This window comes from Sylvia atricapilla, chromosome 3, assembly GCF_009819655.1.
Source record: "Sylvia atricapilla isolate bSylAtr1 chromosome 3, bSylAtr1.pri, whole genome shotgun sequence".
NCBI lineage: Eukaryota > Metazoa > Chordata > Aves > Passeriformes > Sylviidae > Sylvia > Sylvia atricapilla.
Window position 1 is genome coordinate 99,023,584 of NC_089142.1, and position 71,207 is coordinate 99,094,790.

At 40.8% G+C, this 71,207-nt stretch overlaps 2 protein-coding genes across 6 annotated transcripts in view; both read left to right on the forward strand.

Annotated features, from left to right (window-relative positions):
* The first annotated feature begins 223 nt into the window (after positions 1–223).
* PPP1R21 (protein phosphatase 1 regulatory subunit 21) lies at positions 224–31,832 on the forward strand. 5 transcript variants are annotated; one of them, XM_066316348.1, is made up of 23 exons: positions 225–347; positions 2,246–2,363; positions 3,030–3,098; positions 3,506–3,652; positions 5,457–5,558; positions 6,242–6,406; positions 6,507–6,565; positions 8,948–9,042; positions 11,325–11,377; positions 13,375–13,524; positions 16,600–16,701; positions 16,777–16,865; positions 17,743–17,879; positions 18,524–18,616; positions 19,959–20,086; positions 20,442–20,594; positions 21,353–21,445; positions 22,617–22,850; positions 24,228–24,263; positions 25,454–25,570; positions 26,472–26,570; positions 28,603–28,731; positions 30,543–31,832. In XM_066316348.1, the coding sequence occupies exons 2-23, from the start codon at positions 2,319–2,321 to the stop codon at positions 30,570–30,572; spliced, it is 2,325 nt and encodes a 774-aa protein (XP_066172445.1). In that variant the 5' UTR covers positions 225–347; positions 2,246–2,318; the 3' UTR covers positions 30,573–31,832. The 5 variants fall into 5 exon arrangements, with proteins under 5 accessions (XP_066172444.1, XP_066172446.1, XP_066172447.1 ...); XM_066316347.1 differs by lacking the exon at positions 2,246–2,363 and having other exon boundaries at positions 224–347; XM_066316349.1 differs by lacking the exons at positions 2,246–2,363; positions 24,228–24,263 and having other exon boundaries at positions 224–347.
* A 17,044-nt stretch (positions 31,833–48,876) lies between these two features.
* Positions 48,877–71,207, forward strand: part of STON1 (stonin 1) — a 31,583-nt gene continuing 9,252 nt past the window's right edge. The window contains exons 1-3 of the mRNA XM_066314449.1: positions 48,877–50,853; positions 57,529–57,731; positions 70,930–71,031. Of these exons, the coding sequence (XP_066170546.1) occupies positions 48,888–50,853; positions 57,529–57,731; positions 70,930–71,031 (2,271 nt within the window). The 5' untranslated portion in view covers positions 48,877–48,887. The remainder of the gene's footprint in view (positions 50,854–57,528; positions 57,732–70,929; positions 71,032–71,207) is intronic.

Here is a 71,207-nt window from a genome sequence, read left to right on the forward strand (position 1 = left end):
GGCGGGGCGGCGCTCCGTAGCCCGGATGCCGCGCGCGGCCCCGAAGCCGTTGCCGTGGCAACGGACGGCGAGCGCCTCGCCGGTGTCACCTGACCCGACCCTCCCCTCCCGCCGCCATCTTGGAAGTTGCGTGAAAATGGTGGCGCCGGCGGCTTAAAGCTCCACCCCCCGCCTCTCGCACAGCGCGGTTACGTCATCATGTTCCCTCCTCCCTGAACCCGGAAGTGCGTCTTCCCATTCGCGGGCGTGCAGCGGCCGCCGAGCGCCCGAGCGCAGCCGAGCCGGAGATGGCGGCGGCGGCGGAGCTGCAGGGGAAGTACCAGAAGCTGGCCCAGGAGTACTCCAAGGTACCGGGCACTGGGGTCCGCAGCCCTGGCGCCGCTCGGGGCTGCAGCGCTGCTTTCTGTGGTAGCGCGCAGTGCCGGGGGCCCGGTGGTGCCTCCTCATGGGGATGAGGCGTAGGCAGCCTCGGGGGGCACGGGAGGTACGGGTTTGCAGGTGTCGAGAGGCAGAATGGCCTCGTCTGCTGGACATCCTGGAATGCAGACAGTGGGCTCAGCTGTGCCAGGGAAGTGAAACTGGCAGTGTTTTCCCTTGTTCTCCACTTCCCAGCCGGGCGCGGGACTTGGTTTTACCGGCTTGGGTGTGAACGTTTGCCGAGGTCTTGGTCGTGCATCCAACCCGTGTGAGCTCGCTGTGGCCGGCGGATGTGGGAGCTCGGCGGTGTCAGTGGTGCTGGCGGTGTCTTGGAAGTGAGCAGGACACTTGTTTCCACACTTGCCTCCTGTCTGTCCACCTTCTTCTGCCCTCGGTGACTTTGCATCCTGTTCTGGTGCTGCTTGACACAGGGTTTGCAAAGATGTGTAGCCTATAGTGGAGGATGCCTTGCATTTCCAAGGTGTCTGAAATGACATCTAAAATAGTGAGGCCTTGCTTAATACAGAGCCCTTCATTCTTGCTTCTTCACTGAAAGGAAAAGGAGACTCTTGGTCTTGAGTGGTAGAGTCCTTTAACAGCCTTGGGGAAAAAAGGCAGCATTTTAGTTTTGTGTAGCCCCAGATCAGCAAGAGCCTTTTTACAAGGCTCTTATCTGTATTTGACACTTCTCCCAGCTTACAGAACCATGTCTTTAAATACTCTTCTCCTTGGAACTGTTATAAAAACACCATGTGTAGCATCGAAATTTTTTACAGGTAGATACTCTTTTAACGTTTCTACAAAATAATTTTAAGGAAATGTAATTGACTTTGCAGTTCTGTAAGTCACAGAATTCACGTTTTGTTTTATACAGAGGCTCTGTTATTCCTTGGAGATCAGTAGTGGCTGAGGATAAGATAATGGAAGGATTTTGGTGCTTGATTCCTGAATGAGCATTGGAAATGCGGGCTTCTGACTCTAGTTTCCAAAAGTTCCAGCTGCTGGATCCTTTCTTCTAGTATCATGGTGTCCAGAGCCTTCTTTGAGCTTCATCATACACTTCTCAGCCTGTGGCATTTCCCTTCTCCTTTGCGTGAACTATTTTTTTTAATCTTACCCGTTTCTCGTGCAGTGCAGTTCATTGTGGGACTCCCTTTGCAGAACCCTGTCCTCTTGGCTGTTGGCTGCTGGTTGTGTGCAGGTGGAAATGGAGAGTAGCTCTGGAGCAGCCTGGTCACTTGATGGTGCTGTGAAAGCCATGGAGAGAAGTGGACAGGAGTTTGACAGACTCAAGCAGGGCTGGGAGAAGTCACTGCCAAAGAATTGCTTTTCCTCTTGGTTCACAGACCACTCCAGAAGAAGGATGAGAAGAAGAAGAAGCTCTGAAAACACACACGTTGCCAGCTTCTGGCTCTATCATGAAGGAATAGTCAAAGCAGCTTGTGGCAGCCTGTGGGTCATACTTCAGCTGGGGTCTCTGGGTGCAGCAGGCCTGAGCTGCTTCGTTCCTGCAGTGGTAGCTTGTGGCACAAAGACAGCTGTGGAAGACTGCTGCACTGCTCCTTCTTGCTAGGGAAACCCTGTGCTTGGATGGTTTTCTGTGGTGCACTGGGAAGTTTCTGGTCTTGCCTTTGTGATGCCTGAGCAGCACAGTGCGAATACTGCAGGAGAAACAGCTGTGCTTAGCAGTGACTTCTGACTTTCAAATACAGTCAGTCATCACACTGAAACAATGAGCCACTGCTGTTTCACGCTGAATCTTGCCTTTTAGGCACCTGCCAGAGGTATTCCTAAACACTGTACAAACCCTTTTAATTTATATCTGCAGCAGCTGGACTCACACATATCAAATGAATACAAACTGCCTTTGAAGAAACCAGGATTCAAGCAATTTTCAAGGAATGGGAAGATGGAACTGTCAATATCCTCATTGCTGCAGGGTAGAGGTACTCTGTGAAGTGACTGGGAAATAGATTTCTTGAGTATCACTTTTCTCTGCAGTGATTTTTAGCTCAGATTTTGGGTACTGTATAAGTAAGGCTTGGAGGGCTTTTATTTCTATGCTTTTTATGCCTTTTTGTGTCAATCTGTTCTCTCTGGATCATCTGATGCCACTGCTAATAAGTAATTTTGCATTAAACTCCTCTTAAATTGATACAGATTTTGACTTTGTGAGTCTTGCTTATGTTCCAGAACTGGTTATAAACAGTTTTGTGGAGAAGAGGGGAGAGACAGAAATAGCCTTTTATATGAACAAGAACTTAATTGGTCAAGGAAGAGGTTGCAGCTTTTACATATTTGTTCCTAGTTCATCAGATCTTAACTATATTTAAGTAACTGGTCTTCAAAGGTGTTTATTGAGTAAGAATTTTCTTCTCTTTGACCAAAATGTTTAGATGGTAAAGTTACTTCTTGTTTCTTGTCAAGTCAGGATATGAAATGGATACCTTTTTCAACCTGATACCACTGCTATCTACCTGAAGAGACTACTTGAAAAAGCATTCACACCTGGCACTCTCCACAGAGAATGTGATTCTTTCTGCACTTTTGCATGAGGTGGCTTTTATTTATTCTGTTGTCTTGCATAGTTACTGACATCTCTTGTTTTTCAGCTTCGTGCTCAGAACCAAGTCCTGAAAAAAGGAGTTGTAGATGAGCAAGCAAACTCTGCCTCACTGAAGGTAATCTTTAAAAACTGCTCATGTTAGGTGTACTAGGCTGTGACAAAGTAAGTAAGCAGGGGTACTTTTTACTGAAAAGTAATTTCAGTAAAACAATGAAGATGTAACTTGATTTTAGTAAAAGAATTTCTGTTTTGCAGCTAGCCTGTTGTTCTCTGTAAGTGCTGAGTTTGTAAAAGAGGAAGGTGAATTCTTGATGATTATCCTATAGAATTAAGTAGGTACTTGGATATGATCTGTGTTCATCTCAGGGAAGTGAAATACATTTCTAGTTTAGAAATGGTACTTTTTGCTTCTTCAGTGTTTAAAAAGTGAAGCAATTATCTAATTTGTTTTTGGTTTTAAGTGTGTAAAAGTAAGTGTGACAACTTTAAAAGTGTTTTTTTTTTTTTTTTTTTGTCATTCAGGAACAACTGAAAATGAAGGATCAATCACTGAGGAAACTGCAACAAGAAATGGACAGCTTGACCTTTCGAAATCAGCAGCTTGCCAAGCGGGTGGAGCTACTTCAAGATGAACTTGCATTAAATGAAGCTCGGGGCAAAAAGAACAAGGTATGTGCTAAAGGCAAAAAATACTTGCTTAGCAGATGTCTGCTCCTCACCTGTCAAAGCCTTATCCTGATTTTTTAGCTGTAGGTATTTTGTGTCAAGGGTTGAGCTGAATGCTCTTGACAGAACTTGTGTTATTTTACTTGATGTTAGTGAAAATACTCATAAAACAGGTATTGATATATATATAATACATGCTGTGTAGTTTTCTACTCTTCTAGTCTGTCAGCTGATTGATGCTGAATTGCTCTCTTTTTTATGGGTATTTATTAAGTGTTTAAACAACTGGGAAATACTTTGGAGCTCTCTGATTAGTGTGCTGCTATGCAGAAAGCTGATCACTCCTCATTTCCCATCCCCACCTCTTTGCTTTGTAATTTTGATGTTGGCAGTTAACTCTTCAGCCTGTGATCATAGCTTTTCTACGTGAATCTTGTCAAATGCTTTGAAATCTAAATTTTTAGCTTGTATGCTTTATGTTATTTCAAAATGACAGAATGGAACAGTGTGATCTTTCTCTGCCAAAATGCTTGCTGATTAAACCTAGTGATACCATGTTCTAATACCAACTGCCTTCTGTAGGTAGCCTCACAATTCCAGGGGTGTGTGCATGGACTTAAGTAATTCTCAAGCATCTCTTGAGAATTACTAATTAAGAGGGGGTTGCCTCATAAGGAACCCCCTCTTAATTACTGCTGTCTTTTCTTTTTGGTGCTGTCTTTTCTCAATGTGCTGTAGTTATCAAGATTGGCTTTAAAGAAATCATTCAATGGATTAGTAATAAGATGATCTTTTTTACTTTTCCCCCTAAACTCTTGCCCATTTTTCTGCTGTCCAATTCCTTAACGAGCATAGTGCTTCTGACTACATTATTCATGCACTACAATAGATTGTTCTTCCAAATGCAGTTTGACCCTTCTGTTCTTCTATTTAAAATTTGTTAGTTACTGTTTTGCTAGCTGTGTTTCCGAATTTTGAAGGACATCAGCCTGTCTTTACTAGCTTAGCAAACCATTGCCACTGAGTTTCTTTCCTATTTATCTGTCAAAATGCACAGCTTGAATTCCCTCATCTGTGTCAGAGTGCAGTCCTTTTAGAAGGAGCAGACCTTGCCCATATCTCAGGTTCACAGACTGGCATCAAATACAGAGGTGACTTATCTGCCCTACATATCCCTAGTTTTGAAGTTTGGGGTTGAGTTTAAATGCCAAGAGTCTCCCCTGTGTTTGGTGATGATAATACCTTTCTTCAGCAGTGTAGTGTATGGGATTCACTGGTGGTCTGAGTCTTATGGATTAAATGAGTGAAAAATAAGGAAACAGTTGGCAGTGGGATATGTGTGGTTGATGGGCAAGAAAGATGCTGTGGTTTCCACGGCACCTTTGTGCTACAGCCTGCTGAGAGCAGCCTGGCTTTCACCTGGACCCTTGCTGGGCACAGATGTGCCTTACACACAGCTACCAAACCAACTGAGCCTGTGTGTGGAGGGTTTTGGATTACTGACTGCATGGGATCATGCAGGATTCCAGTGAATTCAGGTGGGTTGCTGCCCATCCTGGTAATTGATTCCCTGTGTGTGAAACCTGAGTGGAGGCTTTCTCTAATCAGTGCTGTACCACTGTAGGGCCACGAGGGTGTGAAGCCAAGTGTGCTGCCTTGAGGCTGGTGCTGTGTGCAGCATTCACACCTTTTGATACATCCGTGTCAGCAGGACATCTGCTAGTGTGTCCCTTCTGGGAATTAGCTGTGGGAACTGTTCTCACAAACCTGGGTCTTGGAGACAGTGAGTGCATTTTGTCTCTTTTAGAAAAGTGTAGAATCCTCATCTCAGCTGAGTCAAGAACAGAAAAGTGTCTTCAATGAAGATCTTCAGAAGAAAATAGAAGAAAATGAGCGACTGCATATACTTGTGAGTGAAATTTTGTTTTGTCTTAATTTTTGGTTCAGAAAACTGGTGATGAAAACAAGGATTTGGAATAAAAAATGCTGTCTGAAAACTGGTGGGTTTAGGAGCTTATTTGTATGCAAAGCAGTGGATTAGATCAGATAGTTTGTTTATAAAAATGTTCACTAGCAAATAAAGTATTTTGACTTTGGATTCTTAAGACAGTGTATGGAATCACATCTTTATTCCCCTTTAGATTTTTAACTTTTGGTGACAGCTGCCCTACTGAAAATAGCCTGCTACTGGATGGAAATTTCTTAGTGGTTCATTAACTGTTTCAGAATTACTTTAAAGTTGAAAATATTTTCTGACTTAATTTTTCTATTATATCAGGAATTACTTCACTGAAGTGGGATGCATTTCACTTTAGAAAACTTGAGAAAAACCTTTTGACTCAATCTCAGTTTTTCATGTGTCTGTTATTAGTCGGCAATATATTTAAAGAATGCGTAGTACTAGAAAACTTTGTTTTTATTGAAGTACTTTGTTCCTGAATCTTTTCTCTGTAAATAAAATAAAATTTCTATTTGTCCGAGAACTGGTAATTGCTGTTAACATGATCTGGCTAATGAAATTGGAGTAACTTAAAGGACTGAATTCAATAGTAAAATGAAGCTTTTTTAAGAGCTTTGCTTTTCTTCTTGTAGTTCTTTGAAGCAGATGAGCAGCACAAACGTTTAGAAGCAGAGCTGAGGAGTAGACTGGAGGTTCTGGAAACGGATGCTGCCCAGCACCAAGCTGTGGTGGACAGCTTAACGAAGAAATACACAGAGACCATAGAAAAGCTGCAGAATGATAAAGCCAAATTAGAAGTAAGGAGTTTTTCCTCTTGCTTGCAAGTTTGAAAAGTTTTGAAATGCAGTGTCTTGCTGTGTCAGCACTTACATTGTGAGATTATCTTCTTGCATAAAGATCAAGTCTCAGATGCTAGAAAGAGAAGCTAAGGACTGTAGGCTTCGAACTGAAGAATGGTAAGTGTCTTTATTTCATATAAGGAAAATTTCATTGATGTCAAGAAATAATTGCTGTGAAACATTAACTGTACTGTTTTTTAAGAATAATACCTTTTAAAAGGGGGGTTTCATTGAAAGACTTTGATAAAACTCTGATTATATTATCATGAAGACAAGTGTGAGCAGTGCAGGTCAAACCCTTTTTTCCTTTGCTATGTATGGAACTAGACAATTCCACAATTTCTGCTTTCAATGAGAGCAGTTTTTTCTCCAGGCTTTTTAAATAGCAGTGATGTTGATGAAAGCTTGAAGAATTTATTTGTAATGGAAAACCATAGAAAGTAAAAACTTGTATGAAACAATGATAAGTGAGTTTGTAAAAACTGCTTCTAAGAACAAAGTTTGAGTAACATATGCTGAGAGAACTGACTGAAAAGAGTTTCAAAACCCCTTCCACTGCAAAAGCTTCTTGAACAATTGTTTTTGTTCAGATATAGTGTTCTCAGCTAGAATATTTGAAAGTTTTTATCAGGGAATTATATTGTTAGTTGTGGAATCTTTTCATTGTCTTGAAAACAAGATGTAGAAAATGTGAAGTTGAGGACTCTGGGCCCAATCAGGTTAGAGTGCATTTCTCTGAAGTTCATAAAGCTGCATTTTTTAAGATACCTGTGCAGTATGGATCTTTAATGTAATGAATAAGGTGTGTAGTAAACGATCAGATGCAGGGTTCCTTGTTTCACATGGTCGCCATGAAGTGTGTATTTTAATTATGTTGATAGATGTGAAGATAATTGAATCCAATAACTCCACTAATACAAGTCAGGGTTTCACTTGCAAAAGAGGATGAAAGCTGTGTTTGGCTACTGTTTGCATTTTTTGTGGTGTTTGAAAAGCTGTAGTCTTAATCTGCTACTGTTGCAGTTCAGGCTTTGTCTATCATGTTCCATGGTGACTGGGTAATTGATGTCATTGTGAGAAGTTGTCCCTACTATTTTAAGTTATGCTATATAAAGTTTTTAAAAGTTACAAAGCCTGACACTTCGTTTTAAACACTGAAATCACTGTCTGTTGAACACATGGCAGGATGTGTCTCTGAGAACACTGCCCTTCTGTTTTCCCTGCTTTGTCAGCGGAAGGGATCCATTTGCCTCTGACACCCACACTTTACTGAGAAAAGCCAGGGGATATGAGACGTGACAGCCTACACGCTTTGAAAATTAAAGGGCAGAATGTAAGGCAAAACATGTCAAATTACTTGTTTGTCAGTCCTCTACAGTACGAAAAGGAAATCTCAGTACATTTGCAGTTTGTCTTGGAGTTATTTTTTTATTGTGCTCAGTGCTACTGCAGTAGCTGCTGTACAGTTTCTATGCAGTTTTGGAGCTGCTCTCCAAGAAAAATATTTGTTAACGTGCATGAGCTACCTATTGGCCAGTTTCTTCATATCTTCCTTGTCTGTTTTGGATTATTTTGCTTTGTTAGACCTGACAAGATTCTGTGTATCAAATGTTGTAAGAAAGGGAAAAAACCTGTCACATTTGACACATTCCCCCCCACCCCTCCACTATGTGTGCAGGAGTTCTAGATGTCAAACAGGAACCAAAACAGTGAAGAATTTGGGGACCTAAGTTGGGTAAGGTGTGGAATTTGGTCTGAATCAATAATGGAGTGTTCTTTGTGAACATATGTATATAATGCTAGAATATATTGCTCTTCATCTCAGGAATCTATTCTCATTATGTTAGTAATCTTAATTACTTAGTTTCGCATGTATATACACAATCAAATGCAAGTAAAGAAAATTTAGAGAAAAATCACTTGAGAATGCATCAGAAACATAGCTGTGAGAAGTCTTGTCAGAACAGGCAGTATCATAGCAGTGTTTAAATACGGGGTTTTGAAAAGCCTTTGAGGAATCCCAAATAGTTATGTGACATAGTTAATTGAATTATTGACAACTCATTACCTGCTTATTGGAATACTGCATTGGATGCATAGTAAGTAATTTGGAGGCCTTTTTACCTTCCCATCCAAATTCTAGTAGAAAAGAATGCCTTCACATGGCTTTTATCATAGTTGTGCAGTAGGAAAAGACAGTGAATTTTAACTCTGAAGTAAATGGAACTTCTCAAGAATGGAATTTAGGGTTTACAAGTTCATGGTAACTTTCACACAGCTTTTGTTCAGGATTAGGATTCAGTGTTGTGTTAAATACAAGATAAAGAAGGACAAATTACTCCCACTGTATTATTTCTGTCTAACTTCTAGAAGGAGACAAATACCTATACACTCAAGGGATGCTTATACTGAGATACGGTGTTGGTGATACAGATGAAATTTTAAAGGTTTACAATGTGTGTGTGTGTGTGGTTTTTCGTTTGTCTCTTTGTTATTTAGCCAGCAACAGCTAAAGAATCTTCAAGCAGCCTTGGGCAGTAGACTGGAAGAATCTCTATGCATAATTAATGAAAAAGTACCTTTTAATGACACAAGTACGTATTGCTTTGGTCTGGGTATCTTGTTTGATTCTTTTGGGTATCCATCTGGAGGGAGTACTCCTTATAAATTAAAATGTATTAGCTCTGAGAAATGTCAGACATCTGAACAGACACTTGGAGGTAACTGTACTAAGTATTCCTGATACTTTTTCATGGTCTTGGTCTTCTTTAGTAATTCTAAAATACCAAGTTTTTATATGTATAATGAAAATTGAAACTTTTGAAGGCTCTTGAGTGATTTGCCACTTGTCTTGCTTAGTGTTGGCAGAATATTGTAAATGATGAAGGAACACTGTCAATTTAATGGCTGCTCCATAAAGATTGATTACTCACCTCAAAGAGTATTATTTTTGGCAGGGTATATTCAAGAGTTCCAGTAAGTTAAAGTGGGGGGAAAACTGATGGCTGCAGAGATATTGCATCAGTAATGAGCTGCACTTATAACTGGTATGGAATTTGTCAGGGTGTCTCATTGATCAGAAAACACACAGAGTAGTTCTTACCTGAAGGCTGTCTTAGACTTGTTTGTCTCTTCATGGGGGAAAAAGCCCTTTGAACCTGGGGACTTGTACCTGAAGCAATGTTTTTCTGCTTCCTTTCCAACTGCTGCTAGATCAGCTGAAGGGCAGAGGATCCCCTGGAGTTAGGAGTGCTCAGCCTTTGCATGGCTTTGGTACAAACATGGGTTTGTATGTGCTGGGTCAGTGCTGTGCACTGTGTGCTGTCCTAAATAGCTGAACACAAGGGTGGGCAGGCACTGCCTGGACTCTTCTGGGCCTTTCAAGATGAGGAGGACCTGGAATAGTGAAAAAGCTGAAAGTAGTGAAGAAGGGGCAGAGAAGTGAAAACAGGCTTTTGAATTTCTTGTATATCTCATTGGTGGCTTTTGCGTTTTTCATTTAGTTTAAAACCTAATGACAATGTTTTAAGTAGCCTTAGGTTCTCTAAAAGCTGATCTGGCAGGTGCTGCAGGGGTGAGTGTTCCAAGCTCTCCACTGGTTTGGCAATCCAGTGAGTCTTGGCATAGGAACACCAGCTCATCATCTCTTTAGGAAATGTTGACTCCTATACAGCATGTCATGCTTAGGTGTTGGTGCCTTGAATTGGTATCCTTTTCACTTCTCTCACTTTGCCTGGCATCTGCTGCCTATTTCTACTTCTCTGGCTCCTTTAGCTTGCATTTTTTTAGGTGGTTATCACTGTAGCAAGAGCTTTGCTAAAATAACTTATCTGCTCACTCAGCTGCCATAGCATAATGCCTTTGCTTGTGTAGTAGAAAACACTGCAAATAGAGAACATCTCTTTAGTGACAGATCAGTGAAAGTCAGATGTTTGTTTGCTGTAGTTTTCAGTGGTCTTTCCTATAGACCCTCTAGCTGGCTTCAAGTGTAACTTGCAGCTAATTGCAGTAATAATCAAATGGCTGCTAAGCATGATTTCCAAAGCAGAGGTTTTCTGAAGCGTTTGGTTAGAAGTAGGACTCAATAATTTTGGACATGATTTTTTCCTCTAAAAATAACTAGCTCTTCCCATGTGTTAATAGCCAAATGTGAATGACACAAAAGGAATAAGAAACTGTAAATTTCTTTTGTGAGCAAATTTTAAACTAATCTGGTTGTTGTTCAACTGAATTGAGAATGGATGTGATCCCCTTTAAATCTTTAAGACTTTGTAAGCTTTTCTCCAGGTACAAATAGCCCTCTGCCCCTCTAACTGTGGCTGCTTTTAAGTGAATAATCATTCTAGTTCATGACTAGAGAAGAATGCTGAAATACATGGAGAGTACATCTTAGTCTAAATTATCAACATACTAAGTGTATACAGGAGCTTTAAAAATGTTGAAATATCTTCAAAACTGTATTAGTCCTACTTGGCCCTCCTTGGAATGCAGTTGAAATTTGAAGATAATCTTGAATTCTTTAAGTGTGGTTTCTTTTAAAGGATTTTTTCACCCTTGTTTATAATGAATATTGTTCTTTGAGCAAGAGGACTCTGCTCTTATTTTTCAAATTCAGGGTCTTCAGATGGTTAAATTTGACTTACAATCTGAGGCAAGTACAGAATGGCTGTCCCTCCACTTAATCACAGAAACTCTTAAGTGAGGATATTTAGACCTACTTTATTGGAGTCAATTGTTTGTACCTCTTCAGTTAATATTACTTACATAACCTGTATATCCCTGCCATGATGTTTTTTTTAATCAGTATTTACCAAAAAGTTTCTTAAAACCCCCCACAAAGTGCACAAGTGCATATAACTCAATTTTTGTCCTGTAGGATCTAGTCGATACAATGCTCTGAACGTACCACTGCACAACAGAAGGAATCAGGTAAGTGCTTCTTATGGTTTCATGTGACTCTGTGCAACTTTCTACACAGATACTGAAATAAAACCAGTCATTTTACTACCTGAAATGTCAGAAGACAGCTTGTCTTACTACTGTCATGATATTGTGAGGGCATTTCTGCCCACAGAGCCACTGCACTTTTCAAGAGGTTGTGTATATTGTTATGTCAAGGAGTCTTATTAAAGTTATATGAAATACTCTTTTATTTGGTCAACCTTCATTAAGCAGAAATTGGAACATTTCATTTTTTAAGTTAATTGAAACTGCAGTGGTTCAGAGGTCTTCTGTCGAAAAAAGGTTATGTTTGGTATCCTAAATTCCTTTTCTCTCAAACTGAGCTTCCTCAGTCACCTCACTTGAGCTCCAGTGAGAATGTATGCATTTGTAAACTGCACACTGGTGTGTGCACTGAAATGCTGTGTTAGTAGCTTTACTTGGCACCATTCACAACCCTTTCAAGGAATAAGTCATGTCACTTTGAAATCTCTGCGTGGTCCATTTACATTTTGTGGGATCCTTCTTGCCAAAGCACCTCTCACTTGCAGCAGAATAACCCTTGTGTATTTAAACATTTTTAGAAAACAGTTTCTGATCAGTGCTGTAATATAATGAGATTCCTTGGGTGTATTTTTTCAGTATTCAAAAATGAGCATTGGTTTTCTGTGAATGGCTGAATATTTTAAGGGTTTTTACAATAGCAAATCAGAAACCTGTATGCAGTCAAAATTTTCCTGTGTTGCTACCACTGAGGATGGGCTCTACAGCACTGGGGTTTTTTTCTGTTTCCTTCTGTGTATCTCAAGCCTTCAAGTTAGTGCATTCAGATGCTACTGCAGGAAGATTTAACACAGTTGCTTTCTCCATTCTACAGAAACACCTTTAAAGAGACCTTTTTCCTAATCATATCTGCTCTGAGAACAGGTGACCTGCTGTTAAGTTTTGTGATCGAAATAGCCTTAAATTTCAGGTTGCTGCTGCTGAGTTCCAAGTAAAATCTGAATAACTGCATGGAAACTTTCTCCTTTTACTATTTTCTGCCAGCACTATGTCAGGCAGCCTCATGCTTCAAGATATGCAGTCTTGAAAATATTCCAGGACAGATTTTTATTACTGGCTTTGCCAGTGGAGGCAAAATGTTGGTGTATTAGCACAGGCTGCAGTGTTAAGGACAGCAAAACAGTAATAGTGTCTGTTTCCCTTCCTTGCATGGCTAATTAACATACACAAACTGAGTATAATGGCTGCTTTAATTACTTGCCACCATCCCAGATCCATAATCAAGATTGACCTGATTTAACAGGCCATTGAAGCATTAAGACTATGTCTCTGAAGGATAAGTTATTCTTGGCTGAAATGTCACTGTAACATTATTCTCTTCCCATAAATCCCAACAGAGGATAGTTTTCTTCTCTCTTGAATTTATGTTCCATTCTGGATTAATTTCTTTGGTACCTTCCTGCTGTACTAAAGCCACAGAGCAGCCTTACTCATGAGCAGCAGCTCAGTTCTGTCCAGGAGAATAAGAATTGAGTGCTTCTTGGTTAGAGAAGCAGACACCTTTAGTTCTGGGAGAAAACTTCATTGGTTTTTTACTAATTAAATTGAGGTTTCCTTGCAACCTGGTTTGGAGCTGTTGTCAGCAATTAGTCTGTTGTTTCAGACATGGTTTCTGTAATTGTGCTGACCTCTGAGTGTTTTTGTGGCTTGCAAGTTTGAAAAATGCAGCAGAGGCAAACCATCACCAGCTGTGTGGAATAAAAAGTTACTTTGTTGTCAACAATGTGCCCTTCTGAGTGGCATTGTAGTTTATGAATAAAAATTAAGTTAAACATAATTGCTGTTATGTATTTTAATGAATGAATATTTTATGAAATAAGAACAAAGAAAATGCTGATAATGATTTTTTGTATTCAAACAGGGCTTTTTTTCATATTTAAATAGATCCATGTCAAATACAATCATTTTATAACTCTCTACAGCTGAAGCTGCGAGACCTTGCTGGGCAGGCCATGGCTTTTGTCCAAGAACTTGTAACAGCTCTCCTGAACTTCCACACATACACTGAGCAGAAGGTACAGATCTTCCCCATTGATTCTGCAACAGACATAATATCACCCTTAAATCAGAAGGTAAAGTTTACACACTTCAGCTACTAATATATTCAATTAGTTAGACTTTAATATTAGAGAGATTGATCTTTTTCATGCAAGCTTGCACCACCTTTACTGGAATGCTGTGAGTGTGTTCCTGAGAGCCAGCCCCCTCCTGCATGAGATATCTTTTCTGCTGCGTGAATTTTCTCAGTGTGGGTGAGGTGTAGCTGCAGAGAATCCTTTTCCTCTGTGGCTCTGCTAGAAGAGCAATATGATAATCAAATCAAAGCTTTGCTTTTTTAATTGCTAAATTGAAGTGCGCTTGTTGAAAGTTCAGCTGACTTGTTTTAAAATAATAATGAACAAATATTGCACTGCTAAACAGAGCTTGTTTTCATTAATGCATTGGGGCATAGGAGATGTTGAAACAGAATCTGGTCTTGTGTTTGAAGTATTTAGTTGTAATAGTAAATAAAGAATAGAAGGTAGGCTTATGAGGGAGAGAACTTGGACTCTGTTCCCTTGTTAAAAAACAACCTTATAGTCTGATTTTGGGCTGCTTGTGTGAAAGTGTTTCCTGTAAGTATTCCAAAGCTTCAAGTCTGTAAAGCATGTTGAGATTAATAGGAGAAATCTGTCTCATCTCTTTTGACACAGTTCCATGGGAAAATTTTCTGAGAGTATCATCCAGAGCTGTTTAAGCTGCATGTTTTGACTTTGTTTTCCTATGCTGTGAAATAGAGAGAATAACTGTGCACAGGAATTTGTGTGGAGATGCATATATGTATGCTTTGGAACAAATTGCATTAAGATCAGAATTGACTTCATAGTTTAAGGGGATCTGTGAGTATTTAAGCAGGGAGTATTTTGTGATTCAGTCTCTTCATTTCAGTTCAGTAGTTGGTAGGGCTCAGAATTAAGGTACTGAGGTCAATTGTGGTTTGCATTGATCAAGTGGCTGCAGTGCATGTGGTGTCAATGTTAACTATCACAAAACTTTCCTGTTCTTTGGAAAACCTCCTATATTCATTTTGCAGGTAACAAATAGGCTTATGAAGGTGGTTACCCACTACAGAAATCCCCTTCTGTTTGCTTTCTCAGTTGTTTCAACTGTTTTAGTCAAGAATACCCTTCTGCAGACATTCAGCACAGTTTGAGAACATTTTCTTGCTCCTGCCACCAAATGCACTCTGAATGGCATGTCCTTCTTGTGAAAATTATGTGGTTTTGTCATCTTTCAGATTTTTTGGGGCAGGAGTGGTGTCTCTTTTTTTTTTTTCTTTTTTTTAATGTGGTCCAGTGTGGTGACTGCATTCTCAGATACTACTGCAGTTTACACTAAAGCAATAAAATCAGATTTCCTAGACATCTCACAGATTTTTTTCCCCTGACCTCCGAGTTAACGCTTCTTTGTTGTTTTTCAGCACAGCTGAAACATGCAACTTAATCAGAACCATAATTTCATTTTCCTTTTCTTATAATTGACTCTGATTCGGTAGTTCAGGCTTTGTTTTCATAATTATGTCTCTTGTCATCTCCCCCATTGTGTATTCATGACCTAATTCCCTCAATGCATGCTATTTCTCAGGGCTTTTTCTGTGAATTTCCAGCGCTGAAGCCATCATTTATTGCTCACTGATGCTGTAGCTGGTCCTGTATTTTTGATTAATTTATCTATTTGCTTGGCAAGTGTTCTCAGTGTGATTTTTTTTTTTTTTTTTTTTTTTTTTTTTTTTTTAGATTTTTTTAGCTACTCCACCAAGTTGGTCAAAAACCTCCCTTGAATATGGTACAGAAAGTGAAACAAGTGTCAGGTAGTGGCTTAGCAGAACTTGCACTGATTTATTTTTCCCCAACTCCAGGTCTTGTCTGGTGCTTTCAAGCTATTTTCCCCACCAAACACTCAAAGTAGATGTGGACAATTCCCTGCCAGGTTCAAGTATTCCTTTTCTCTTTAAGTGTTGGATTGCTGGGTTCTGCTGGGTCTACAGCATCATGCTGTATAATTCAAGTCCTCTCTCCTGCAACACAAGCCAGGAGCATTCTGCATGTGTTATTTCTTCCTCCTTATATTTAGGAATTTTCCCTAATTCCATCCAGTTTTGTGCATGCATGGATCAGAGCTTAGCATCTCACTCTTCTTGTTAACATTGTGTTACTGCACTGTAGTAATACAGGAACAATAAAAATCTCTTGTACTCTGTTTGCCTGGGTTCTTTAGCTGCTCTTGTGGTGTAAATAATCAAAGGTGAAGGCATCTTTTTGTGGGGTAAAATAAAAGCCAGGATTGCTTTTAACTACCTGTATTAATTTGTGGAAGAAGCTTTTTATGATACTGAGGTACCAAAATGGATAGTTGATGGTGTTGTTGCATTTTGATTGTGTGCAAGAGTACACCCTTATCTTCTCAGGTCTGCTTTTTTGAAGGCAGAATTAACTGTAGGATTTAATTAAGCATTTTTAGCAATGTCAGGCAGGTCCATGAGGCCAAAGTTTCATTATTGCCCAAACCTGTCATCTAGAAGTAAGAATTCTCCTGTGATCAGTTGGAGCTCCATGCTTTGCATTAGCATAAGCATGCTTTGATTCGTGTTGAAAACTGGGCTGGACATAGATGAAGACTCGTTTCTTGCTCTCAGTTTGACTTGGATTTAGTTCTTCAGTACTTTGCCCAGCATAGCTTTGCAAATGTTTGTGCTGATGGACAAGGCTAGGAGGCAAACTACTTTTGAGAGGAAGGTGGGATAATTTATTCTGGTGGTTGAATGGTGCATGGATTAGCCTTAATTGGATGGAGTTGAGAAAGGAATGCAAGAATATTTAAAACGAAAGAGTGAGGGTTTGGTGTGCTGTGCATGGCAGTTAAAAAGAGATAGGGTACTGTGGCAAAGCCCTAGGTGTGTTATTGCCTGGACTTCCAGTACTTCTCACTTTCCCACAAGGTGTGGTTTTGCCCTATAGAAGAGGTTGCTGTACATCATTGGACTGTTGTGTTTCATAATGAAATCTTAGGGAACAGGAACTTTGCCAAAATGTCCCATTCGGTTGTTACTTTGGCAGAGCTCACACGAGCCGTCAGCAAGCACCATTTTAAAACCTCTCTGTCCTCAGTTCTCACAGTATCTCCATGAAAACGCTTCGTATGTTCGCCCTCTGGAGGAAGGAATGCTGCACTTGTTCGAGAGCATCACGGAGGATACTGTGACAGTCCTGGTAAGATTTCCTCCTTTTAGTATACAAAAAGATTTTACGGAGCACAAACATTTACCTGTTGTTTTTTCCTTTCAGGAAACAACTGTGAAATTGAAGGCCTTCTCAGAACATTTAGCTTCCTACTTAGGCTTTTTAAGAAAGATTCTTCCATATCAGTTAAAAAGGTACCTCTTTCATTTGATAGATTAAATTTAAAGGCACTGTGTCAGGCATGGAGCACTGTCAGCACCTACAACACAAATATTAAGTCAAACCTTAAAATACTCTGGCCTCTGTGCTGTCTAAAAAGGCTGAACTATTTTTTTTTTTTAATTTTAACGTTGTTTTCTAAACCTTGAGATTAGGCATGGCTTTTTTGAGGCATTGGGACTAAAAACATGTATTTTAAAGCCCCTCCACACACACCCTCCCTCACAGATGAGACTTTAAAAATAATGAAGCTTTCATTAATGTTTCTTAGTGTTGTTCAATAGCATTGATACAATTCAGGTGTGATACACTGAAACTGTTAATGCCTTGAGCCTCTCTGAGGGTTATTTGTCATTCAGTAAATGTAGCAATGTAAAACTTGGCCAGGCGTGCTTCTGCTGTGAAAATCTTTGTTCCTGAGTTTGACTGAAGGAAGGTGAATTATAGACGCAAAGAACTGCTTTAAGGGAGGGTTTGGACTAAGGAAGAAGAAAAAATTTGATTTATGCCTCCTTTATACCTCTTCTCATGCTCCTTAGGAAGCAAAAAGAATTTATGTAGTAGAGGGAAAAGTTGTAACGCTTAAATTGATACCATCAGTTACTTGCTGTGAGACAGTCATTCCTGGCTTGTGACAGAAACACCTAGGAGTGGGGATGCACACAGTAATTTTCACATATTGCTAAGTTCTTCTGCTGTGTTAACCTTTCTAAAATAAATTCCAGGTCTGCTCTTGCTTTGGACTGGGGAGGTAGAAAACGCGTATATGCTCCAGAACTTGTGAACTTGTTTTTTGTTTTTTTTTTTTAAGACAATTGCTTGTTTTTAAAAAAATAATTCATATATTCCTAGTTTGGAAGAAGAGTGTGAGTCTTCTCTTTGCACAGCTGCTTTAAGAGCTAGAAATATGGAGCTGCACAGAGACATGAAACGGTTGACTGCAGTCTTTGAGAAGCTACACACGTATGTCAATCTTCTGGCCTTACCAAGTAAGTGTCAGTTCTGGCATGGCTGTTACCCTGTAACTGGTTTTCTGTGGGATTTTATAGTATAATTGATAGCGTGCCTTTTGGCACCTCTTAATTAGGAGATTGTTAATAAGTACATTTTATTATTAATCATCACTTCCAGCCCCTTGTCTTCATAAGGTTATTGCACCTATTGTGATGATGACTGAATAAAATGAGGTAAAGCCTTTGTGTTTATGTGTTTGGGGAAACTATCTCTAAATGCATCCTGTAAATAGCAGTAGGAAATGATTATTGTGGAACTTCAGGTTATTTCAGTCTTCACTCTTTAGAAAGGCCCAGATGGTCTTTCCTACAGCTGTGAACATGTCTTTCTGTGTGTGTGGTTTTTGAGACCAAAACAATTGATATTTATGAACTTGGAATGAAAACGAGGGAACTTGAAAGTCTTTCACCTACCTGCTCTGCCAAAATTTGATCTCTCTATATATAATATTGAAGGAGAAATTTTAGTAAATGAATCTATTATGACTCCATCATTACACTCAATCTATTATACTCCATGCAAATAGTTCTAGTAGGTGTAAACTGATTTCAAAGCTAACTTCTTTCATTCATGGTCAAATCTTAGTGCTGTGGTTTTCCTTTATATGTGTTACTCTTAGGTACAAGACCAGAAGGACTCCTTAGGACAAATTACAACTTTGTGTTTACAAACATTGCTGCAAGTCTCCATGGATTCCATGACATTTTAAAAGGTGAGAGTTGGGAATGTTGTCCTGCTTCAGCTTTGCTTCTTTCTTGTTCAGCATAGGACACATGCACTCTCTCTATAACAGTGCTGAACGTATCATACGTGCTAAATCTCGTTTGTTTTACCTTTACAAGCTAAAAAACTAAACCTGCTAACTTGGTTTAGACATTCATGCATGGTTTTCATTCCTCCATTCTGTTAGCTTTGTTTTTCAGACTTCCTGGATTATTTAATTGTGGCTCTCCAGATTTTCCTGAGCAGTTATCACTTTATTTTCTGAGCTTCATTTCTCTCCTGAAACCAGCATACGGAATGGAATGATATGTAACATTGTCCTAGTACCTGCTGTGAAAGTGGAGTTTTTCTTTCCTATTTTTAGGGTGATGACTATTTTTAACATGAATATATAACCAGAGCTTACAAAGATGTCTGGGTTCTTTTTGAAACTTGGCTTCTGCTGGAAAATAGTTAACCTTGCTTTTATCAGAACAACATGGATATGTTAGGTTTTCAGTGAAGCAATATTTGGTTAAAACTCAGAATTTTAAAACTGATGTTCCTTCATGTCCTAGAATTTCAGTACCATGTAACTGCTCCTGAGGAAAAAATAATCCATAGAGATGAACTGGATTTTTACTAGTCAGCTGGTTAAATGTTAAGCTTTTGTAATTTTAAGCAAAATTGGGATATTTTTTTCATAATAGCATGAACAGTATGTCCTCGTTTTGCAGAGTCTTTGTTTAAAAAAAAAAAAAAAAGGAGATATTATAGATTACCTGTAAAATAAAAATACTATATTTTGTACACAAAATGAGACCTTAAACCAGGAGTTTTGTAGCCTAGATAAGTTTAAAATACTTTCCACCTTTTAGTATGGTCACTATAATGTAAAGTCAATCCAACTTACACTTTAAAGGAAATACAGAAAATAGAAGTAGTGAAGAAAACTGTCAGTAGAATTCATTAGTTATCCACAGAAATACTCTTCTTATTATCTCACACTCCCATACACAAGAATGTTTGATTTCTCTCTTTTTTCTCAATCCCAACTAATTTTGAACTTCTTAAGATTACTTCAGATTATTATTTCTGGTGATGATGAGCTGGGATTTCTCCATTCTACAGCAGTAGTACTCTGTTTTAAAATAGATGCACGTTGTTCACTTGTCACACAATTTTTTTTTAAATTAGACCACATTTAGAATGTTTTTATGTGATAAATACTTGATTTGTTTTAAATTTTGGTGCTGTTGAAATTAATACATTTAGGCCAAGATGCTTTCGGGAGTGACTTTCAAGAAGTTTTATATTCTTGATTTGGCAAAAATGTGCTTTTCATTTTCCAGATATTTCCAAGCACTATAGTCAGAAAGCTGCTTTAGAACAGGAAGTTCCAACTGCCACACAGAAACTCATAACTACAAATGACTGTATTTTATCCTCTGTTGCTGCATTAACAAATGGAGCGGGCAAGGTAATGGATATTTTTATTTCAAACAATGCCTTAAGTTGTGCAGATTTTGAGAAAAAAAAAAACAAAACTTAGCTGAATGATTTAGAAAATCTTTGTGTGCCTCTGATATTAATTATCTATAGTGTCAGGATGATTCTTGAGTTATTTTCAGGCTATAATTTAAAAACAATTGAGGGAGTGATAAAAGTAGATACTGTTAGGAAGGTCTAAGTTAGATGGAAGAGTCTGTAGCTTGTTTCAAAGTCTTGTTAAGAAGTCCAGTTTCATTAAATACTTGTCTTTTGAAAGACTAATTGCTCCAATGAATCTTTCTGGTCAAGTTAATTCAAAGAGCCACTTCTCTTGATGTGTCTAGATGGCCTCATTCTTTAGCAACAACTTGGATCACTTCACCACCTCGTTGAGCTATGGCCCTAAGGGAGGAGCAGAGTTCATCAGCCCTCTGTCAGCTGAGTGCATGCTGCAGTACAAGAAGAAGGCAGCTGCTTACATGAAGTCTTTGAAGAAGGTTTGTCCAGCCTGCGTGCTTGCACAGAGAGATTCCACTGATAGTTGGTTATGGCAGAGAGAATATAAACTTAGGGTCTGCGGTGTTTGGAATGGAAGAGGTTCTCTGAATGACAGGTTTGGCTGAGGAAGTGGAACCTTAGTCCAATAATGCTACTGAAAACTTGAGAAAGTGTACTTGCCCTCACAACTAGAGGGTATGTGCCAATTCTGCCATTACCCGTTTCCACTAATTATTTCTGTGCCAAGACTCCAAGGAGAAGAGGTTGACTGCTTATTTAAATTTCCTCCTGTATACACCAGGAATATGAAGCAAATGAAACCATATTCTTACACTTGCATTCACTGGGAGACATAGTGAAAAAGAAAAGAGGTACCCTGGAGAAAATGCACTGAACCAAAGGATTGAATGCTGTTAGATCTCCCTGTTGCCTCAATTAAAATTGAGCATTAAGTCCTGATGTGCTTAGCAGTTGTTACTAAATTGCTTTACTGCAATGTCTGTAAAGAGGACTTTAAGATGTCTTTGATCATTAATTAACACTTGTAGTTTTCTGAGCACTTTTTAATCAACTGTACTTTTGGTGCAGTATTTCTTGAGAGCTCAAACCATTTTTTCATACTGCCCAGTAAGCACTTGAAACATGGGGGTTTTTCCCCTTTACTAAAGTAAGGAAAGTAGTAAGAAAATACAAGTAGAATACATGTTCTGATCTAGTGTGTAGCATGTTTTGAGAGCATTTTTTGATTCTTCTGCAGCCTTGTGCAGATTCAGTGCCTTACGAAGAGGCTTTAGCCAATCGCAGAGTTCTTCTGAGTTCTACAGAAAGCAGGGAAGGTCTTGCACAACAGGTATTGTGGTGTACATTGTACTAACATACATGGTAGAGTATTTTGTAAAGGTAAACATGTATCCAAGTCTCAACATTTATGTCTATGGTCCTTCGTAGGTGTATTTGAACATGCTGAACCTTAAAATTAGACTGTAGATGTCTTGTAGAGTTTTGAAAGTAAAACCCTTGTCAGGCTGGGTTATCTGCAGAATGTACATGGAGATAGATACAGGAGCCAGGATGATGCTATTGATATCTTCATTTGGAAATATGAGAAGTCAGGTCATCTTTAATAATTAAAACAAATGCAAAGTGAATACAGGAATAAGGCATACTGAAGGTTTAATTTTTAACGTTGTGTACTGATTTGAGTTTTCTTTTGGACTATGCAGGACTTACTAGGACTGATTAAGAGCAGTGATTTTTCTTTTCAGTTAGAGTAATAGATTAGAGTTTCTGTCTTCCAGGATGAATATATAATTTTTTTCTGGAAGGTAAAGCAGGATGAGTAATGTTGTATTTAAAAGGCCTACACAGTTTGTCCATTGCTTCATATGAATTAATAACTATGAAGGCTGAGTATACAAGCTTCTTTATTAGCTTGTATACTCAGCCTGTGCTTGACTCATTGTTATTGAACTGTTATGGAAGCAAATACTTTGGTGATTTCTTTTTTGTAGTTGCCAGTTTTCTAAGTGTATTAGTAGGAGTGAAATGAATTTCAGCAGAAATGTGCAGTGATTATGTGTTCTGTTCCATAGTTGTTTTCTTACCTGGACAAAGTGGGTGGTTCTGTCTGTGTGAGGTGGGACAGCTGGGAGGGGACAGTTTGTCCTTATAGCATAGAAAAAGGCCGTGATAGTGCCAGGTACACACACATCTTTCAAGTTTTTGTAAAATTCTTCCCTGATTCGGTTTTTCACATAGTACAGTGTTGCCAGTTTCATGCCAGTTTCACCTAGTACAATGTTGCCAGCTGTTCATGTTTGAAACTAATTAAATAATGTGGCCATTTTTGACAAAGAACCAGAGCTAAGCACACAGCTCAAAACAGTGGTTGTTTACCTGCTGCACTTTGTCAGCTCACTTATGTAAAGGTTTAAAATGATACTGTCCTCAAACATTTCCTGTGTGGGGGTTTTTTCCTCCCTGCGTTCAATAACCTGGACTGTAAACTTTCCCTCCTAAAGGTCCAGCAGAGTTTGGAGAAAATTGCAAAACTTGAACAAGAAAAAGAACACTGGATGTTGGAGGCCCAGCTAGCTAAAATAAAGCTAGAAAAAGAAAACCAAAAACTGAAGAACTCTCTTAGTGGGCATTTAACTGAAACTATCCAGGAGCATTCAGTTTTGCCAAGTATAGCAGAACAAAAGAAGGAAACCACAGAAAAGAGTGTGAGGGAACCTATTAAGAGCACCAGTCTGGTAAGTGACCTTTCCCTTCAATAGAGAAAAATCCACTTTCTTGAATAGTGGTGCTGTTTGATCAGTGGAACACTAAAAATGAAAATCTTTTGACAGTATTGAAAACCATTCACTCTTGGGGTCCTTGTATTTGCAAAGCTGCTTGCAAATTCTTTCTGCAGAGTTTGGCACTTCTTGGATTTTGAGACTTTGTTTGGTCTCTTTAGTATTGTGAAGATACTTTTGTAGTTCTGTACTTGTGTAACTGAGGGGGAAGTAATAGGTGCTTAATCCCCTGATTTGTCTGTAGTTAGGAGACCTTGCAAGTGATGTGTATTTTGAGTTGGGCCTATGTTTCCAATACTTCTCTTCATCTCTAGATATGTTAAAGCAAATGGAAGTAGGTAGGAAGTGTTTGTAAATGGATTTGAAGACTTATTAGGGTCAGTTTGGGTTCAACAATTGCTTTTGGATGTAGCACGCATTCTTTCCTTGCTCTTCTGTGTTGGTAAATGGCTTGTTCCTGTTTACTACACATATTTAAAATTACTTGGCCTTTCCCCTGAATTCCACTTCCGAAGTGGCATAGTGGTATTAACAGGAATGTCATCTGTAAGAAATAATAAATCTACTCAGCATTCAGAATGTGAATTCTCTTCACATTCTAGAATTATCTCTCTTATTTTTTTTTCTCTCCCCACTTTCCTACTCCAGGATAAAAATAAACAGTAGTGGATTGTTTTGAAATCCTCAGTTTTCAAGTAAACTGACATCTTAAGTTTTTGCATGTTTAGGAATTTGAGGAGAATGTTACTCACTGATGAACATATTGTGTGAATATTTCCCATGAACGTAATCTCTAGTCCTGTTGAGATCAAGGGGAAAAAAGCCTCTTTGATTCTCTATCAAGATATTCTTTGATGAAACCAGGTATTGGCTCACATTGCTCCTGTAGAGTTTTGTCAGTGCTTACTAGTCAGAGGGCAAAGGAAGGAATTTGGAAAGTACTCAAGAAATCCAGGTTAACTTTCATTCCTCTTAAACATGACAAGTAATGTTTCAGTGTGGTAACGTGGCTCTGAATTAGTTCCATATGATCAAGCAGTTGCATAACAATAGGAGCCCAGCTGCAGCTTGTTGCTTTTATTGCCTTTTTCCTGTGTACCTGGTAGGACAGGAGATGTATTTATGTGAGTTGGCATCAGGTGTAATTCTGTTCAAGGCACTCATGTAACCACTCTTGTTTATGTTACAGGTGGAAGTACTTAAGTTTGACTTCAGTTTGAATGGTTGCAAGATTGTTTTAATGCAGAGTCCTTGTATGACTGAAACCAAAATGTAACTATGGTATCTATTTTTTTGCAGTTCTCATTAAGTGTATTTTCTTCCTTGTTCTAGATTGGAATGTTGACTGTAACTACTGATAATGAGAAGGTAATCTCTTTTAAACATTATTAAATCCATCTGTTAAATACTTCAATTTTGATTCTGCTGAAGATTTTCCACAGGTGTAATTACCAAGAATGCTCCTGTATAATGGCCCAAATTGACTGTGTAATGTTTATATAGTAAATGGTCAAATTTTTGAAATCCACGTGTTCCTTAATTTTCTTCTTCGGTTAGTGAACTGTTACTTGGCCCATATAAGTGTTTTGGAGCAGTGTGAACTGCAGTCAGGGTCTGCTCTCTGTAATTTGGAGAAGGCACTGGTCTGTCTGTGCCTCAGTAGCCCAAACTGCATTCCAAGCCTCAATTCTTAACCCTTGAGGAAGAGCTCAAGCTGCATAAAAGACCCTGGCTGCAGTGCCTGGGCTACAAAGCAGAGGTCACACTGAAACGAACCTTGAACCAGCCCTCAGACTAAATGTTAACTCTTTATTTAGCCCTACTATAATGTAACACTTGCTCCAGCAGGAGCTTCTGAGAATAAAATTTACTGCTTTCTTTTTTCTGATATTACAGGGAACTGATGGAGGGATTTAGTTCACTCCTCCTTGTCTTCTGAAAGTCTGATTGAAAAGGGTAGGGGGTTAGATAATAACTGATACATGTTCTTAAAGGCTTCTACATAGTACTGAACTTGAAGGTAATGACAAATCATGTGAAAGCTGACTCCAGTGGGTTAGTCTGTAAACTACTGAGTTGTTGGGCTTTTTAATTTTTAATTTTCTTCTTTAATTTTGAATGTTGAAAGAAGCTTCTGGAACATATGACATGAGTAATAGTTATGACTTTTGTACTCTTCTGAAATACAGTTATGTGAAGGAATTCTTCCTTTTTGGGAAGAGACAGTAAGTTTCCATATAGATGGAAACTGTTCACTTCTGCAGTGGATTTTCATCTTCATCAGACACTTGATATATAAAAGCAAGTTAAATTCTTACCTCTTGAGTCAGCTCTTTGTCCTGTAAGGAAATCTGACGTTAAGAGTCCCCATCAGAGTGACAAATTGCAGTGTGGCCTGCTGTAATTTGTCTGTTGTGTTTGGGGAATTTGATACTTTTTGACCAAGCCACCAGGCCTGAGAAGGAAGGAAGAAAAAAGTCTATATAGAGGCAATGTTGTGATTCAGCTATTCAGTCTACAAATCATAAATGTTGTCTGCTTAAATTTTTCTTTGCCAGGCTCCAGATGTTGAGTCTCGTGAAGACCTGATAAAAACTCACTACATGGCCAGGATAGCAGAGCTGACCTCTCATCTGCAGCTTGCTGACAGCAAATCAGTGCACTTCCATGCTGAGGTGAGCATGCAGGCAATGACCTAAATCTCTTTTTGAACTTCCCACAGGCAAGTGCTATGATAGTGAGTTTCAATATATGGAGCATAATGTTTTATAAAAATCTGTTCCTGGAATATTTTTTGACTGTGGTCCAGCATGCATAAGAACTGATACTGTAAAATAATCTTTTATGTTTAATAAATCCTTTGGTAGCCTCGTCTTGGCTGTATTAAGAAGTGTAATGTGTGTCATGTATAGGTTTGTTCACATAAGCTGAAGCAGCTGGCTTTAGTTACCAAGGAAGTTTTGACTTAATTTTATAGTGATGCTGATGTCATTCAAAAATATTTGAGTGTATTATGAAGTGATGGAAACAGCTCTCCTGAGAAAATTGGCTCTTAGGCATAAGTTATACTGCAAGAATGAACAAGATGATTCATTGTATCTATGGTTTCCTTTTCATTTCAAGTCATGAGGGAACTTGAAAGTAGTGGCTGTTTTGATTTGTGTAATAAACGATGTGGAATATACCAGAGCTCCAGGTTAACAGAGCAAATCCTCCTAAATTTTTTTTTTAGTGGAAGCTGACATAGTATGGATGAACCATTTTGTCTGTGATATTTGAGCCTTGTATGAATGAGTTGTTTATATGGCTTTTTACTTAAATAAAAGTTTCATAGCAGTTATGTGAAAAATACGATATTTACAGGATTGGCAATATGGTAGCTCTGTAAAATGAAACATTTAATGTTAGCTATTCCTGTACTTCTGCATTTAAAAATGTGCACAAGCTCTGAGTTTCTTGAAATCCAAGTATCACAGAAAGATGGAAATTTCTGAAGCAGCCACTTAAGGATGCCACAAGGCAATACTCTGGAACTGACTTTGATCCCTTGTACCCTCCCTGTCCTGTTCTTGGTAGTGTCGAGCACTTGCCAAAAGACTTTCTCTGGCAGAGAAATCCAAGGAATCGCTCACGGAAGAGCTGAAGCTCGCCAGTCAAAACATCACCAGATTACAGGCAAGTAAATTCCTCTGTAATGTAACAGGTGCATTTTGTAACCACGGGTAAGGAGAAAGTTTGAGCAGAAAAATTACAACCATTTAGCCTGGCCTCGCCATTACTAGTTTCTGAGTTGTGGAATATAAAAACTCTAGTGGTATGTAGAGAAGAGCCTTAAATAATACACTTTAAATACCAGTTATAAAGTTGAAGGAGAACATGCTTCCAAGAAAAGGTTATAGTGGCCAAACCTGCACATTTGATGTCAAGGATTTTCATGAAAATGAGAGAGTTGTAATGTCAAAAGGGGTGGTTGCGTGACTGATTTCCAATGATACAAGGAACTCTTAATCCTTTCTTGCACCTGGGTCTGAAAGTTTTGAAAAATGCCAGGTTGATTTGGATTTTTTTCATATACATACCTTAATATTAAGCAAAGATAGTTTTGGGGTAATCTTTAAGAAGCTGTTATTAACAAAAATCAATTCTTATGCCATCCTGTGAGTGTCCTGTCCCTTTGTTCCTCGCCTCCACACAGCTGAGAAAGGAGCCAGTAGTACAATGACGTATAAAGAAATACACAATTCATAAATTCCTTTCTATTTTCTTCACACTTAGTTCATATTATTATTGTTCACCTGTCTGTGATAGTGAGTACCAAATTTGCTCCATACAGGCTGTGAATGTATTGTCTATTGTGAATGAACTGTTGTGCACATGAACAATCCTTTTTAAACACTTTTTTGATTTGTTCCTTTAAGAAATTCCACAATTGATATTGCACTCAGCATGAGATGTTAATTTCCAATTGCATATTAAACTTCCTAGGAAAAGATAGCAGGCACACAGCATTTGTATGTTTAGCAGTCTGCATAATACTGAATAATAGACTCGTTTAGGTTGGAAGGGTCCTCTGAAGGTGATTTCCCCCCCTCCTTTGGTCAGACCAGGGAGTTCAGATCAAGCTGTGGAACTGGATATTTCCTATAGCCATGCTGGTCTTCTGCCACAGTGACTCCATGTCTTAGGCATTGCATGGTTCTTTGTTCTGTCCTTGATCATTCAGCTTTCCAGGGCCCCTGTAACTTCCAGGACAATTTTACCTGGCACCTTTCCAAGCAGACCTTGAAAGAAGCCACAATCTACTCTTCTTGAGTCTAGGGTTGCTGTGATTCTACTATTCATCTTGCCTCCCTCAGCATCCTGGATTCCACTAACTCATGATAGCTGCAGCCAAGGCTGCCACTGGCTTTCACATCCCTCACCAGCTTTTCCTTATTTGTGCGTAACAGGTCCAGCAGAGAGCATCTCTTGGTCCGACTGACCACTGGTATCAAGAAGCTCTTTGCCACACTCAAGAGAACTCCTCAGTTGCTTGTGTTCCACCTTGCTGCCCTTCCAGGATGTGTCAGAGTAGTTAAAATCACTAATGAGGATCAGGGTCTGTGGATGGGAGATTATCTGCTTGCAGCAGATGCCTGTCATATCACCCTGTTGTTCTCCTGCTTAGGAGATTTAATAGTCTTCAATCCACTTCTTCACACAGAACATGATTTCTTCCTTCTGTCCTTCCTAAAGTGTGCGTATCCCTTCATTTCTGCATCTAGTCATGCACACTATCCCCCCATGTCTCTGTAATCCCAGAGAGACCATAGCTCTCTCTAGCTGCATGTGGAGCAGTGATTCCTTCGGGTTGGATGCCATGTGTTCTTGTGCAGGCCATGCTTTAACCCTAGAACCATTACTTTTATCCTGGCTGGAGGCAACAGTGGAAAACCAAGCTGTTGCTCTTATGTAAGCCATAAAAATAATCTATGGGGGAAAAATGTAAAGGAAACAACACAAAAATAAAGGGAACAAACCATGCATGAGACTTCAGGTAAAAGAAAAGTAGCTGTTGACTTCCTTTCATGAAAGTGTGGGGTTTTTTTAGCTGAATTGCGCACACTCAGCATCAAAAGTGGAGCTTACTAAGCGGTGGAAGGGTGCTGCTTTGCCCGATATCACTAATGCTGAGCCAGGGCCTCTGGGTATTTTATTTTTCCCTTAGGATGAATTGATGACAACAAAGAGGAGCTACGAGGACCAGCTAAGCATGATGAGTGACCATCTGTGCAGTATGAATGAAACCTTGACTAAGCAAAGGGAAGAGATTGATACACTGAAGATGACCAGTAAGGTGAGCTGGCAGGGCTGACATGGGGCCCTGGCTGCAGCTGGGGCTGTGAGGGTTACATTTGGCCTTCCTGCAGTATTGCCCTTGGACAAAGCTGCTCACAAGCTGTAATTGTTACTCTGAGCCAGTTGGAAAGAAACCTCCAAACTTGCTCCTTCAGGTTTCAGTGAAGAAAAAAATTCTTGCAAAACATACATTAGGGAAAGAACAAGCTCTTCATGTCACTGCTTTGCATTAGCTTCTCAAAGTGAACCCTCTGATGGCAGGTTATACCATTTTTTGTTTGAATGTGGTGAAAATGGAACTGTTTGTAAGTCCAGCTGGTGAGGCTGAGTGGTTATGATTAGGTTCTGGGTAGAAGTGTCCCTTCTGCACTCCTTTTGTTTGCAACGTACTCTGTCCTTGGCAGCTGGTCTCTTTTCTGTTTTATTTCCATATTCTAGCTCATCTGTCCCTTGTGTAAGGATGAAAAAGTTGTATTCTTCTGTGAACTTGAAATGCACACTTGAATTCTTTACCAGGCAAGGAGTCTACCTACTTGTCAGGAGAGATTTTTAACTTACTAATGATGAAAAATACAGAAGTCTGCTTTTTTGAGCAGCCAATGATTAAACCATGGTATATCCTATTCTGATACTTCTAGGGGAGGAACAGATGTTGTGGAGGCCTTTGCCCTTTGCTTGTCTGACTGTGAAACAAATAAGTTGTCATTATTCCCCTTAATTGGGGCATACATGGAAGCAGGTATCAGTGAAGGATTAAAAAAATAAAAATAATTTAAAAAAATTCAATGTTCTGATTAAAAAATCCCATGAATGGTGACTTTTATCTTTTAGAGTAAACTCTTCCCCTGTTTTTCTTCAGATTTCTGAGTGTTTTAACTTGGTATTGTATACTTTAAAATTAGTTTGTGATGTAAAAAACATTGTGTTTCCAGAAGGGGAAGCTCTTGGCTGCGTACTGACCATAGCACTTAATGTTTTTATAGTATGTTTTCTGGAATTTCTCCCTTGCCATACTTCCAAGACTTGAATTGGTACTCTGACTGTAAATACCTCAGAAGCTCACAGCAGAAGCCACACAGGTTTTCAGATGTTACCAAATGTAGAAGGAGATTCAGTTGAAATCCAAATGATGCAGTTAAAGCCCTTTATCACTTGGAGAGAGTTGTTGGTTAGATTCAAAACAAATGTTATCTTCAGGAAATAGGAAGACTGAGAATTGCCAGCAAGTAACTATTGCACAAAACTTTAAGCTCCACATTTCCTTTGTGGAATTACTGCAGGTCAAATGTGAGTTGGCTTGCTGCATAACAAACTCTGTTCTGAACTAGGAGTAATCTGTACAACATGAATTAAAATAAAATTTATTTTGGAAAAGACCCCAATATGGTGGGGGATTGATTTTTAATTTAATACAATTATTCTATAAGAAATTATTTGGAGTAGCATCTGAAGGTGGGTTATGATTTGGCTTGCCTTCACTGCCTTTACCATATTAGTGGTATTAATACGATTGTGTGTCTTGGGATGTCCCTCAAATGTCTTTCACAGGTTTCAGTTATAGTAAAGAACTGTTGTGCTTATTTGAGATATCTGGTACTTGCCTCTGTTGTGCTTGTAGAAATAGAGGTATTTTTGGAGCAAACAGTTACAATCTGTCAAAAGTAGAAGTCTGTGGACTGTTTATTTTCAGTCTGTCTGTACCTCGTTTGCTGTAGGAATAAATTACCAGACATCAGATTTTGTGTGTTATCTGTCTATAGATTTCCTTACCTAAATGATAACGATCTCTTTGCTTGTTTCTTGTTGCAGGGAAATTCTAAGAAGAGCAAAAATCGATAGTTTACAGCCGAGTCTTTGGAAGCTGCTGCTGCACAGGATGCAGATAGTGACCATTCATTATCCAGTTCCTGTTTGTTCCAGGAAGCAGAGGCTGGTATTGGGTCTAGTAAAAACTGAATTGGTGCTGTAAATGGCTTTAAAATATTTAGAACTTGTAACAGATAAAACAGAACTTTATGTTGTCTCTAAACCAGGAAATACACACTCTGTGGATAATTTATATAGTAATTACCTTCAGTTTTTACTGTGCACTTTTTAAAACCAGGTTTTGATTTCATGTAACAACTTCAGATTTTGTATATTTTCAAGTATGTTTCTGCGTTAACAAATTTGGATCGGTGCAGTAGGCGTCAATTTTTGAGTTCTGCATTTAATGGTCAGCACATGTACATTCCATTACTTGTTAATAACAGTTTAAAAATGAGTTTGGAGACTTTTTTTGGCCATGCAAGCTGTGCAGTTACTGTGAATGTATTACTCCTGTTCTCAGACCTCTAGAATTAATTGGAATTGTGGCTTGAAATGGTTTTTACAAATTCACCAACTAAATGGGATCACTGTTAGACTGCAACAGTGGGAACCTTTCCTGCTTGTATTTGGCACTTTGGATTTTGAGGTAAAGAGCACAAATAACTGAATTGGGCTACTTCAATGAAATTGCTTTAAGCCATTTCTGTAACATTTTGTTTACACATGTATGTATATATATATTGGTTGAAATAGCTGTTTAAGGCTAGAGGAAACTGAGATTGTCATTTACCCCAGAAGAGTGAAACAATGTCCATAGAATAGATCAGGTTACTGTGTTCTCTTACTGTAAAGAAGAATATGAAATATGTAGAAGATTTAAACACTGAATTTGCAAAAGGTCTTCATGGAATTGAATTGTGATGGATTCGGTGGGGGGATGCACATGGGTTTTCCTGTGTTTTCAGAAGTTTGTGAACTTAGGCCTCTCCTAAGATTTATTTTAATTTTTTTTTCAAGTGAAGCTCAGTATCACAAGTTTTCACAGCACTGATTTGTTGTTGGGGGGTGGGATTTGTTGGTGTTGATTTGGGTTTTTGTTTGGCTGTTTTTGTTGTTTTGGTTTTTTTGTTTTTTCAATCAGATGCTGTGCTACTCCACACTTTCCACACCGGTCTTCTGTTCCATAATTTCCATTATGGCACTGATTTGTCCCACAAGGGTTTACTCTGATATCAGATGTGTTGAAATGTATTATCAGTATGTAATAATAAAATCAACCACATGAAACCAGCTCGACTTTTTCCTTGCTTCTGGCTATGCCCAGGCTGCAGAGCGTGGCATTGTGGTGAGGTGTTCCAGATGTTGCTGGTGAAATAGTAACACCAGTCCATTGCTCTCAGTGTTTCTCTTTGTTCTGATAGTTTTCTTTTCAGAAATGCAAAATAGAAGTGTCTGTGAAAGGGAGAGGAGATGGGGAGAGCCTGCAGGTTTTCTTACTGATGTTGAATTAAGAACTGTGTGCTGGTGCTAATGAGAAGTTGGGGAGTGTTGACTTTCTCTCCAGCCATTTTATGGAAGCAGATATAGCTTCAGCTGTTTAATTTAGGGTTGGAAAGCTAATTGCTTTCTTCCTATTCTTTTGAAGCTGCCTTTTCTGAGAACTTTCATCTTGCACTGAAGGTGCTAATCCAGTTATTTTGATTCTCTGAATCAAATTACTGAACTGATACTACTTTTACTGATACTACTTTTCATGAGTTGCTGCATTTAGAAAAAGATTTTGCTTAGGCCATTTTTATATGTCAATAAAAATAGGGCGTTTTTAGAATTTGCTTTAAAAAATCAAATGCGTGTTCAGAGTATACCTCAATATCCAAGGTGGGTATTGTATACATGTAGAATGTATAGGCATTGATGTACAATTCCAGTGTACATCAGTTTATCAGCATTTTTTCTTTGCAGTGTTGTTTGGGAATGTATTTGGGCGTCCACCTCAGCAGGCAATAACTATGTCTCAAGAAGAGACAATTCCAATCACTTAAGCTGCCTTCAGTTTTTTAAGGGAATGTTTTGAGTAAGTTCTAGACAACTGTACACAACCAATACCCAAAAATAAAATCTGTCAAAAGAAATTTAAGTCAGTGTTTTGGATGCTGCTATAGTAGTGTTGTAACAGGATATTGCATTTAACTCAGTAGCATTAGAAATTGGATCGAGTGGAAATACCAACTCCTTGTGCTAACCAGGTGATGCTGAATCTTTCTCAGTATCTCAAATGCTGTTAAATGTCTAAATGGATAATGCATAAGGCTTTGCTATTAAAAACCTGAAGACTTGTTTCAACACTGCGGCCAAAAATTCATCTTTGAAGCAAAGTTAAAATAATTTTGAACTACTTTGTTTGCAATGGTATATGCAGAGTATCATGGAATGTGCAAAATCTGTGCAAGTAAATGTTACTAATAGAATTAATCTTCAAAAATGTACAGTGTGAATGTTTGCCTTCTAGGTGGTTGATTGGGGAAACTATTGAGAAAGTGTTGTCAAGTGTAAAAATCCGTAGCACAGTACAGTGTAAAACCAGGGTTAAGGAAAAGCCTGAATGTCAGTTACCTTTTTTAATGACAGTTCACTATGACACATAAGTTTTAAAGCATTTTTGAGTGCCTGATTAATTTCTCCTTAATATTGGGCACCTCATGAATGATCTCTCACTCTCAGGCTTAAGTGGCTAATTCAGAAAACAGCACTATTTTAATGGTTTTAATTGAAGTTTTAAAAAAATCTTTCTGAGCTTTGTTTTCAAGCCATAATAACACATTCAAGGCTTTCAAAATGTTCAGCCATCCTAGATTTCTGAAAGCACATCCCCAGTAACTATTCTGTGTGCTCAAAATAAATATTTGCTGTAATCAGGCATTAATTTAGCTTCAGGAGTGCCCTCCTGAGAATCACTGCTTCACCAGTTTGAAACTACCCAAGAAGCACCAAAGCCATTGTCTATTTTAAAAAGCTTTAAGCTCCTGGAGGTCAGAGGTTTCCCTGCCTGAAAGCTTAACTTCTAAAACAGGAATGTCGTCATAAGCTGTGCAAGGATCCATCTCATTGCTGTTGGAACAATGATTATTTTAAATTGCTACATCTCTTGATTTAAACAACAATCAGCTAAAGTGTTGGTTTAAAGTTTGTGGTGTTTGTCATGTCTCTTGTTGATCCCTTCAGCTTCATTCTGAACCAGTTCAACATTTCATGGCATGATGGTGCCAGGATCTTCTCGATGGATGTAAAATATCCAGGCTGGAACCATTTGTTTTCCTACCTTTGGCTGTTTATATGGTTATTTTCCCTTTTTCCCAAGCCAGCTTCATTTCTAATTTGTGCTTGTAATCCTGCTGCTCCACCTGCCCTACCTTCCCTCGCTGGCAGATGAAGTTTTGGTGTGAAGGTCTTTGGCCACCCATGTTTCCGGGATGCTGACTTCACTGTTCAACAGTGCTTCCTACTGCTCCAAAAAATGGATTTGCTCCAACATGCAAGGCATCAGTTGCAAACAGGAAAGGAAATAAACTTTGTATCCACACCGTGCCTATCAGGAGAAGGGAGAAGTTAGTTATTGGCTCGGCTGAGCAGTGTCAAGGCTGTGGGGTTTTTTTAATAGTGTAAATCCAATGATATATTAAACTTTGGAGAACCATCTGGCCCTGTAAATTGGGCAAACCTGTTGTTTAATACAGTCTGTATGTAAGGTAATTTGAGAGCACTATCTTAGCAACAGCAGGGTCATAATAAAAACAAAGCTTAGTGTAGTAAAAAATTGTAATTGCTGCCAGAGGTCTGATTGCCTCCTCCCAGGAAGGCTGGATGCTGCTCTAAGAATGCTTGTTTTGTCTTACTCGGCATTTTCTGCCTCTGTCACTACCTGCAGTATTGCTCAGCTGTGACTTCAAACCACGTGTGTTTAGAAGACGCCATTTTTGCCCGAATTCCTGAATATTTTAATCACAAGAGTTAAATATTTTAAGTGCAGTTGCGCCTGCCCCGCTGCCAGCTTGGTTACAGAGAAGAGCTTTGGGGACCTTTGGAAAGCAGCGCCTGAGCGGGGCTGTGAACTGCAGCACATGGAAACTTGCCTGGGGCAGCGCTCGTTGTCTGCCTCTGCTGTGAGTGTAGGCAGCTTTAGACACGCCAGTGCTCATTCAGAATCACCCAGCTCCTTACAGAGCCAAATACTCAAATTGCTGCACTGGTGAGCTGCAAAAAACCGTGTGTGATTCTCCTTGGGCTTAATTTGCAGGGTGAGACACCCCACTAACATCCCTAAAAGAATTCTGGTTATGAACTTCTTACATGGAAATTGCAGAGAGAGAAGTGGAAAGCGTAATTTATCTGTTTTTGCACTGATTCACTCTGTGAGTCCCAAACTTTCTAAGCTGATGAGGTCCTAACTAATGAAGAAGCCTTTGAACCCCCGGCCTGGTGTCAAAACTGTAGTTACTGGATCCCATAAACAACACAGCTTTGTCCTGAGAAGAGTTGAACCCACAAAGTTAAAGAGTCCAGATAATTTCCAGTTATTTTAGGCACTAGGGATTCTCTCATGAGTTGATTTGGCATGCAATCAGTGGTGCCATGTAGCTTCTTGCAGGCTCTGTGTGTGTAAAGTCCTTTGCTTCTGAAATGAGTGTGAGAACACCTCACATCGCCACACACCCCCCTTCTGCCCCAGACAGAGCCTTCATCTTTGCCTGCTGTCCCTCAAAGCTTCAAGTTTCTTTTCTCTTGGATTTAAAAGAATTCTTCAGTTTGTGCTTGAATAGTGAATGCAGAATGCTGTATCCAAGAAAGATTATTTTAATGAAGTTACGAGCTTGAAACGGTCTGAACTGAGAACTTCAGTGCAGTGTCATTAACTGCAGCCTTTGGCGTAGGGAACAGCTGCAGTCCTGGAAGTGATGCTGCACCTCTTCTGTGCCTTATACTTAGTGACTTTCAAATTGTCTGTAGCATGTGCAGGTTGGATAGAAAATATGTACCTGGAGAGGGGCAATCAACTTGACCAGAAGTTTCTTTTGAAGTCTTGGAAAGCCTGGTTTATTTTTAGTCCAAACAAGCAGGCAAGAACAAGTTTCTTCTAGATTATTGATCTAGCCCATGAGGTCAAGAACATTTGAAGCCAACAAGGACTCAATTTGTCACAAAAAGGACATTAATGTGCCAAATTTCTATAACCAATTTATATGTAATAAATAGACATCATTTAAATAGTGAACATACTAGGCTTGTAAGTTTTTAATAGCAATTGTACTAAGTGAAAGATGGATTTATTACATGGGAAGAGGAGTCTGACTTTTCAAAGTAAAACACAGAATTAATTCTTAGTTAGGAAGTTTTGTAGAATTTGTTTTGCAAAATTAGAAGCAAAGCAGTAGAGCAAAGAGTTAAAATAAATCTATAAACAAGTGTTTTTCTGTCTCTATTTACAAATATTTGGTTCTAGACAGATATAAACTGACAGATTTCACTTTTGAGAAAACAGTCATAGTAAACATTTTATAAACAGGGCAGTATACTGCAAATCATGTTAAGATCAAGTTAAATTTAGCCAGCAATGTAAACTGAGTTAGTGTTGTAGAATGTTGAATGAGTTTTGTAACTGCCTCTAGCAGTTATAATACTGTATCCCTCTATAATACTGTATCTTTATCTGAAATGCTCTTCAAATTGTATTTACAGTAGAAATAACTTTTAATAGTTCTAATTTGTTCTGCATATACGTTTCATCAAAGTCAAATTATATTAAGGGATTGTAAATCTTAGTTTTATTTTTCTCTGATGCTTGAGTTTATATTGCACTGAATTATTTTAGAAGATAAAGTGGTAGTAGAATTTACTGGAGAAGAATAGTCTTGTCTTGAATATGTATACACTTGTCTCAGCAAAGGAAAGTCTGACCTATTTTTAGATATGCGTGCTTTGATAAAGAGATGCGAGAAATTAATATCCTTTTCACTTGAAAACCATTAGGAAGAGCTAATGTGGAGGCTAAACAGGAAAAAAAGGTTTCATTGAATGTTGTGCAGGAGTACATGAGAATTTAAAGGACTCATTTTGGAGTACGTAGAAAATATTAGAAATTATGTCAAGTTTCCTGGCATTTTGGCAAAGCAGGAGGTAGTGATCCACTGGTTCCCTCTGCTAAGAGGTTGAGTGCGTCCTGGGAGAAGGCGCAAGATTGAATAGTTTATAGAAGATACAGTTTTTATAGAAATATGATTTTTACACCAAGCCTGGATTTCAAGGGCAGAAGACCTACAGGGATGGAATTCCCAAGGGAAGAGGTTGGGATGAGGTTCTGGCACTTCCAGGGCTGCCATGCTGACATGAGGGAGGCAGGTGGAGCTGCCTAATGTGCTCTGAGCCGGGAGGCCTCAGTCTGGCAGTGGTCAAAAAAGGCCTTCAAGGAGAGAAGAGTTTAACAATTCCCTGGCTTGCAAGTTACTAATTAAATTATGATGAAAAAAATGCTGTGCTGAATTTGGCACTGGATTTTTTAAAAATTAAGATAACAAACACAAAACTTTTTAAACATGAATGGCCAATGTTTGTCCCAGTGTAATTTGTGTGATGGTGTTAAGCTTACAGAAGAATTTGTCTGTAGGGAAAACTGTGCTGAACACTTCTATCGCAAATGCACATAGAGCCTGAATAGTACTTCCCATGCATGAAATAAAGAGGTAGGATTGCTTCATTTTCACAGAAAGCATAAGAAAAGTTTAAAAAGAAGATAAATTGGACAAAAGAAATGGGTTTGCGGAAGGAGGTCCTTTCTTATTTAAATACAAGGGAAATTTCAACTACTCCCCTGGAAGGCAGTGGAGCTGAAATGGATGTATAATGCTTGACAAAGGATTTTGGATGTATTACGCAAGAAACTGGAGCTCGCCGCTCTAAGTGAGCAGTCGCTGCTACTTGAAAGCCTTTCAAATGGGCAGTTTGGGTGTCTGCAGTCCCTGGCAGCTCTGCTCCATATCCCTGGGAATGCTCTGGAGGGTTTTAGAGGTGGTTTCCACCTCTTCATCCTCCACACTCTATCTGTGTGTTCTGGCCTTTCGGGAGCAGTGTTTGTGCACGGTACCGTGTCACCTCTGGTAGGTGCACGCCGAGGGGAATGAATGGATAAGAAAGACTTTCAGTTAAAGGTAACACAACTGTACAATCCTGTTGGTTGCTCGGACATTTTCCAAGCCTCGTGCTGCATGTCCTCGGAGAATCTCCTGTTCCCGGAGGAGCTTTGCCCGCCTCGGCTCGCCCGGGGATCCCTGCCTTTCCCGGCGCGCCGGGGATGCTCCCGCGGGATGCGCCGGGCGGGGCCTGTCCTGGCCGCCGCCCCCGCTGGTCCCGGCGGCCGCTGCTCCGCTCCCGGCGGCGGGCGGGCCCTGGCGGCGCGGCGGCGGGGCCGGGCACGGAGCGGGCGAGGCGCGGGTAAGGAGCGGCTCTGCCCCGGGGAGCCGGGTCCCGGGAACCGGGCACGGAGGGGGGTTCCGTCCCATGTGGAATTTTCCCGGTAGCTGAGGCGCAGCCACGAAGTTCTGGCTTGAAACGGGCCGGTGGATGGGGCTCTTTTGTTTTGGTGGGAGACCGTGATACATTTAACAAAAATATTTGGCTCCTTTTCCTTTTATTAATTTCCCTTTCCCCCCCCCCCTTTCTTTTTTTTTTTTTTTTTTTTTTTCTTTTTTTTTTTTTTCCTTTTTTTTCCTTTTCATCTTGGTCCCTTTCCTTTACCCTTCTTTCCCCTTTCCCCCCTCTTCCCTCTCTTTCTTTCCTCCTCTTTTCAAGCAGAAGTGGGCAAAGGGGATGGTTTTGCCCAGGGGTACCCGGCTCTTTGAATCACGGCGGAACTCGGGCGGGTTTGGGTGCCGGGCATCCTACGGGATCACGTTCCCATGGCTGTTGCCTTGGTAGGGAGGAGACTGGGGCAAGCGAGGAGTGTTTTTATTTAATAGTCGAAGTGAATTGAATTCCTGGAGCCTTTCTCATATTTTCTCGTGGTTCGGCCGATGATGTTAAAGTATGCACGTAGGGTCACGGTGGTGGAAAGCGTTGCTGCAGAAATGTCTCCCATAAATCCAGCCGGGGCGCAGGGCTTTGGGAAAACACACGGAGCGGTTGCAGAGACTGTGCTGCACAGCACTGGGATGTTTAAACTGCACTGACCGTGTGTCGTGCTAGTGCAGACCCCGGGGATGGAGTTTCAAGGATAGTGTACATGAGGGGAAAAAAGCCCCAAAAAGTAGAAAACATCCCCTCTCCGGCTTTAGGTAAGTGCTCACCGAGGCGGGGCTTTGCAGTAAGGTTTTTTGGAAGATGTACTGTTCTGATACTTTGCGGCAAACAAGTGTGCTGAGAAAACTGCTAACTCAGCTGTTTTTCGGACCCAAGTAAAAGTTACACAATTATGTGCTTCTCCAGTGTTTTTTCTGTGAGGTGGAGAAACCCTGACTGATTTCTCTGCAAACAGGACTTAGATTGTTTTGGGCCGAGTGGTAATGACTGACTGGGGAGGAGGGAACAGAAGTTTTGGAGCCTGAGGCTTTAAAACATGAACTGTTCATTTTGGTGTTAACTCGCTTTGCCCTGTCTGGAGACTGAGACTCACTGTTCCGTAGCTGTGAAAGAAGAAAAAGCAGCAGCTGAAGACAACACTTTATATGTTGTTTGATTTGTGCAACAGAGAAAATGCTGTGAGGAAAGATTAGCTGCCTTCTTGCCTCTGTGTGTGAGTGGAGGAGAGCTGAGCACTGCACTCTGGAACCAGTTGTGGCTGAGTTTAGGAGTAATTTGTTCAGCAGGGAGCGTGGCCAGAGATTGTGTTTTACCTGATGCTGGAGTTGTACATCGCACCCCTGGGAAAACCTGCCCCAAGGCAGGTACGAGCTCCTTGCTTCATGCTCGGCTTTGATGGTTTGTCTTTTCCCTCATGAATATGTATTAAGTATTCTTTTCTAAACTTCAGAAGTTATTGGGGCTTGTAAACTTCACGGCCCGGCTTGTTGATGATCTCTGAACAGCAGGTTAATGTGGGTTTGTAAGTTAATCTGTGTGTGGACATTAACTCCAACATGAAGAGAGAGATGCACTATCCTGGGCAGTGTTTGACTTTGTGTTTGGGTAAACATGATCCCTCTAGTGCAGCACTCCTTTTCTTCTGTTTTTGATTGGCATAAATACAAGCTGACGTCCTCTGCTTCAGAAGAGCAGGCTGCCCACATGTCTGTCTGAAAAGGCTTTTGGAGAGGAACCCAAATGAGGCTTTTTTGGGTGTCTGTGTTATGAGTTACACTTTCTGTATGACATGATTGTAATCAGTTAAATCAGTTACTATTAAAAATACTTCTATCTAAATAAACAAGGATTCAACTGGGACATCCTCTACTTGGTGCTAGTATTCCTGTAAGGCTTTAGGGCAGGGAGAAGGGAGTATCCCACAGCTGAGGTGAGAACTGTTCTGTCAGGAAATGTTCCTGACCGGTGTCAGACAGTACTTCTCATGTTTAGAGGTACTTATGTCGTGGATTATACTCCAGAAAGCTATTGCCATGTGTTTGTTGGGCACTAAAGCATGAGGCAGTTTTAAAGGCAGATATAAAAGCTGACTCAGACCTAAAACTAAATTAAAAAAAAAATAAAAAGGACTATTATGTTGTTCAGTAATTTTCCTAAATACAGTATTTCTGTTAGCTTCACTACCTTTTTTTTATTCACTCTGAGATTAGTGACAGGAGTTCTGAAGTGTTCTTTTGTGCTGTGTATTCTTTGTGGTATTTCATCCCTCCCTTCCCTTGGACACTGCAAACACTAGCAGAGGACCAGGCTTGAAGTTCTTTCTGACCACAGCCAGCTTAATATTTTGATGTGTGATCTGTGTGCCAAAGTACTCAGCCTTTTTTTTTTTTTTTTTTTTTTTTTTTTAATCCAGAGAGCTGCTTAATCCTTAAAAAAAAAGAAAAAAGAAAAAGGCTGTTGCTATTACAGAAGTGGGACGACCACCCATAACTGCATTTCTGCTGCTTCTTACTCCATTATAAATCTCTGTCTCTGCCCAGGGGGAGAAGAGAGGGAGAGGTTTGGGATGTTAAAGTACTTGCCAGAGCCCTGTGCAGAGCTGCCGTGACCAGAGCACTTCTGTGGGATGTGTGTGTGTTCCTAATAATAACATGTTTCCTAAACACAGTTAAAAATTGCTTCAGTAGATGCAGTAACATTCCATTAACTTAGTGACCTGCATAAGTACTGCAAATAAAAGTAGATTTATTTTCCTGTCTCTTCTAGGCCAGAGCATTTTTTTTTTAAATTAAAAGAACCCAACAAACCTTCTGCACAGTAAAATGTCAGCTGATGTCAATAAACAGTTTACATGAATCCCTGCTGTCACTTGGCTCTCCAAAATCTGCCTATGGAGTGTCAGCTCTGCCATCACTGTGGTGATCCTGAGGAGGAGTGTGATTCAGAGGATGAAGCTGGACTAGCCCAGGGCACTGAATGTGAGTGGGCCCTGTGGGAGTTGTCTTTTACACATGACAGGGATACAGTGAAATGAATTAAATATGATTTATCTATCTTATCTATGCAGATAATGGGAAGAAATTAGGTGCAATAGCAAAGATCAAAAAAAATCAGCTTCAATTAAAAAACTTTTAGGGGTCACAGGTTTGCAGTGAGCACTTTCCACCATTAAAGAAATAACGAAGTTTTCACAATACATTGCTATGTGTAACTTTTGCTTTGAGAAAATGCAGCCATGTCTTGCATCACGCCTTGCAGTCACCTCTTGCACACAAGTGATGTGTCTTAGAAGGCACCACAATATCCAGAAGGGAGGAGAATAAAAACACTTGAGTAGTTGATACTGATTTCATTAGGCTTTTTGTCATTTCTTCTAGGGAAAATGAGCTTTCTTCTCTTCAAGATGTTCACTAAAACACTAAACAGAACCATTTTGTGGTTCGCAGGATTTAATCCACTTCTAATTTGAGCTAGTAAAACTGTTCCTACTGTGTTTGATAGCAGACTCTGTCTTCCTGAGGGTTTTCCTGGTCATTCCATTTGCCAGCAAATGGGGCATGGGCAGGGCTCCACCCTGTCCTGTCTTCTGTTCCCAGCCTGGAGCCCAAAGATGCACAGAGCCACGGGCCACTAGATGTGTGTTAGTGAGAGCTGGGACAGTCTGTCACCTCCTGAGATAGGGTCTGCCCAGTAGACATGAAAATGCTGGACATCCAGAATGGAACTCTGCTGGGCATTATCTGCAGGAACTGGCTGAGAAGGTAGAATTGATGTACCCAAGAAAGATGCTCAGGCTTGTGTGGAGTACTGCTGTTTGTTATTCTTACAGATATGCCAGAGATAAATGTTTTTTTATCACTTTGGTTATGTTAAAAGGAAAAACAAACTGGTTCTAAGTGTACCCTATACAGCTCTTCTTTATGTACCAGAATTATGCAGAGTTTGTGGTGTGATGTAAGATGTTATTTCATCTTCCTGAAACAAAATAGTTACATGTAGCTGTGGCTTGGGAAAACTGTTTTTTATGTTAGAAAGTGTTTGTTGCAAGTCTGTGATCCTTGGATGTTTCATAGCTGGAGGCTGATTTTTGCCTGACTTCTTTCTCTGTGCTGTTATATTTATTGGTTCATGTGTTCTGTGAGGTGTCTGGATACGGGCTGAGCCCCAGCAGGCAGTGCAGGACCTGCTGAAAGAAACCTTATAGTTCCCCTCAGCTGAGAGAGGAGGCCTGTGGGGCAAGAGGACCTCTGCAGCTTTTTGCAGCTTTAGGTTTGCATTCCAGTATCTTTCCTGATGGCACTTAAATTGGATCTCTATTTTAGTTTCATTTTTTAAAAAAATTAATTATTATTTTTAGTTTATTCTATTTAGTTTATGTTATCTCATCCTGAAAGTTATGTTCCTGATAACAAGCTCTGCAAATAAATCCTTGAGAGGAATGACGGTGCAGATCCCAGGTGGCTGTGCGGTCGTGATTTGTAATAATCTCTCAATCTCTTTAGGAAATACCTTTGGTTTGTCTCCATAAAATCATACAGACACTTCCAGTAAAATGTCTCTAGCTTTTCTGCCTTTATTCCTATTCCCCACTAAGAAAACAGTGAAGGACAAAGCTGCTGTGACTCACCCGTGGTGATGTGACTGCTGGAGGGGGTGAGGGAGGGTGTGGGAATCACGGCTCACTGTGTTTGGGAAGAGTGGTGGAAGCTGATGGTGTTACACACAAGACCAGTCATGCATGATGTTTTGTTGTCTTTTCGAGGCAGCTTTGGAATGACTTCACATTTGAGTGTTAGGGAAGGACTCCCAGAGTGGATCTGCACATGAAAAGGAGTGTTTTAACAGTGTGTAACAGCTGAGGTTTGTGTGATTATCCGTGGCAAAGATGGGAATTGTTTTGAGCCGCTGTGCTGAATTTTCACATACGGTGGAAGATCCTCACCATCCAACCTCCTCCTCTTGTCAGCAAGAAGAGCTACTTTTTTTGGGAGGATCCACTTCAGGCGCAGCTGAGCAGGCTTGAATGGTTGCCAGTGATGTGATTCTGTCTGCTTTTCTTTCATTTTCCATTTGGGAGCTTCCTATAGGTTTCCCCTCCTATGTCAATCTCATATCAGCTCACAGGATTTTAAAGCATGAGGTGTGACCCTGAGAGGAAGAGGAGTTGGAATTTCCCCAGGCCTCCCTCATGCAGTGCCTGTAGGACCTGTCCCTGGCTGCATTCCGGATGCTCTCCTGGTGTGCAGGGATTGGCACTGCTGTGACCAGTGGTCCCTGACCTCGGTGGGGAGTCCCCCACACCCCAAACTCTGTGACATCATCCTCTCTGGAGAGCATTTCAGCCTCTACCCAACCCTTTTTTCCCTGTCAAGGAAAATAAGCGTTGTCTCTGCTTGGGAGTTGTGATAGGTTGTGTTGATACCCTTAAAAATGTCAATTTTTTCAAGCCTGTGCCTTCAAATACCAACCACCTGACTTGTGAACCCCCTGTGACAGAGGCAGGAACAAGCAACAGTGAGAGGTGTTTGCAAGAGCTGGGCCTGCCTTTGCTCTGGGGATGTGCACACTGTCAAAAGCTGAAAGCTTTAATTCCTCCAGCTCTTGGGGCCAAGAGTAAGGAATTCCAAATTAAACAGATTAGCTGCAAGCTCTGAACTTCTCCCAGCTGTGCCTATGCCCCAGAGAGTGAGAAATGTAAATAAAAGGTCACATTGCACTTTGAAGTCGGTGTATTTTTGACTGTTACACCAGTTCCTTATTTTCTAAAATGAGTAATGCAAGTGGGAGGCTTAGTCCATATCCCAAATACAAGAAAATGGCAAGAAATTCCTATTTTCCATTAGCTGTAGCTTTTGCTTATGTTTATTTCAGAAGTATAGACTGCATAATTTTTATGTGTATTTAGGATAGAAAAAGCAGAGTTAAATAGAAGTGCAGCCACATGTAGTATCAAAGTAAAATTTGAGGCAAATCATCATAAACCAAGCAGTTTATGTAGAAGTTGTGCTTCAAGGTTTTTTTTGCAGAGTTAAGTAATAACCAAAACAGTGACACAAAGAATATGGCTGTAAAACGCAGAGATAAATCTGCCATGTTTTACTTGGATATCACAAGGGCTTAGAAACATTTAGGGAGTTTTATATACCATATGTGCTTTATTGCTTAAACTGCAGAGAATTTGTACTTCCCTGCGAGACTATTGCACTCTGTGGCAAAATGCTTGAACAAATCATCTGGGAGTTTGTACAAGGAACAGCAACAGCTCAGGGTGTGGTTATGGGACAGCTTCACCACAGCATGCACAGGATGCAGACCTTTACATTAAATTTCTATATGGCCTGTATGGAACACACAAGCTTGCTCCTGGAAATAAAGTTGATGTGTAGTAGTGTATGGGATCCATAGTTTTTCTGGAAGGGTGGGAATAAAATGACCACGCACTGTCCACAAACAGAGCAGCTCATGTGAAGAGCTCAGCTTATTTTGAAGGGATTATTTAACTCTTTTGTCACACTGTATGCAGATAAATCGGGAGGGGGGGGGCTTTTTTTGAGCTTGGAGCAAGTAATGAGGCTGTTGTTTACCCAGTAAAACCCCACTGAACAAGTGGCACACATAAGGTTTGTTCTTGGGTGTTACAAAGAGAATTTGTTTAGAGGATGTGTAGCTTAACAGTTCTGGAACTGGGATGGCCTCTAGAGCTAGAGAGGCAATTAAGAATGTATTTATAAAATCATGCTTTTCTGTGTGTTGGGAGTGTGAGTACTGTCTATTAAACACTGCATTTACTTGCTCTATGCTTTGCAGATGGGAAGTGTTTCCCTGACATTCCTCATTCCTTGACCCCATGCTCCTCCAATATTTTAAGAAGACCTTTGTGTTTGAACAGAAGGGGATATGCTTGAGGGTTTTAACTGGTGTCAAATTTTAGGGAAGACCCCTAAGAGGGAGATGCGCAGGGGGTCCAGTTGTGCACTGTGCTGGTTCCATGCTGTTGCTCTGAGAGAGGTGACAGAAGGCCGTGCTGTCAGCACGGTGGGGACATTGCTGATGACATGTCAGCATCCTCAGCTTACTGAGGACCCAAGTGCATCTGGGGGAGAAGTGTCAAAGCCAATACCTGGAGTTACACCTTCGAGTGAGTAGGGAGTTATTATTAGTGCTCAGTGTAGGAAGAGGTAACAATATCCCCCAGCAAGGCAGGAAAGTTGAGCTGTATTTTTGCTGCAGATTTGATCTGGGATTTCTGAAGCAACAAAGGACCCAGTGATAGCTAAAGCCTATGAAATGTCTCAATAATAGGATAGGATTTCTCTTCCTTTCATCCTCAAAGTATTAAAATGAAGAAATTAACCTGCAGCGACTGCTCATTAAATGCTGAGGGACTGTGCTAATCTGATAAATGGGAAGATTGTTGTCAGGCAGAAGAGGATGAATTGAAATGAGTTGCAACTTTTGGGTTTAGTGGAATTAATGCACCTAGGATTAACTGTTATTTCAGCCAGCTTTTTTATTGGCAGTTTCAATATTCTCAAAATGGTATTTCCTGCCTCATACCTCACAAGATACCACACGTGCTTGTAATTTAAATGTCACAGGCCACATAACATGTGTGTGATCAATGGTATCTTGTATCATTTTCCTTTTACCCAAAGCATTTAGGTTACATTTATGTGGGTCCCATGAGGGACCTTTACTTTTTGGAGGCAAAACACATCCATCCTGAAGCCTGAATTTTATTTTGATTTCAAGGAAGAACATTCCAGTTCATAGGAAGGAATTTGGAGCATGGTTTAGGACAAAATAGAAATTGAAAGCATTACTTTATTGCTTTGTGCAAGATGTAAAGGCATCAGAGAATGAGTGATGTAAAGCAGCATAAGACTGACTTTTTTTTTTTTTTTAATACTAGATGAATGATGCTATCCTTAACACACAAGAGGGTGCATTTCCTTTTATTAGCATGATGTTATCCAATCTTGTAAAAATTGTAAAAATCCATTTGGGCTTTTTTTCCTCCATTCCTAGTAGTCACTTTTGGGGGTCAGTGAGTAATACTAGGGGAACCAGTATCTATTTAACACTTTTTGCATGTGTGTTTATATTATCATCAGCATCTTACTTCTTTTAAAAATCTCCCACGTAACTGCAACAGCAACAAGAGGTGAAAGCTAAAGCCTCTGACAGGTACACTGAGGGTTTTGTGACTGCAGAGGAAAGTGTTTTTTTCCACTTTTTTCCATCTGGGAAAGTGGTTTTCTTCATTGACACTTACTGACTGATGTTAAATGTTTGGCAGGTGGAGTTCAAACATCTTTTTGTTTTGTAACAGGAAAAAAACCCTGCCAAATTATCTGCAACATCATATTTTTAAAAGGGAATAGTAACAGATGGGGGAAAAAAACCCCCAAACATCTGAGAATAATAAAGGACACTGAAAAACTCCATTTCTCCATTCTAACAAGAAAGGGAAAGAGTCTGCAAATGTGTTCCTTATTGTAAACGCTGGATTTTCTGATTTCTTTTCCATTGGTGCATCTCAGTGTTGTGTGATTTGCCCCTTGAGCATGGCTGTGGTCACACTGCTGGAGGGTTGTGGCAGCATTCCCAGAGCCCCTCTGCAGAGAAAGGCTTCTCTCCCATCCACAGTGTGTTTTTTCTCTCTCTGGCCATCCTTTATCTCTTGTAAATGCCAGAAGAGTTTTTAATGGCAGCCTTTGAGGCTGTTTCCTTATGCTCTCTTGTCTGTCGGGCTGCTCCAGTGTCCCAGCTGTTCCAGGAAAAAGCCAGGCTCCGAGTTAGCATCCCATTAGCTGCTCTTAACAAATGAGGCTTTGAAAACACGGCTGAAAACTTTGAAACTTCAGCTCTAGAAATAATTAATTCTGAAAGAGCCATGGTGGCAACCAGAGGGAGAGGAGGAGAAGGGTGTGATATGGGAGGAAAAAATGATGACCAAGTCAGAGACCAAATAGCTGTGATTTTTCTTTCCACTGCTGCACTTTATGATGAAGTGATTGTGTGGGTGAAGGATACACTGGTTGTTGTGTGTGTCTGAGCTATGATAGTAATTTGTACTTGTTTGCTCCTTTTCTCTCTCTCTTTCTGTAAGTGGTGATTAGAGTGCTTATAAAATAACTAGCATAGTGCAAATATTTTTCTGAACAAAAAGGTCGAGAGTTCAAAAACTAATGAAGGACCAGAGTCCTCCTCTGTTAAGAGCTCTCCATTGCTTAGTGTAAGTACACTGTGCCACAGTTTATGGCACTTTCTTACTGGCTACAAACTGCCCCAGAAATAATAGAGTAATGATAAAAATAAAGACTTGTAGCACAAATTTCACTTGGCTGGACTGTAGCATGTCTAGGAGTGAACTTTTCTCTAAATGTTACAGATAAAGAATGGCTTTTATGGTTATGTGATTCTGTAGTGCTGTGCAATTAAGCAGCCTGACTGTGGCTGTCTGTGCATGAAAGGCAATAGCTTTAAGTCATCATTAGCTGACCTTAATTAACAGAGTAATAATGTACATGCAGGTGGTTTTTGTCTATATGAACTCCGCCTTCCTTGTGCTTTCAGGCAAACGTGGATGTGTTCTGACAGAACAAGAGTAACTTTCTATCAAATGAGTGATGTCTATATGTGCCCCCGTGGTGTTTCATTGTACTCTATTCCTCTTCAGGCATTGGCAATTTTTTGCTTGCTCCCTCATCAGGCAGGAGCAGTGGGGGGAAAGAACTTTGGGGATAACATGCCCTGCATAAGGATGCAACGAGCATTTAAATTTTAGTACACAATTTAGAACCACGACAGCAAGATTGATGGTTTACTGGTTGCAGACCTGCTCAGAGGACATCCAGCTGAACCCTTTACCAAAGACACTTTGTTTGATGAAGTGTAGTTTATTAATTGGTTTAAAGACCTGTCCTTTTTCCAGGCCAGCAGCCAATTCAGTGCTTGGCAGATGTGAGTGTTGTTACTTGGCTTTGACTTGTGTTTCATCAGCGTTTTGTCTGCGGTGGAGGCCTGCAGTCTACTCCTCAGCAGGAATGTACTGCTCATCCTTAGCCTAATTTCTTGTTTATATGTATAATGCCTTTACAATGCTTCCCTATAACATGCTCAGTGTCCAAGAGCATAAGCCTGAGTTGAAGGAACTGATGTAGAGAGATTCCTGCCTGGGTCTGGCAGGCATCCAGGTTTTGCTCTGATGGCAGCAGCATGTGTACCTTTGCCATCAGCACTGAGTTGCTGCAGCTTTTCATAAAAAAAAAAAAAAAAATCCCCTCTCTCAATCCTGATTCTATTTTTGGAAACAGCTACACCATTCTTAGTAAAATGCTGGGTTTTTTTGATGGGGGAGGGAGGGGAAACCTTACCCAGAGCAGATGCCCAGTGGAAAATTTCGAATATGGAAAATCTCTGTCCATATTTGAAATGATGCATAAGCTGCATAGTATTGTTGTTGTATAGTATGAAGCTGAAAATACTATTCAAGCAGTCCTGTACTGCTGTGGGGCATTCTGCTCTCTCTGATTGAGAGGCTCTGTACATCAGATGCTCAGAACAGCTCTTAGAGCTTAGAACTCCCTTCAGTCCCCAGCCTGGGAGAGCAGTGGGGATTCACAGGCAGTTTATCTGTTTCTGCACAGCTATCTCAGATTATGCATGCAAAACAAAATACACTGGATTTGTGAAATGGTTGCAAATTTGAGCTTTGTGTGATTTGAGTTTGATTTGAATCATGTTTGTTGTTTCTTTATAGATGGCTTGCAGGTGATGCGTTGTGCAAGTGCCTCAAGTTTCTCCTACAAGATGTGCTCCCCAAATCCAGCAAGCTGGGTCACCTTTGATGACGAGCCTCTTTTCCAGTCACCCCAGAAACTGATTGACAATCAGAGTAGTTGCAAACCAAATGGCCTTAAGCTCAACTTGTCCAATGTTCATGAGTCTTCAAGTAGATCCTCCTCTACAGGCAGCACTCCGCTCTCATCTCCTGTAGTTGATTTCTACCTAAGTCCTGGACCCCCCAGCAACTCTCCACTAACTACACCTACCAGAGAGTACCCAGGAAACCCCTGCATTCCAAAGCCTGGGATTCACATGCTTTATCCCATCCCTGAATGGCCATTAAATGTTAACCCTCCTCCATCCCCTGGGATTTGCTCATCCCTAGCCTCGCAGAAACCAAGCAGCCTTCCTTTGAACCCCTCACCTAATGACTGTCCAGGTAAGACTTTGGTCTCCAAATCAGCAGGTGAAGGAAGCCCTAACCCACCAGGAAGCTGTGAGGAGCTGGTTCCAGGACACTTCCCGTATTTCCACAGTGACTGTGCTTTTTCCAGTCCTTTTTGGAAGGAAGGGTGCTCCTTCAGCATGTCACCATCCAATGTTAGTATGCACAGGAAGGACAAAGTGCTTGACAGGAGTGGGTGTCATCCTAGAGACAAAGAAACATATCATAATCAGAAAAGCCTCAACCAGGGCTCCTTCAGTTACATCTGTGAGAGGCTTGAACACTTGCAAGCTGACAGCTGTGAGGCTGTGGAAAACCCACCCATCTCCAGCACCCACACGTGGCACAAGCTCTCCCCCACCATCCCACACAGCCTTTTCAGGAGCCAGAAATCAGATGGGTGGCCGTTCATGCTGAGGATTCCTGAGAAGAAGAACATGATGTCGTCTCGGCAGTGGGGCCCTATTTACCTGAGCGTCCTGGCTGGAGGGGTGTTGCAGATGTATTACGAAAAGGGCCTGGAGAAACCTTTCAAGGAATTCCAGCTGCAGCCGCAGTGCAGGCTGTCGGAACCCAGACTGGAGAGCTACAATGTCTCAGAAAAAATCCACACTGTGAAGATCGAGTGCGTGTCTTACACAGAGAAGAGGAGGTACCACCCCAAAGTAGAGGTGATCCATGAGCCGGAGGTGGAGCAGATGTTAAAGCTAGGCACCACCGATTATAACGACTTCACCGATTTCCTCGTGGCAGTCGAGGAGGAGCTCATGAAACTTCCTGCTGTTTCCAGACAAAAGAGGAATTATGAGGAGCAAGAAATGACTCTGGAAATAGTGGATAACTTTTGGGGGAAGGTCACTAAAGCAGAAGGAAAACTCGAAGAAAGTGTGGTCATCACACACGTTTACTGCCTGTGTTTTGTGAATGGCGGTGCTGAGTGTTTTCTAACCCTGAATGACCTGGAGCTCCACAAGAGGGATGAGCGTTACTTTGAGAAGGAGCAGCAGAAGAAGTGGATCGATATTCTCGACTGCCATTTCCATAACTGTGTCAAAGCACAGGAATTTGAGCAATCACGGATTATTAAGTTTACACCCCCGGATGCCTGCAGGCTGGAACTGATGCGTTTCAGGACACGCTACAATGGGCAAGACCTTCCCTTTTCTGTGAAGGCTGCAGTGGTGGTTCAGGGGGCATACATTGAACTTCAGGCTTTCATAAACATGTCTTCAACTGCTCAGATCCTGACACGTCTACCCTCTGTGAAATACTGTGAAAATGTTATGATACGCTTTCCTGTTCCCACACAGTGGATCAAAGCACTTTGGACCATGAACCTCCAAAGGCAGAAGTCCCTAAAAGCAAAAATGAATAGGAGGGCATGCCTTGGGGCTTTGCATGAGGTTGAATCTGATCCCGTAATCCAAGTCTCGATTGGAACAGCAAAATACGAGAGTGCCTACAGGGCCGTGGTGTGGAAGATTGACAGACTTCCAGATAAAAATTCAAGTAAATAATCTGTGCTATGGGCTTGGGTGTGTGGCTTCACTGGGTTTATGCTTGTGTACCTCCATCAGCTGTTGTAGTTTGGGTTTTTATCTGTGGGATGCTGTTGGTAGAAGCTGAACTAATCTTGTAGGAAAGAGAGAATACAGACGTATCAATTTCTTTAAACCATGTTTTCATAAATTATTTGATAGAGGCAGATGTACTGTTAGTCACGTCAAGTGTGTGGAATCATGGAAGCAGAGCTGATCATTCTGAGTAAACCTCAAGTCTGTAGTAGGAAGGCTGAGGGAAGGGTTTATGCTTCCTGTGTACCAGCTGGGCAATGGGTGGGATGGGAGCAGAAGTTGGTAAAATGATTTGTTCACCCAATATCACACAGCTAATAGAAAAGGTGATATTGTCACTGCTGGGTCTTGGCTTTCTGGCTTCTAGAACATTTAAGAAATGGTAGGTATGATACAGAACTAGAAGGTGCTGTGGTTAAATTTGTTGTAGGAAGACAGCTGTGCTTTTGCAAAGGCTGATTTCTATTACCTCTTTCATGGGTTTATGCATTGAGTTTGTACTTTCATGGCAATAACTGCACTGACAAAAAATGCCTCCCACTTCATTCCCATTTCTTTCTGGTGGTGGTACCTCACTGAAGACTTGTAGCAGTAAAAGCAACTACGTTTTTAATTGCACACATGGAAGTAGTTAATTTACTGTAATTTAAAGGAGAAAATATGACTTTTTGAAGAAGAAAAATATAAATATTTGTGTTCAAAATTCCAGTTTTTAGTCATGTTACCAGTACCTTTCTAAAGACATAGTACTTTTCTAAAGGCATAAAAATTCTTAAGGAGTACAGTGTCCTGCTTCAGGTTCTGTAGAGTGAAGGCATTTGATCCTTTGCTTGATCCTTTGCATTATATGTACCTGAGGCTTTGGGGATGTGTGTAAGACAAGGGCACCTGTTAAAGCATTTAATGTAAAATGTCTGTAAAATCTGTACTTTGAAAAAGGGGGGCAAGTGTATGCTACTAACATATGGATTGTCATAGTCTCATATTATCCTGTCTGGGATAACTGCCTCTTTAAAATGTTCAGAAAAGATTTTGTCTTCTTAAGTCGCAGTTTCAGGCATTCTGTTACTAAGCCAGGACTAATGGGGGGGGGGAAGAGCAATGACAGAGAGAGGGAAGTGAAGGGCATGGGCTGGGAGGACTGGAAAATGGACAAGGAGGGCAGAGGAGTTGATGGAGAGATGTAGAAGAGAGAAGGCAGAAGAAGATTCTTCAGGTCTTCAAAATCCCTGTCCTGTGCTCCAGGTTTCAGAGATTTGCACCATGTTGCTATGACCCATGTGTTTTCCCAAGGCTTACAGGACTGTTTGGGTAGCTTTTAGTGCTCTTTGCTATTTAATGTAGGTTTGCTTCTGTAAAATCAAGTCAGCAGTTTAGGCAATTTTAAAGCTTATAAGTCTTCCGAATTTCCTGCAGTTCTTTCACCTGAAGATTTGATGTGCACAATTAACTTCAGATTTAAGTTATTTGAAAGGAAGAACTGGGTTTTTTGAGACATTCCACAGCTTTACATTATTTTTAACCAGTAGCTTAAACTTCTGACATTTGAATAACTCCTCTAGCTGAGATCTGCAGAATCATTTGTCTCTGTGAAATGTTCGTGCATTTGAAAAAACATTTTGGTAGAAATACTGCCCAGTCAAATTTTAAACCTCTTTATCAAGTGCTCTGTGTACAGTTAAGAGTTTAAAAATAGAGTTGTCCCAAGGCGTGCCAAAAGTCTGGAGACAGTCAAACTAATAGAAATATGTAAACTTTCATAATGTGTTTACCGCAGCTGGGAAAATATGCTGATGATTTTGCTTTCAAAAAACCTTTGTCCAAGGCTTCTCAAAAAAACCCCCAAAACAAAACAAAAAAAGAAGAAAGGTTGCCTGCAGTTATTTTGTGGCTCCATTTATAGACATTGAAATATATTAATATCCACTGGATTCAACTAAAGGGTTTTCTTGGAAAAGTGCTGGCAAAGTGAAGTCAGTAGGAGCTGCAAGAAAGACCAGACTTCTAAAAGCAGCCTATTCAGATATATAGATGTGGTGTTTGGAGTCAGAATTTTAGCATTATTAAAAAAAAAAAAAAAAAAAAAAAAAAAAAAAAAAAAAAAAAAAAAGGAAAAATACAATAGGCCTTGAAGGGCTGATCCAATGAAATATCTGCAAATTGAGTCTATGTTTGTGAAATTGGAGCTTTGTGTAAGGAAACGCAGAACATGTCATGATTTTAGCACAGTACTGGGGCCAGACTTTGCAGTGAGAAGCTGTGTCAGCTGCTTCCCAGGGAGTTCCCAGGGAGCAAGGGAGAGACTAAACTGCAAAGCACTGTGCTTTAATCACTTGCTGTGTAAATTTGAGCCCTGTGATATTTCCTGCTAGGACACCTCCATCCTCCAGCTGTTGTGTAAAGCCAACAGTTCTTCAGCTGATTATTTCTTCTTTCATTCTGCATCATGGAGCCACACTGAGGAAGCAGAGACTGAACAAGAAAGCAAATTGGAGCTTGTGGAGGTTGTGGCTTCTGGCAGCCTTGTTACTGCCTTTAGCATCTGTGGATGAACTCTGCTGTGGGAGGTGATGTGGTTTCCAGGAACTGCCAGGTCCTGCTTTCCTTATTTTCTAAACTACCCAGGTGGAAACTCAAAGCCATGGCTTTGTCAGGTGGGCTCCATTCCTTCCCTGCCACCTCCTGGCACCGGCACCACTGTGAACTGGTGCTTGGTGGTGGTACTGTCCCTCTCCTCTATTTCCTGTGCACTTCTCCCAGCAGGCTGGATAAATGTACCCATTTAGACATAGCTGCAGGAGTTATTGACTTCTAACAACCCTAATGTATGTAAATCTGTTCTTAGTAATTGTTTATGTTTTCATGTTCCAAGTAAGAGTTTTAGAACTGGACCTATTTTGGCAAAAATAGAATTATTATATAACTAAGATAACCAGTACATTATTTTGGCTTCAATTGCTTTGCTTTGTGAGCCTTTCTCAGATCAAGGTTGTTTGATTGCTACTTGCACTGGTGAAAAAGGGCTAAACAATGTTAATAACTGGAAAGTTAGATTATTAATTGCTTTTGAAATGTTATATGAATGCTAAATGATATTTGGAATCTAGTTTCATAATTTTACTGATCTTTTGTTTATTTGTTTGTTTGTTTTGGCTTTTTTGTTGGTATTCTTTGGAGACAGAGAGCAAGAGTTTGGAATGTTTTTAGGAAACAAGCCAGATTTTCAGATTAAGGCAGACTAAAATCTCTCAATTCACAGAAGTCTTAACAAGTTGCATAGATTTGCAGGGTTTGTCTCATAAGCTGGATAGTAAAACCTCAGGAATCTCCCCAGATTTTTCTGGTTGCCTCTCAGGAGTGGTTTGATTTCATCAGTCCAGGTGGTCATGCTTCAACAGTGCCTGATGGGCCACGTTTTGGATAGCTGGGCTTGAATAAGTGATCTTGAATATGTCAGGGCTCTGAATATGTCACCTTAGCACACTGTGCCTGCTCCAACCCACCTGTCTTCCCACAGTACCACCTTTTCTCTCCTTCTGGCCAACACCTGGCTTTTTCAGCATTACAGTTTCTTTTGCAAAAGAATCTTCTACACACAGCCTCTCTTTCTTCTTCTGACACCAGTGTATCACAAGGCCTGGGAAGCAGTGGCTTCATGGAGCAGAGATGACAAGAACTGCTCAGTTTTAGATGAAAACTAAGCTGATGTTCACAGTCTTCCAAAAGGCTGGTCAGTCACGTTGTTGTGTGACAGCCAATGGAAAGAAGTTCCTCATGCTCCTAGCAGAGCCCAGCAGTGGCAGAAGAACTCCACAAATGAACGGGTGAGTACTTCCCTCTGACATTGGTGTTGGTACAAGATGGGCTGGGGGGTACCCTGTGTTTTAGGAATAGGCAAAAACGTCCAATGGAGGCTGCTCCAGAGGACCCAAGGCAGTTTCCTTATCCAAATCCCAAACCTGTTGTCTCTGCCTTTGCAGGTTACCACCTAAGGAAAAGGAAGCACCCCAGAATTCACTGCATCCCAACACCAAGACCACGTCATGGCTGTAGGTCAGCTGGAATATAGACCCAGAGGTTTCTTTGGATGGTCCTGAATCCCACCTGTCCCATATCTAGCCAGGAGACCTTCAGCAACAGCCCAAGATGTATGGCTGATCTATGCCTGGACTCAAGTGGACATGTGTTATCCAACATTTACCATCCAATATCTGCCCAGGAAAATTCCGAGCAGTAATTACTTCTGGATTCCATTTCTTGGAAGACAAAATAATTTGCTAGACAGTTCCCATTGCTATTTGTTTCTTCATAGGCCTGTCCCCCAAAAAACCCCAGGAAGATTCTTAATTTGATCTCCAAAAGCCCTTAGATCTATGCTGACTGCCTTCTACCACAAATTAACTACAAGCAACAAACCCTTTTTCCTCAGATCCTTGACTAACCACAGCCCCAGAGGCAGAGAGTGCCTTTTCCCTGGCCAAGACATGCTGTGCCATCTTGGTGCTGCAATTCCTGCTGTCCTCCCCAGGATGTTTCACTTGTGGCTGGCACTGTGCAGTCTGTGCAGCCCTGCACAGCAAACAGCACAAAGAGCAGGTCATGTAAATTTGTTGCCAAGCTGCATCCTGGTACTACCGTGGGAGAGGAGAGCAGGTCCTGGGAGCCAAAAGGAGCACAGTTCAGATGGGATCACATCTTGCAGTGTGGCTCTGGAGCAGGATGTTCATTGTGGTGTCCTGTTGCTGGGATGATGAAGGATTCAACAATGGAGAGACCCACATCAACAGAGGCTCATTCCACCATGTCCAGTCTGGAAGAGGGCCTGTGAACCAAGAGAGTGTTACTGCAGGAGAAATGGCCTTGGACATAGCAAGAGGTGACCAGCAGCAGATCGTGGACAAGGCTTACATCACCTGTCCCTGGGTGCGTGAGTGATGAAACACCATCTCCTCCTTGCACTTCTTCTGTGCTCCAGCTTCATTCTCAAGATGTTGGCAGGTGGCTGTAATCCTTATTTCTGACTTTGTTCCCTCCTCTATTTCCATAATAAAATCCCTGATGTTACAGTTGTTACTTGTCTCTGTGTTTTGTGTTGTTGTGCTGAGACTTCAGCCACATGCAGCATGCCCCTGGCATGGCAGTCCTTGCAAACTGGGGATCTTTGTGCTCCAGTGCCTTGCAGGACCCTCTTCTGAAGTGTGCCAAGAGGTCTGTGTAATGTTACAGGGAAAACCTGCAGCACAGACAGGCACCCAGCTCAAGGCTCCTAGGAGCAATGGAGATGTAGCTTTTAAATTTATTTTTTTACCTTACAAAATGCCTGTGAGCCTGTGGATGTGGAATATTAGCATGATTTTTCCCATGGGATGGATAAAGCTCAGTTTATGTTAACTCCTTTTTCAGTATTTCCTTCATTCTGATACAAAATTGATTCCTGTCACTGGAGGAAGTCAGTGCATAAAGAATGGGACATTTTTTCCTGAACTTCAAGATTCCATTCAGTGTAATGGATGAAAACCAAATATACACTGCCAAGGCTTGCCTTTGACAAAATACAGGCAATCCTTTCTCCCTTTTTATTTTTTTTTTCCTCTGCCTGCAGCCAAAACATAGTTAGTTGTCTATGCTGATGATTAAAATCCTGGAGAGAGGGAGAAATGCAGAACTGCTGCGTTTTGCCCTGAAGAATTTGGAGAGGATTCTTTTCATTATATTAAATTGTATTATCCTTTTTTCACACACATAGTCAGTCTGCTGACTCCAGGTGCTTTGGGAAGCAGGCTTTCACGTTGGTGTTCCTGTGTGCCAGGAGAAGTGCTTGCCCTTATCATTGCCACATGTAAGAAATGCTGAAGCAAGTGATCCTTAGGATCATCCCTAGGATGATTAAAGTAATTCAGAATATGCTGCACAAATCCTGCCTGACTCTGCTTTATAACATTACAGTTATTTTAGCAGTACTCTTTTTTTGAAGAAACGGGGCATGTTCTTTTCCAAACTAGAGAGGGACTCAAGGTAGCCTTTATCCTGGTGGGTGGGATGTATCTTGTTTGAGCAGCACTCTTGTTTGAGAGCACCTTTATCTTCCGGCGGTGGACATACTGTAACAAATGATAGCACACAAGATAGCTGTAGTACTTGAAATAAGCACTGCAGTAAAATTTCTACAGCAGAGAGCTCTGGAAAGGAGGTTACTTGACACAGGGCAGCATCTCTGCCTTGGCTACACTGGGACCTTCCAGTTTTTGTTTTTCTGTGAGAGTAAGAAATGCATTTTTAAGGGGAAACTGAGATTCTATCAAATAGTTTGGATTTAGCAACAAAGTCCTACATTTGTAATATTCTCTCAATGAGAAGCTGAAAGGATGTGATAAATCTTGTGTAAATTAATTTGTAAAATTGCAATGACTCTGACAAGTGTGCTGAAGCAGACAGAAAACGAACAAGGGGCCACCTTATACCCAAATAGCAAAAGGTTATAGACAGAATAACTTTGTATCATAACATCAGCTCTGTGTTTATAAAAGGTAAAGCTCTGCTCTCTTGCTAGGAAATGAACCTGAACAAAGGAAACATAATTTGCTAATGGTGTGGTGGTTTTCTTTCCAAGGTTTGGATCATCCACACAGCCTGTCTTACAAACTGGAACTGGGATCAGACCAGGAGATACCATCTGACTGGTACCCATTTGCTACTGTCCAGTTTGTTGTTCATGATACCTGTGCCTCGGGAACGGAAGTGAAGTCCCTGGGCATCGAGAGCGATCTGCAGCCTCAGAAACACGTGATTCAGAAAGCTTTTTACAATTGCCAGGTATTCTCAGGGCTATGCTTTCCATGTTTTCCTCCTTTTCTCCCTCCCTGCTACCCCACAAAGTATTTGAAAAGCAAATGTGCTTTGTATTCTAAACATACCTTGCATGTACTTTTGATAATGCCTTTGAGCAAAAGAATCATTAAATAATAATTCCTTGTCTGATCAGCGATGAGACTGAAAAATAGAACTGTGAATGCAGCTTTTTTTTTTTTTCCTCAGTTAAGCTATTTTTGGGAGTAGTGGTTTTGAAATCTGTTGGGTCTGGAAATATTTTGATTTTGTGTCAAAGCTTTTTTCCATGCTGTTGCTGCAGTTCACACTTTCAGTGTCCAATTATTTGCTAATTCTACCTGCTGCTTTTTGTTTTGTACCTACAGGTTGAAATTGAAAAGAAGTGGATTAGGCTTGATGGAGAAGACCCAGATAAGGCTGGCAACTGCCTAATGCAATGAGAGAGGACAGGAGGCACCGTCATAGGATATTAGTAGGAGTCAATTTACATAGGAAATTCTATTGTTAGAAGAAGCGCAGTGACCTAGTTTAGGGTAAACACAGTCATTGAATTTTTTTTTTTTTTCAGTCCTTATGGGTTTGAGTCTGTAAATCAGTCTGATTTACAAATCTGACTGGGCTGCGTTCAAGTAAACTTCCTGTCATGGGAAGTCCTGGTATGAGAGTGGCAGGATGTGAGCACTTCATTGACTGATTCTAATGTATTATTTTCCTGTTATGGATCTCTGACTTGGGAATGATCTCATACTCTGTATTGAAACCTAATGGCACTACTCAAAGGGTTCATGTTGTTTGGGCATATAATTGGTAATAAAAACTTCCAGAGTGCTTATGATCTATCAGCACCTGTGTAAGGTCCAGAAGGACCAATTACATTTTTTAGTGCTGTTTGAAAACTGAAGTCCCTTATGTTTTGGCTCTGCTTGATGTATGTGAGCAGAACAAGTCTAAATAATATTCTCAACAAGGGCCTTAATTAATGAGTTGTAAATTGGGTGATTTAATTGGGAAAAAGGGTCCTCTGCAATAATACTCTTTATTCTTCTGTGACTGCAACTGTTTCCTCCTCAGAACTTTATAGGTTCACTCAGAGTAATCTCTTGGGGAAAAAAACCCCATATGGCAGATGTGATTGAAGTTTCTGTGCCAGCATTAGACAGTTCCTTTTCACTACAAGTAGCGAGATAAGGGGTGGATTCTCAGTGAGTGTAAATCAGTCCAGGCCCATTTCATCTGATGAGGCTTGGAGAATTTATGCCAGAGGAGGTTTCCCCCCACAAGCTGGAGAAAAGACTGGTTGCTGCTGTTTCCTCTGTGTCTCCATTAGGATGCAAGTTCCAGATGTTGGTATGGAAACTGCAGAAGCTGTGGCTTTGAGTAACTTTTAAGACATGCATGGAAAGGGAGATGTTTTCATGCTTCTGGCTCTAAAGGCATTTTTCCATGGGGAAATAATGCAGGAATGGATTGTCACAAGACACATGAAGCTGTGGTGCTTCATCAGCAACCTGAGCTACTAATCACTAATGTCAATGTGTTCACTGTGTTTTCAACAAACTGCTGGCCTTTAGGGAAAGGTTCTAATACTTCCCTTCAGCCATTATCCCCTATGTAATTTTCTGCAGGCTGTAATTCGAGGTCTGAAAAAAAAACATGATAATTTTAAAAAATGCTCATGATACTTTTTTTTTTTGGCTGCAGTTTTCTTAAAATTAGCCTTCAAACTAAAATTAGTGGAGAACAAAAGTATAGTAATGCACTGCCTCACTTTATATTTTGTACAGCTTGTAACTGTTTATATGAACACTGTGTAAAAATACAGATAAATGGTTTCACCAAAAGTAGAAATATGTGTGATATACAGAGGGAAAATTACCAGTCTGAGGAAACAGAAGACCATAATATGAACCTAGTTCATCACAATAAACTTTTCCCCCCATCCAGAAGCTGAGAATGAAATGGGTAATAGATTCTATAGTAAGTCCTGAGGGCAGGTTTTTTTTATGAGTATTGCATTGCCAAAGCCCCAAATAGACTATTATGGTATTTGGGCTTCTCTATATATCCCTTTTTATTAGCAGATTATATTGTTATAAATCTAAGCAAGCGTTGGACTACAGCAGTGATCCAAATATGTCTCAGCTGTTGCATCCTGTCTGTGTTTTGACTTGAGAAGCCATTAGCACCTTCAAGTCATGTTTGGTGTGTTTTATTAATATTTAATTTTGGTTTATATTCTGCTCAGCTGAACTAAGTGGCACAGCATTGATACCAGGACAAAATGTTTATGCTTGGCAACGTGGCAAGCTCTGCAGTTTGCTGAAGTCCATGGTTGTACTACAGCTACAATATTTATTAACCTCTTCGCTCAGTGAGGTAGAGGAAGCAAAACATTCATTGCAATTACTTGCAGTTACCTTTGTCTGAGGCTGACTTGTTTTGATTGGCATTAAACAGCTAATTCAGTAAACTTATTAGCCGTGGTTGCTCTCCAAAGCCTGTCTCGCCCAGCTGGCCCCTATTTTTCTGTTCTTAAGAAGGAGGAACCAGAATATCTCCATTATTTCATCTTAAGATCTCCATTCACAGCACTCACCTCCTGGGCATTGGGTACCTGGTGGTGTTACAGGTCCTGCAGAAAGCTGTGGCTGCTTTTCTGCTCTCAGGTGTCTGCTGTGTCTCAGGACCCTGTGTAGAGGTGATCCTTTAAGAGAAAAGCTATTGTTTGTAGTTAGTGGTGTAAATAAGGAGTGACCACCTTATGAATCACCATTCCCGCTAGAGAGTTGTATTAAGGTGTTATGGTACAAATGATCATTCAGACTAACTAAACTCAATAACACGAAAAGGCCAAGCTACCACTTTATCTGTGTTGCAAACCACTGGATTTTCATCTGAGGCTTGCAAGACTTGTGATTAACTTCCATCAGAATTGGATCAGGATTACAGGGAATTAATTCCACAGAAATACTGCTACACTGAAAGGAAGTTACTCTGTTTAATACATTGCTTTTGGTTTAACTTGACAATTAGTGCAGCTTAAGATTGAATAATTGCCCTGTTCAGTCTCACACTGATGTTTATATGCCATGATGTCAGAATATTTAAAAATAGGCTGCATTTTAATGAAAAAACTTAGTGTTGTCTGCCTTTTTTCCCTGTCATCAAATTCTAACTTTCTATTATATTACAACATGCCAAACCAGAAATAACCGGGCTTCTCCTTTCTTCTGTGTTGTCTTGAGCATAACTTACTGAAAAAATATTCTTAACTTTAACACTCACTGCTAACATTTTCCATGAATGTTACAGCAGCTGATACTGAGTAAACATATGGGCTCTGAATTCTTTAGAAATCTGGGCTACAAGTAGTCTAACTGTGATTTTGGGAAGGAGAATGGAGATGAGGAACAGTTGCTATAAGCTGTTGTGATGCATAAGCAGTGTTCAGCTAGCAGAAGGACTTTAAATAACCCACGAGGTATTGGCATCATGTGAGGAACCAGGTTTCACACATGTCAGATCTCTGCTTCCTGCAGAGAGAGCCTGCAGTCTCTGAAATGCTGCCAACTGTCTGGGTCACTTAAGATGCTGACATTTCTCTAACATTTACTTCAGGGCAGTGTTTAGATGTTATCTGTGTTTCCTTCACAAAGGACCAGCAGGGTTTGGGAGATTTTATATTTAAAACAGAAATCAATGAGAACAACTATTTTTATAGTCTGTTTGCCTTACTTACAAAGTGTTGTATTTGCTGAAACCGACAACCTTTATCTTTGCATTGATCTTTCTTATACTAATTGTATTACTCCAGGTAAGTGGTACTTGATGTAATTTTGGATTCAAACATCCATTGAAGTCAGTGGAAGTCTTTTAAATGACAAAATGGGATGTGCATCAAAGTCTGAAAATAAAAGAGAGGCAAAAAAAGAAGAAAGGAATAGTGGTAATGGTCTGTGGATGATTTTTTATGTCAGTAAATAAGAAACCTGCAATACCTGCTTATTCTGACCAGAAGAGAGCACAAAGGGTAGAAAAAGAGATGTTACTGGATGCAACAGGTGACACTTTCCAGTGATGTGGAACAACAGTTCTGTTGCCCCTCGGTAGCAACTCTTGAGAAATGAGGATGATGACGCACTCCATTGAACTTGATACCAAGCCACTGTTGTCCTTATGCTCCTTGATTTGTTTTCCTCCAGATTCTGTATTAATTGTCCAAAAGATTTTACATCTGAACATATGTTTTCACATGTTACTTTTGGTTGTGTTTATTTTACCTGGCAGACTTCTTTGCTCTGGCATTGGTGTCCATATTTCTATTTTGCATTTATTTGTCTTTTTGTTACTTAACACAGTAACTAACTGCTGCAGTTAGTAGTACTTAGCAATAATTTTGATAGCTCTGAAGCAGTGCTGTTACTCCTAATGGAAACTATAATTTTATTTGGGTCTTTTGTCAGTAAAAGTGCAAAGAAATCACGCTGATAATCTTGTAATAACATTTTGTAGATTGCATATTGATTAAAAAAATAAAGTTGTATTTCAAACTGGCAGTTTCTTGTCCCCTCACTAGAAATTTCTCAAGCTAGTTTTGAATTTAGTATAATTAACTGGTTGATCTTGATCATCAGGTATTGCAGCTTATTAGAAAGAGCAGTTCTAGTCTGTGAGTGGGGAGTATCGCTCAGATAAAGCTGGTTGCAGAAAGCTCAGTGAAGCACTATATTACATTTATCATCATGGAATGGTTTGGGGTGGAAGGGGCCTTGAAGATTATCCAGTTCCAATCTCCCTGCCATGCGTAGAGACAATTTTCCCTAGACCAGGTTGTGCATAGTCCCAGCCAATCATGTATGCTTCCATGGGTGGGGCATCCACAGCTTCTCTGGGCAACCTGTGCCAGTGCCTCACCACCCTCACAGTAAAGAATTTCTTCCTAACATCTAATCCAAACCTTCCCTCTTTCAATTTAAAACCATTCTTTCTTGTCTTAGTACTAATTTCTCTTCCAACAGCTTTTTGATGACTCCTTTATGTACTGGAAGGTGCTGTAAGGTCTCTCTGGAACCTTTCTCCTCTCCAGGCTGAACAGCCCCAGCTCTCTGAGTCTGTCTTCACAGGAGAGGTGCTCCAGCCCTCTGAGCATCTCCATGACCACACTCTGAACTCGCTCCAGCGGGTCGGTGTTCGTCTTGTGTTGGGGGCCCCAGAGCCGGATGCAGCACTCTGGTGGATTCTCACAATGATTTATGGCAGATCCTTTCTTCACTTATTTCATAGCAGTACTAACCCAAAGAATACTGTGGTTTTTCCTATTGAGTGCTTCCTCTGGTCTCTCTGGGATATTTGAATATAATGTAGCGACAACTGTTTAAGACTTTCACAAATTTCAAAACCTGTTCTGTTACCAGGGAAACAGTGAGACCTCTGTGGGGAAATATGGGAATGAGGCAAGAGGTTTATGAGGCAGCATTCAAAGAATGGGCTTAAAGAATAAAATAACCGTGCCACTTGTCCTATGCTGCAGTGTCTGTAGCAAAGCAATCAGCTATTCTGGGAAATACCAGGAAATAGAGTTAACATCCATTTTCACTTCAGTGGCATGCTATCCTTCAGTGAGCACCTGCAAGTGGAAAACAGGTATTTTGCAAAAGTATCTCTCCCTTACAGAGCTTAAACACTGTGCAATGTTTAAAAGTATCAGTGAACAATGCGATTCAGGGACATGAAAAAATGAGATGGCAAATTGCTAGAATATAAGTAAAAAAAATGGAAACGTTTATTTTGGGACAGCTTCCTAGTATTTGCAATGCCTTGTATGTGCTATTTTATAGCACTGTTCTTTCCTTAGCAAAAACAACCTGTAATTTTTTACAATAACAAGCATAGCATATTGTAAGTGATGCTCATGCTCCCTGCTGAAGCCTAATAAAATGAAAAGTATTGGGCTCAAAATTCTTCTTTGCCATCTCAAATCCCAGTGTGATTAGGTATTTCTAGTTGTGGGTGGGTACAATGTAGTGTTACTTTGCATTTTGATGGCCTTTTTAGTTTAATTGAGAATAACTTTCACTCCCATTCCCAGCAATAAATGTCCAAGGGGAAAAAGTCAGAAGTGTCAGAAGGGGAAAAAGTCAGAATGTGCTGCGAGTAATATGTGAGGAGTGACCAGCAGTGGGGGTAAGAGAGAAGAAGCGAGTGAGCCGGCAGCTGGCAGGAGAGGGCAGCAAGCAGAGCGTGTTTGCACGGAGTTGTCTCTAAGGAGAACTGATGTTCTCCAAGTCAAGCTGAAAAGTTTACCGAGGAGCGGGACTGAAACAGAAAAGTGCGGGGGAACCCATGCAGAGAAGTGCCTTCAAGGGAAGGTATTGAGAACAAAGTTGTGCATAGCTGCGGGTGGCTGGGTGGGGAAAAGCAGTGAATGATCTCCTGGGGCGGGGAGGAAGAGCTGAAGCAGCTGGAAAAGGAGCAGGGGGAGCATGGGTAGAGCCACTGCAGGCACAGCAGGTGGCTGTGAGACTGATGTGGGGGCACTGCCCCACCCGAGCAGGGCAGTGCCAGGCCAGGCAGAGGCCCTGCTTTCATACAGTACATCCTGCCATTGTGCACCAAGCAGAACTTGCTGGGCCTGGAGCGTCCCTGCTTCACATCTGCACCACTTTCGGCAATGGTGACCTGTCCTCATGCTATGGAAATGACAAGATCGATGCTGTAAGGAATGCAATGAAAATATCAAACAAAACCCAGCAGTCAAACAGGGAGGATTTAAAACAAGAATTTAGGCATTAGTTTGGTGATATCCAGAGGTGAGCTACCACTCTAACCTTCTTGGACTGCCATCTAGGAAGGGACCATCATCTATCATCTGTAGCATGGAGCAGATGTTACTGCGTAAATGTAAGTAATGACACCGGGGTTTAGACGAGACTTCATCTGAAGTGCAGGAAGCCAACTGCTGCCCTGAATAGAAAAGGGAAAAGGCTGCTTTAGCCCCCTCCATGTAAGTCCATTACTGAATATCTTTTGATGCTAATGATGTGATTATAAGGTCAAAATGAGAGTGCAGAAAATCTGCTCAGGGTAGGTCTACACAAAAGTGGAGCTGGGGGTAAAACGAAAAGAAAAAACCAAAGAAAAATGAAAATGTGTATGCAGTGGTGTATTAGGAAAACAGAAGCCCCTCCTTGTTTTCTCAGGAAAGGAAGCTCAGGAATATGACCTTTAGTAGATACTGGGGTCCTCATATACATGCTTCCCACAGCAACATGGCAGTGAAGGTTACTCTCCATACATCTGAGTTATTCTTCAGCAGAGTTAAATTGGTATTAATGAGGCAGTAAAGAAGGACAGCCTGACTGCTTAGCTGTGCTTCAGCCTGTCTCTCTAAGTCACTTGCTGGGTGATTTTAGTGCTTGCTTGGCGCTGCAAATTCCAATGCTGGTGCAAATGCCTGACGCAGTCACTCAGCTTTATTCCTCTTAAAATTACCAAAGGCAAAGTTAGGCAGAGCAAACTGGCCTTGACCAAAACATGCTACCCTGTTCTTACTTAACTTCACACTAAGACTGCTGGACTTCTGCAATCATCTGCTCAACAGTGAACTTCCAGCAGCTAATTCAAATAAAGAGAAATTATATTTCTGGCATTTATTCTCCCACTGCACCGTGCCTCTGTGTGGTTCTGCACACCCCAGTAGCTAATCCCTCCCCACTGGAGCTAGGGAGTCATGAGCAGATGAGTGGCAATTGCAGACAGGTGAGGAAGGGGGTGAAAGTTCATCCACTGATGAAGAAGGGTAAATCCAGGTGACAGGGAAAGGACTTAAAGAGCCATGAAAGCAAAGACAATGGACAAAAGAGGAGGGAGCTGGACTGCAGCTATTCTGAGGACACAGGTCAGGAGGTTGGGGTCTCTCTGGGAAAAAGGGGTGATATAAGCATCTGTACATCATACCCAGGGAAAGAAGACACACAGCAAAGGAGGTGATGGAACAGGAGCTGAGCACTGAGCCTGACACCAGCAGCAGTGTGACAGAAAGGCACAAGAATAAGCACAGTGAAATGGCCCCTCCCCACCCCAGGTGGCTGCTGTTTCCCTTTGAGGCTCTCTGTCCACATAAGGCATGTGTATCAGGGTGAGTATTTAGGAGAGGCAAGGCTTATTTCATCCTTAATTAGGCTTACTAATACTACACAAGACTTTGAGCTGAGATATACAGTACCATTCAGTATATTCAATGCATCAGACTGCCATTTTTATATAGCAGTTTGTACAGGTCAGAGCCCTTCATAAACCACCCAATGTCCTGAAAACTTGTCATTAAATTGAATTAAGGGAGAGCTCTTTCTATAGCTCTGATAAAGTGGCTTAAATCAGGTAAAAAAAAAAAAAAAGAGAGGCTCTTGAAGAAACAGGAGTCACACGTGATAAATGAAAAAGGAACAAATCACAGATCCCAGTATTATGTGTCTCAGAACTCTGAGGGAAATGATGGAGCTTGTAACAAAATCACGCTGTTAATAAAATTGATTATGAGACTGGAGTGCCATATATCTATGAGTCAACAGCTGAAAACAAAGGGAACACATTAGAGGATATCTTTAAAATGAAATTACACCTCTGCTCATGTCATGTTATCTCCGTGAGGACTGCCTGGATTCTGCAAGCAGTTCCTCCCAAGAATGATTGCTTTTACTTGGAAAGAAAAGGCAAGATGGTGTTTGTATAATATGCCTTGAAAAAGAATTTTGCAGCCCTGCAGTTATGTGGCCGTGTTCCTCTCCAGCAGTAATGCTGGATTTAAACAGGAGAGGGCATTCATGACCAAGCATCTGAGTGTGCTGAGGGTTCCTGTTTCTTAGAGGGAAGACATTTGAGAACGGTAATTTTTTTTTAATGATTAATAAAGGCTTATCATCCAAAAATAAATCTTCTCTAGACATCATGTACCAAAAGGAGTATAAATAATTACAAATTAAAACCTGTCTAGTAAACGAATGTTTGAGGTGCCCTTAAGCAGCACTATCCCAAAGGCAGACAAAACCCCTGAAAAATCAGGAGGGTTTGAACAGCATGCTAATCTTTTCCGTAGCCTCTTCTCTAAAACTCTTGTGAGCTCTTTAAGAGACTACAATGGGGAGAGCTGGACTGGAAGCTCAACCAAGATTGATGAAACCTTGATGCTATTTCTGGCTGCCATTTGTGAACTTGGGCAAGATATTTGGTGGGTCTGTGCCTCAGTTTCTTCTCTTAAAAGTAGGAGTAAATGTTAAAAACTTCCGTAAGTGTGAAAATGACAACAGTGTTGTACTTTATACTGCAGGAGTCAGATAGTAGGTTAAGCTCACCATATCAAAGCTAGCCAGTCAGTATGAGTAATGCTAGTCACAGATACTTTTATATTTTTCCCCTTGTTCAGAAATGACTGAATGCTGTTCAGCTGAGAGTGCTTGGATGAAAAGACACCCTCCCTAGGAATTTGTAAAAGAAATTCTGTAAGGTGTGTTGCTAGGCCACAGATGAAAATAGAAGTGTCTTGGTTAGCAGGAAGTGCCCTCTGCAACCTCCCTGTGCAGCTTGGAAGGTCGTATTCCTGTTCTCATTTCTATTTTATTCCCATTGATATCTGTGTACTGTAAGTAGGTTTCTCTGCTGTCCCAGCATGAAGGGAGCTGACATGACCTGGTGACCAGCCCTTTGTTATTCACTATACAGAGGGTATAATTTAGAACAGATGGGGGATGCCCACAGGGCCTTGTGGGAATGCAAATACAGAGACATGCTGTCCACCTCAAGTGCAGGTAAGGATAATTTGCTTTGGTCTGCAAATTTTCCTGTGGACATAGGCAAAGTCACCTGACGGCTATCTGAGAGAGCTGAGCAGCCCTTTGGTATCAAGCTCCCCACCTCTCCTTCTTCTTGAAGTTAGGCGTACAAACTATTTTGATTCTAAGGCACTTTGTAACCCCTAGATAAACAAAGAGAGGTAGAAAGCAAGGATCTCATTTAGGAATCTTTCTGCACTTACACCTTTGTAGGAGCTCAGTACAGTGTGCTGGCAGGGTGATGGCTCTGTGCCAGGTCTGGCTGCCTGATGGGGCAGTGGCAGCCAGCTGCAGGATCCCCATCTGCGACCTTCAGGGCCCAGTGAGATCCTCAAGGCTGCAGCTCCTTCCTGCTATCTCTGCTAACACAACAGAAAAAAAAAAAAAAAAAAACCAGTCAGAGAAGAATAAGGACATTTTTGGTATGCACTAGCCCAGGCAGTTTCAAATGAGCACTGTGCTTTAAGAAAAAATATGGTTTATTATTTAAATTATTCTGTAAGCAAAGCAACATGGCTTGCCTTTTCCTCACAATGATGGAGGGCATACAGAACAGCTGAATATGCAACTGCTGTTTAATTCAAGACTTAAGCAGTGTCATTAAACATATTTTCTTGCGGAGAAAAATTACTTCAATAGCAAATTGCATTTGTCTCACTTGTGAAAACACAGTTTATTAAGGATGCTGCTTCTTCTATTTTGTAGGTGTTAGTCTGGCTATTTAACTAAGGATCTGACAGTATTTTCATTAAAATATTTTCATTTTTTTCAGGATGTGTAAGCCTTAAAAACTAAAGCTTAATGGGTGAGTCTCCTTTTCACAAGCCAAACAGCACTGTATTGACATAGCTACCTAAAAATGAAAAAGAAAGGAAAAAGAAAGGAAAAAGAGATTGTGTTTCTAGGTTCTGAGAACTCTCAGGGCAACACTGACCGAAGGTGCATAAAGACCTAAGTATATATTCTCCTACACATACGAGATTAATGAACATTTTTCCAGATTAGTAACTGCTAAATTAGTAGATCTCTGCATTAACATATGAACAGATTGCTGCAAATGTAAGCAATAATTGAGTAGTTGTACCAGATTGCTGCTGCTTAACTGCAACACTTAGCTTCAGCTATCCCCGTTTAGGAGCTAATCACGACTTCAGGGTTTATTAGAGCAAAAATGATACGCTTTTGTAGCCAGCTTTCCTAGGTGCATTCCCACACCATGGGAACAACTGCGGGTCTCCAGATAAATCCTGTGCTCACAAGGCGATGCTTCAGGCTGGAGCTCGGAGCGCAGACCAGACAGCGGCGGGTCACTCTGAGTGTCAGGCTCCGGCTTTAGCACCATGTGCCCCGGAGCCGGTCGCTCTGAGTGCCAGGCTCTGGCGTTAGCACCATGTGCCCCGGGCAGGGCTCCCGATCCCGCGGGCCCGCGGCCCTCACGGCCGGCGGGGCAGGGCGCGGGCGGGGCGCGGCCCCTGGCAACGGCGCCTTAAAGGCGGGCGGGGGCTGAGGCGGCGGCTGCCGCGGCCATGGCTCACGGCGGGCCCGTGGTGAGGGGCAGTGAGGGGCTGCGCTGGGCTGGGTTGGATTGGGCTAGGCTAGACTAGACTAGACTAGACTAGACTAGACTAGACTAGCGGAGTCTGGCGGCTCCTCTTTGCGGGACACAGGGGACGGGGATGAGGATGTGGAAGTCGCCTCCTGTCCCGGCCAGGAGCCGCCCGCCGCCGGCGCGGAAAGCTTAAGGACGACATAGAAAGCCCGTGCTTTTTTTTTAAGATTTTTTTTTTTCCTGTTGGAAATGACCGTTTGTGGCAGAAGTGTGGTGTCAGTGTCCCGCTTGCAGCGTGCGAGGGACGCTGTGGGCGCTCGGCGGGGCCGGGGACGAGGCGGCGGCCTTTAGCCCACGGCGGGTTTTGTCCGCTGCTGCCTCTCCCTGCGTGGGGACCCAGGTGCTCCCTTAGGGAGGCCTTGGAGGCTTTGCTGGAATGGGATGTAGCTAAACCCCTCCTGCCACCTCCCTGCACACGAATAAAACCGGAGTTTGACAGTTCCCGCTATGGTTCTGGCCTGGTTCTGGCGAGAGAGTGCCTGTGTGTAAAGGGATTAAGCTGGAGTACAATAGCGTCTGTGCTGTAACCATTTTTCTCTAATTTGCAAGCATGTGGTGTTTGAATTTTACAGCTGCTGTGTGCAGTTTTTATGTAGCACGATAAATATTTGTACTCACTGTAGCTTGGCAATCCTGGGGAGAGGAATAGGCCCGTTGAAAGATTTACATTCTGATTCTCTTCTGGGTTAGCAGTGAAGGCAGAGCATTTGACATCTCGGCTGATCAGCAGCTTTTAGCGTAGTGGTACAAGAGGAATTCTTTTTTTTTTTTTTTTCTCTTCCTCATCTTCCTAGTGTCCTGAAAAAGTGCTGGAGGAATCTTTGGAGGTTGATACCATCGATAAGAAATTATACATGAGTATGGTTGTTTTAAAGTAGTGTTGGTTGCTTTTTCCAGAAAGTGTAAGGTGTTACTTCTTAGTATCTTCTTTTGTTTGAAAAGAAATTGTATATATTCTGCACTTTAGAACAACTTTGGAGGAGTAAAACATTAATTTGATGTTTAAAAACATTAATACAGAATTTTGTGAGGTTTCCTAAAATATCTCAGCTTGATTTTGTACCTTGTGTAGGCTATTCTGGTGGTAATGATAGTCAAGATTAATAGGCTTTAAATTGCAAAAAGCTCATTATCTTATGTTTGCATTGGAGTGTAGGAATCTTGAAGCTCATGTGTATCTGCTGTCCAGGTCTGACTGGAGGATTAGGATTTAATCACTGACATGCACAGAAGAAGGAATAACATGTTCTGTTGCAGTCCTATTGTAATGTAAGATGAATTATCTGTACTGATAAAAGCAGTGTTCAAATTTCCACACACTATTTCCATAAAGAAAAAAGAAATATATCTCTATTATTTTTGTGGATTCCTTACATTCTGCTTCTGATGGAACTGGCACAGTTAATTTTTAATAGCTTATATTATTGGTTGGCCCTTAGGTTAGGAGCAATGATTCTAGTATAATACAGTGGGGTTAGACAAGCTTGTTTTTGGAAGTACAGAAGAAGCCTAAGCAAAAATTTGAGGCTCAAATCCAGTACTTTTTTAGGGATGTTAGCTTTAAAAGAATGAGGACTTGCAGACCTTTGCATTTGACGTTCTGTTCATTAAACTGATCTGTTCATGCTGTTCAGTTTGTAACAGCAGTTTATGAAGTGAGATTAGACTTTGTGCTATCTTTTCAAATGGCTTAATGCTCATCTTAGCTTGAATTTTTTTTTTTTTTTTTTTTTTTTTTGTGATGTAGCCTGAACTATACCAGTCCATTATCGAAGATGTGATTGAAGGTGTGCGGGAATTCTTTGCAGAGGAGGGTGTAGAGGAGCAGGTTCTGAAAGACTTGAAGCAGGTTTGTTGGGTTCCCTTGCATTAATATCAACTGTGTTTGTGTTTTTCTTTTGAGATAATGGAGCTGTCCATTTCCTTGCCCTCCAAAACATGCCAACTTTTGCCCTTAGAGTTACAAGTATCCTGGGAGTGATGTGGGGGCTGCTGGGAGTGGAAATTGATTAGTTATTGCTGCCC

Excerpts from the sequence above, each read along its gene's own strand:
- PPP1R21 (XM_066316347.1), top strand. The coding sequence starts at position 288 with ATGGCGGCGGCGGCGGAGCTGCAGGGGAAGTACCAGAAGCTGGCCCAG. Across the intron at positions 11,378-13,374 it reads TGCACAACAGAAGGAATCAG|CTGAAGCTGCGAGACCTTGC; the intron begins GTAAGTGCTTCT and ends AACTCTCTACAG. Across the intron at positions 18,617-19,958 it reads ATTCCATGACATTTTAAAAG|ATATTTCCAAGCACTATAGT; the intron begins GTGAGAGTTGGG and ends TTCATTTTCCAG.